The sequence below is a fragment of the Lotus japonicus genome, chromosome 1, assembly GCF_012489685.1.
Source record: "Lotus japonicus ecotype B-129 chromosome 1, LjGifu_v1.2".
In the NCBI taxonomy this organism is placed as follows: domain Eukaryota; kingdom Viridiplantae; phylum Streptophyta; class Magnoliopsida; order Fabales; family Fabaceae; genus Lotus; species Lotus japonicus.
This window is the reverse complement of record NC_080041.1, coordinates 85,579,581-85,644,760: the sequence shown is the minus strand read 5'-3', so window position 1 is coordinate 85,644,760 and position 65,180 is coordinate 85,579,581. Positions and strand designations below refer to the sequence as shown.

Here is a 65,180-nt window from a genome sequence, read left to right as displayed (position 1 = left end):
CCTCCCCTCCCCTCCATTCTCCTCTAACCAAACAATTCCTTAGCTTTAAGTTACTGAAATAAACTCATTCACCAAACACTTTTATAGAGCTTTTAAGCTAGTTAAATAAGCTTTAAGCTAGTCAAATAAGCTTTAGGCTATGTTTGACATGTTTAGCTGATAAGCTAGCTGAAAGCTGAAAAGCTAGTTGAAAGCTGATAAGCTAGCTGATAGCTGAAAGCTGATGAGCTAGCTGAAATCTAATAGCAGAAAGTTGAAAATATACGTGATTGAAACAAAAATGTTTGGTAAAACTAGCTGTTAAACAAGCTGAAATTGTAAAATGACATAAAAGGACATACTTGTATAATTATTTTCATATTTAACATTACTTTATTTTCACATTAATACCTATATGATATTAATATTAAAATTATTATCACTTTAAATATTTTTACTAACTCAAGTTATTTATCATCTTAAAAATATAATATTAATTTTTACTTATTTTTATTAATATATTATTTTTAATACATGTGGTGCGCAGTGGTGTGGCGGAAATGGTGGCGGGAACTGTATACGTAAGTGTGAGGAGAAATAAATTTAGTGTTTTTATAAATATATAAGTCTAATGGTGAAATTTTAATAAAATAATAATGATAAAAATGAGAATAAATTTAATAAGCTATAAGCTACCTGAGATAGCTTATAGCTTAAAGCTACTGAAATAAGCTCATTCACCAAACGCTTTTAAAGAGCTTTTAAGCTAGTCAAATAAGCTTTAAGCTAGTCAAATAAGCTATAAGCTAGCTGAAATGACATGTCAAACATATCCTTAAGCTAGTCAAATAAGCTATAAGCTAGCTGAAATGACATGCCAAACATAGCCTATAATCTTTCCATCGCTAATTACTTTATGACAGAAAACTCCCTTGTCAAAACTCCGTCGCTTATACTTTTTATATTTTTTACTTGAATTTCGTGACAGATTCATGTCTTGTCGAAATGAAATTAAAATAAAAAGTGGTATCCCTAGTATAGGTGGCATTTCATAGAGAGAAAAAAAATAGGTTTGGTATCGAGACTTTTTGCTAGCGACATACCTTAAATTGGTAAATAAAGTAAAATTAAAATTACTCCATGTTGGTAATTATGTTTTAAAACTACACCAATTGATAAAAAGAACCCTAAATTGCAGGTGAAGAGTCAGGGTTCGAATCATGGTGAAGGAACTAATTTACTAACAATTAACAACCAACATTGGCCTATAAAAAAAAACCAATTGATAAAAAGAACCCTAAATTGCTCAATAATCCACCCTTCACGACTATTATTATTATTATTATTATTATTATTATTATTATTATTATTACTATTATTTTTTAAACTGGATAATTCATTAAAGAAATCAAACCGCCATAGAGGCTAGTACATCAGCCTGAATTAAAGACTCCAACTCCGGCGGCACCTCCTCAATCAAAACAATGTTATGGAATTTTGAGGAGTTCTTAGCCAAGTGATCGGCTATAGAATTGCCGGTTCTACGAACAAAAGACAAAACAAAATGCGAAAACGATGAGACTAAGTCTCTACAGTCACTATGAATTGAAAACAAATAGGAATCACCACGCTTAGCCTTCTGGCTTCTGCCATGTCTCAAAGAGATATAAACAGTCGGTTTCAAGGCACACCCTTCGGAACCCAAGTCTTTGGCCAAGGAAAGCGACCACCGGAAAGCTAAAGCTTCTGCAATAACTGGTGAGGGAGCATTCACCGGAAACGCAATTGCCGCTGCCATAACCTTAGCTGCATTATTTCTTGCTATAAAACCAAGGCCCGTCGCTGCTTGCTGCACCCAGGACACATCAAAGTTAATCTTGATAATATCCTCATGTGGTCTGGTCGATGAAGCACAAGCAAAGATCCTCTGATCCATTGCAGAGTTGACAATAAAATTAAGGAACAAATTTAGGTCCAATTTCATGTGTGCAATTTTTACTATTTCCGATTGGAATGAAACACAGAAAAAGGATAGTTTAAGAACTTATCATAACTATAGGTTAAACTAATTAAATTTTTTATTGGTTAATCACACAAGTAATACCCAAAAAACTGCGCCTGAGATTTTATCCTAAAAATAATGGGGCTGCGTAGCGTTAAGCACATATTCAATCAGGTGGTGGATGTAAACATTATTACATGGGTTATCTAAATAATTCATGAGAAAGTTTGGGTTAAATAACTGTTTACGGTGATTTTTGGTAAACAAATATCCTCTTAGTTCGACTAAAGGAAGTTTAGATTCGGGGTCCTTTTGAGAAAACGTCTTGCCAAAGTGTTGTGTGTGAGTTAGTATTTTTCGACAGTGATGATCGGTTCGAAAGAAAACTGGATTTCATTAAGTAAAGATCAATTACATGAAGTCACATAAATCAAAGTAACATGAAAACTGCAAGAAACGTAGAATTCGACAAGAAATTGCACAAAGAAACTGGAAATTAACAAGCTTAATGCAAGAAAACTAAAAGACTGGTTCTGCAACGTACTCCTCCATCATCACACCTTGCTCCTTGAGTCTCATTGATGCGGACATTAGAGCTTTCTGGTGAATTTTCAGAGTTTGAGTTGGGAACCCCTTTCCTGACGCGGCTTCTTCTATTTATAACGTTGTTTCCTTCCCCACGTTCTTGGCGGTTTTTCTTCAATGTGTATGGGCTTAGTGGGTTTGAATTTTGGCGCCTTACCCCACGTTCAACCGGAGATTCTGAGCACGTGATTTTAATTGCCACGTGGGTGGTCTTGGGTCGTGGGTAACCGTTGCCATTCGTGGCATCGTGGGTACACGCACGTGCTTGTAATTGCCCATCACTAGGTAACTGCTTCCTTAGCCGAGTTTATTGACTTGTCGAATTTTCTTTTACTTCCTTGACTTTGTGGGAGTGTTACCTAACGAACCTCAAGTCTCACCATGGTCCTTTTTGTCGAGAACTCGTCTTCCTGGCATCGGTGTCGAGGATTGTGGTGTTAAGGATTTTAGCTCAACAGTAACCCATCATTTAAACATATAAGTGAGTTGGGAATAAATTAATAAATAAAATATAGAAATTTCAACTCATTTGTTTCATTTGTTTAAGTGCCTAATTTTTTCTCTCTCATTGTATTTGAGTTCAAGTGATTTAAAAATGGCTTATAAAAAAGAAACCATAGACAAATTTAAGCCTTATTTATTTTGTAAGATATCATATATCTTATCCTTATTACATGCGAGCATCACGTATACATACATACAAAGTAGACTTAGCTAATCAAGTCCGTAGCACCTTGTTGAAAGCTGCAACACCTTTACTACCCGCTGGCAACTTCGATTGGAAAGACCATGAAAGAACATCATGTGATTCAACAAAGGCTCCACTTGAAGCTGAGAAACCAACTCTGACAAACTCTGGAAGAACACTCTTCAAGTCGACCATAGCAGAGATAATTCTGGCCAGACCAGAAGGGTAGACCAAAGAGGCAGTCAATTGTTTGGTTGAAGCTTGATAGCTTATGACAACATTCGCTACTTGGCCATTTTGAAAATCCCACGATCCAACTATCAATGATTTGATGGAGTTGACATCAATTCCAATGTGTGGAGTTGTCGAATCCCAAGAGTTCAAGAAAGTGTCAAACTCGACCGCGACAACTTGGTATGATTTACTTTCATCTTGGTTGGGGTAGAGTCCGAGGAACCCACCGGAGTTTTGGAGTTGGGTGTCCACGGGTGCGAGAAAGAAGGCAAGGCCATCAGCGGTTGTATTGGGTGCGTTGATGATGAATGAGAAGGAAGTGACGAAGCTTGCAACGTTGCCTGTTTTGTTGTCCCATATGCGGACCGGGGCCGCATATAGGGCTCGGCCCGTGGAGCTAATTGGGCGGCCGTCCTTGACCACGGTGAGTTGCAACCTCCCTGTTGAGCTAACCGAGGAGTCACCTTGGAAGACCAAGTCCTGTTGACTTGGGATGAACTCGCTGAAAGAGAAAGAGAGGGACTCTGTTGAGTCCACCACTTTGTTCATAAAAAATAACAAGGTAGTTAAGAACAACATGGGCATTGGAAGGAAACAAGATCGCAAGCTAGCCATGGCTTTGATTTAGTTTAAGTGGGATATTGTGTTGCACGAGGATGAATGGAGCCCCAGTTATGTATTTATAGAATAAGTTTACTTATATCACGTGCAAAAGGAAGAAAAAAAAAATAGAGATCTGACTTGTAATGTGATAAAATAAAAAGAGAGATTGGAAGAATTAAAAAAAAGTAAATGAAAATAATACGGAAGAGAAATAAAAGTATGAATAAATCAAAACTCGTATTTATAATAGCCAGACTAAACATATGTCTTGACTATTTCATGGACATGATTAGTTCACACTCACACACATTAGAGATATATAAATAAAAGAAAAAGAAGCAATAAAGATTTGTACGTATACAACATTTTTTAGGTTTTGACACCTAAACATATGAAAGTTAGAGAACTTAAATAATAAACATGATATGTGATGTTATGTAACGGGAAGAAAGAAAAAAATGTGTGTATATAGTTGTTGTTATTATTTTATTTCTACACGAAGAATCGGAACTGGATATAAAAAAAAGTGAGATATGATGAAACTATGTGATTAGAAAAGAAGAAAGATATTTTCTGATGTATAAAAAAAAGAAAAAAAGAAAGATAGAAAAAAATGTGGAAAAGAAATGGAAGAGCAAGTGTGTGAGAATATATTATAGTTGTGTGCCGATCCAAAATTTAACATGAAACATAACAACAAATGGAAAACAATAGATAGATGTCTAAAGGGTGTAGATACTCAAAAGAGAAATGAAGAGGATATAAAAAATTAAAGTAATAAATATGATAATGATGTAATGCAAAAGAAGTTAAAAATAAAAAGAAAAATTGACTATTTGATGGATGTTTAATTTATAGTGTTAATTGTCTATAAATCATAACGCAATGAATTGTTTGTTTGTTTTGTACATTGGAGGTTGAAGCACCTAACCTAATGTGCTTCCTAGCAATACATTTGATGACTTACCAAAACAATAATCAAGAGAGAAACATTTCCAATTACCTCACCAAGAACTCACAACAACTTTGGTGAAGAGGTAATAAGAAAGAATCTAGTGAGAAACGTGGGCGTGAAGGACCACATGATATGATGATAGTGTGTCATTTTATCTAAGATGAAGAAATTAAGAGCATTCTAGCGATTAGCCACTTGAAATCTTAAAATTAGAATAGATGACGTACGTGTAGTGTTCTCAATGTTTCAGAATATTGAACAAGCAACCGATGCCATGAAGGCATGTACCACATCAACACATTTAGATAAAGCTTAGAAATTGTCAGCAGTGCTTACCAATGTGAAAGATAAGAATTATTTGGTACTTGGTAAAATATGTACTAGTAGTAGTTTTTGCGAGTTTTATATTCTTGGTCTTACATAGCTTGATGTAAAGGAAAATTGAAAGTCATAAATTGTTGAGTTAGTTGGTTGAATGATATCTTATTTTTAAGATTTTTTATTTCTTTAATTATCTAAAAATCAATTTTGTATTATGGAATCATATATAAAAGGGACAAGGCAAACAAAAAAAAAATATCGACCAAGTGTCCTCATATCAATCAGGAGCTTGATACTAATTTTTTGTCTCATGGTAAATACTAAGCGGTAGAGGCACATCAATGTCGACCTTTTTCAATTTTAAAAAAAAATTAAATCTCCAACCATTTCCTCAAGGAACGAATTGCTCTAAACCATTACATCAATCCTAGTTAAGGCAATTAAACTTAAATGCATCAATACATCATTACTTAAAAAACATATGGGTAAGATATGATACTCTCACCAGAAATTGTGTGTGAGGTAGACAATGTTATTTATAATAAGAAAAGTACAGAATATGCTAAGGAGTATTCTGAGACATATTACAAAACATATCAAATAATAAAAAAAAATATCTCGGAGGATATTTTGCATATTTATCTCTAACACCCCCCGTCAAGCTTAGCATTGGATTAAGACCAACTCGAAGCTTGGACCTACAAAGGTCAAACAACGGACGAGACAACACCTTAGTGAAGATATCAACAAGCTGGAGAGAAGTAGGCGCATGACGAACAACTAATCGACTACAGGAAACCAGCTCACGAACGAAGTGACAATCAAAGTCAATGTGTTTGGCATGCTCATGAGCAACGAGATTTTGAGCCATAAACAAAGCACTCTGGTTGTCACTAAGAAGAAGAGGAGTAGCAGATATCTAAACACGAACCTCATGAAGAAGATTAAGCAACCAGACTACCTCAGAAGCAATATTAGTCATAGCTCGGTACTCAGATTCACAACTAGAGCGAGCAACAGTAGGTTGTTTCTTGACACTCCAAGACAAGAGATTATCACCAAGAAAAATAGCGTAGCCACAAGTCGAGCGGTGAGTGTATGTGCAGCGAGTCCAATCAACATCACTATAACCAAGAACAACGGTGGAAAAGGTCCGACGAAACGTAAGACCAAAGTGTTGCGTGCCACAGACATAACAAAGAATTTGTTTGACAACCTGAAAATGATCCACTGTCGGAGCATGAAGGAACTGACTAACCGTGTTAACAGCAAGGTGAAGGTATGAAAAACACTTGAAAAGGGGGGGGGGGGGTTGAATAGGGTTTTGACGTAAAAATGGTTTCTTTTCAGGTTCACTAAAGTCTCTCAGAATCAAGGTAGAAGGGATAAGAGTAAAGAGAGAAACACACAAGGATTTTATTCTGGTTCACTTGAACAAATCCTCAAGCTAATACAGTCAACCCGTTAAGGTGATTTCTTCCTTCGTCGAATGAAGGTAATCCACTAATCAAAGATTGTTACAACTGCACTAGCACACCTTGCTCAGTGACTAACAATCCTATGAACTAGCAAACACTAAGACACACAAGTCTTAGTCTTCTCAAAGCTACTGACATAACCGGTCCCTTAAGGAAATACAAACAAGTGTATGAAAGTTGTGTTTACAAGAGATTTGCTTCTAAACAAGTAGAGTGTAAACAAGTTATGAACAATGAAGAAAACGATTGCTAAGAGTTTATCGCTTGAATGAAGGTTGTATTGCAATTCAGTGTCTTAGCTTTTTCTTCCTTTCTTCAGCCTTTAAATACTCCAGCACAAAGTGATTTAGCCGTTGAGAGATTTTGTCCGTTGGAGGGTACTACTAGAAATTCCATAACGTACAAGGCTGATCCTCGTAGGTAGACTGGTCAGGATAGTACACTGCGATTGTACTATTTGATAGTGACCTTTTGTCTTGTACAGTTGACTTCTGATATTCAGAGACACGCTTCAATTGTTAACTTGTGATGCTTCTAGTCAGAGTCACGAGGATGCTTGGATCTTCAGAGCTTCAAGTCTTCAGCTTCTGGACCGTTCCCTTTAGAACATCTGGTCTTCAGAATGGAAGCACTTGGACTTCAGAGCCAGCTTTCTTGGGTCTTCAGAATCCTCAAGTCTTCAGAGTCTTTGACCTGTTCACTTCAGAACTTCTGGTCTTCAGAGTCTTTAGCACTTGATTCTTCAGAGCCCACATCAGAGCTTTAATCTTCAGAACATCTGAAGCATTAACTATTGTTCAGTAGAACATAGTGAGTGCAGAAGCGGTTTGGTGGTCAACACTTTGGTCTTTGACTTCTGATGAAAAACCCCATTCAATCAGAATCAGAACCTGTTTGTCAAATATACAAGAGACAAATGTTAGAGTACCAAAGTTAATCATACTCAAAATATATACAAGTTATTATCAAAACCTAGAGATGTACACATAACCCAATCTTGGTCTTACACAAGGCCCTAACCAAAGAGCGATAATGCGTAGGATCTGAGTAAGTCTCACTAGAACTGACAAGATGAGATCCGGCAGCCAAGGGTATTGAAGAATGACTGGCCTCAAGCATCATATCACGAGAAAGAAAATCATGAGCATATTTGGCATGTCCCAAGAACAAGCCATCAAATATATAAGTTATCTCAAGACCAAGGAAGTAGTCAATCTTACCCAGAAACTTAATGGCGAACTCAGCATTAAGGCGAGCAATAAACTGAGTCTGAAGAGAGGGATCACTACCGGTAAGAATGATGTCATCCACGTAGACAAGAAGATAAAGAGTAATACGTCCTTTGTAGAAGAAGAACAAGGATGGATCAACCCGACTAAATGAAAAACCATAGCATAGGAGAAAAGAGCTCAAGTGCTGAAACCAAGCACGAGGCGCCTGTTTGAGGTCGTAGAGGCCTTGTTCAACTGACACATATGAGTCGGAAAATGAGGATCAACAAATCCAAGAGGTTGCTCCATATAAACAGTCTCAGTGAGATGACCATGAATGACATCATGTTTCACGTCCAACTGATGAAGCTGCCAATTATTGAGCACAACAAGAGATAAAATAAGGCGTAGAGTAGTAGCTTTGACAACATGATTGAAAGTAAGAGAGTAATCAAAACCTGGAATTTGTGTGAAACCCTGAGCTACCAAACACGCTTTTAAGCGCTTAACAATGTTGTCACTAAGGAATTTAGTGCGAAAACCCCATTTACTTCCAACAACATTGGTCGTGGAAGGACAAGGAACCAAAGTCCAAGTACAATTCTTATGAAGAGCAGAAAGTTCATCCTCCATGGCTGCCAACCAGTGAGGATGCTTCATAGCAGACTTGAAACCCTAAGGCTCAATAACAATATGCAAAGCAATGAGAAGACCAGTAGGCTGAGCATGAACCAAGGCATAACGCAGATTCGGCTTAAAAATATCATTCTGAGATCGAGTCCGCAGGCGAGCAACAATATGTGCAAGGGGAACCTGAGCCACAGTAGGAGGAGTAGCTAGCGGTGAAGCAGACGAAGCATAAGCTACAACAAGAGGGGTGGCCTGCTGTGCTGGGGAAGCAGGAGGTGGAGCATCATCGTGAGGAACTAAGAAGGTGGTGCATCATTGTGAGGAACCGGCAGAGCATCTGGGCCATCACAAGAAGGACAAGAGTGAGGACCAGTCGGTGGAAAACTCTAAAACGACGGGAAGAGCAGGTTGCGAAAATGGAGGAGATCCTGCAGCCGGTTCATAAAATATAGAGACCACCAAGTCATTGGTAGAAGAGTTATAACATGCGAAAGGGAAGCAAAATTCATCTAATTGAGCATGACAGGACACATAAGTGCGAGAAGTAGTCTGATCGAAGCATTTGAATCCCTTGTGATGACTCTAATACCATGTAAGATATGATACTCTCACCATAAATTGTGTGTGAGGTAGACAAGGAATATTCTCAGCCATATTACAAAACATATCAAATAATAATAAAAGAATATCCTGAAGGATATTATGCATATTTATCTCTAACAATATGCTTTAATTGTCGGAAACTACTGCCAATAACAATTGCTCAAGTTAGAAACTCTCTTAATAAAACTAAAATAAATAATTTGCATTTGAGGCTAAAGAGCGTCATAAGTGAATTGGTCACCACATCTTTCACTTAAAATTTTAAGATATTAGGTGTATGAGAGTTCTCTCACTTATAAACTATTCAATACGTTCTAATTCTTCCAATTCCAATCCGAGATTTATTCACCCTTGATATTTTAACAGTAAAAACAATATTGACTTTTTACATATTAGTCTCTTTTTTTATCATTGTGAGAAAAAGTTATGTTGAAACTTACACTTTCATTAGATATAAATGAATGATATGCTAGATGAGAGAAAAAAAGAAAAAAAAATAGTGAAAATAAGTGAAAAAGAGTGAAGTGTGAATATATCAAAACTCATCTTTTAACTATCAGTAGATTTTTTTCCTAACAAATTTTTGTAGTCACCAATTATTTTTCTTTCTAGATTTTGAAGTTAATTACTCCCTTCATTCTTAATTATAACCTTATTGAGACAATTACGCCTATTAAAAAACATGTAATAATCTTGCCTTTATACTCTTAATGTTTACTGGGTTGCATTGAAGAGAATTACTCCCTCCGGTCCTATTTATAAGCAACAAAAAAAAATTCACATAGTTTAAGAAATGTAGTTAAACTAGATAAAATGCATTAAATTTGTCTTAAATTAAAATGAACTTCCAAAATTACCCTTTGTTATTAGTGTTGGAAAGTGGAAAAGAAAGAGAATAATTAATGAGACACATTTTACAAGTTAGAATTAATAAGGGCATCATTGGAAAAAATTAATTAATATAGCTCAAACTTTCATTTGGTTCTTATAAAAAGGACCAAGATTTTTCTTCTCTTTCATGCTTATAAATAGGACCGGAGGGAGTAATTTTAAGTGGTAATCAACATTTTAAAATTACAAAACTCTATCCAAAATCTGAGCCATTGATTTTGAATTTTAAAGGTGATGATTAATTTACTTAAATTGATCTAAGCCTTTAAATACAATTCATTTTTTTTCTCTCTTCTTAAATTAATCCAAGCCTTTAAATTTCAAAATCAATGGCTCAGATTTGAATGGAGAGAGGATGGAGAGAACCTGGATGGAGAGGATCCAAATCCAATGTTTTATATAGGGAGATATTAACCATGTTGTCTGGGACACACACCTAGAGATCACTTTTTTTTTGTCAAAAGTCAAGACACCTAGAGATCAATTGAGTAAAACAAGTGTACCAGCCACCATCTTTTGTTTTTTGGTCAACTACCAGCCACCATCTTATAAAAAACAAATCATCCAACTTCTCTTTATTTTTTCCATCACGCTATTACAAATTGGTAAAGGCCCGAATAGCCCAAATTGACCAAGAACAAGTTTAAAGTACAATACCGTGTTGACAAAAAAAAGTACAATACCGTGAGGAATACAAGAAGTACCGTACTTGTCAACGGTCTCCTGCCCACTTGCCACTTGGAAGTGATCAGGTGATGGAAAGCATTAATTAAACTAGGCTAGGCAACAAATTAATAATTTAGGGCCCGTTTGGGGTGATTGGGAGTTTTCAGTTTTTGGTTTCCAAAGGCAATTTTAAAAACAAAATGTGTTCGGCAAAAATGGAACTGAAGTGAGTTTTTATTGATTTTCAAAACCATTATAACTTGTTTTTCAAAACCACAAAATATGGTTTTGTGTTTATGGTTTTTAGTTTTAATAACATGTAACTTCACCACCATCACCACCCACCGATATCACCACCACCACCATCACCACCACAACCACCTTCACCACCACCGCCGCCGCCACCACCACTGTCATCGCTGCCACCACCATCATCACCACTGCCACCATCTCTGCCACCACATGCATCCTCCACCCATATCGCCGCCACCGCCGCCACCATCTCCGCCACCGCCGCCGCCTCCACCACCACCAATCTCCGCATGCATCCTCCACCCGTGTCACCGCCGCCACCATCATCACCAGTGCCACCACCACCACATGCATCCTCCACCCATGTCACCACCGCCGCCACCATCTCCGCCACTACCACCACCATCTCCACATGCATCCTCCACCCGTGCCACTGCCATTGCCGCCGTCACCTCCACCACCCTTCACATTGTCACGTGTGCCACCACCACCCCCACCGTGTCCACCACTACTATCGCTGCCACTACCACCACCACCCTCCAACACCACCACTTCCACCTCCACCACCACCGCTGACTCCACTGCAACCACCACCACCTCCACCACCATAATCGCCACGACCACCATGTCGCTACCACTACCACCCATTGTCGTGACTATCGTCAAAGTTAACACCAAGTATTTTAAAACTCAAAACCACAAAAAATAAAAACAGTATTTATAAAATTGAAAACTACTTTTAGTTTTTAAAAATTTCAAAACTTAAAATCAAAAACCACCCCGAACAGGCCCTTACTATTCCTTCCGTTTCAGAAAGTTTGTAGTTTAAGGTTGTGATACAAAGAGTAAGAAAATAATTATTGATAGTATAATTTGACTATATTACCCTTATTTCATTTTACTAGTATGATGTGCCACTATTAAATTATACTTAGATAGAGAAGAATGTAATTAAAAGATAAGAGTTGTGGTTGATTAATATGAAATATTATAAGTGAGAGAAAATGTATTAAATGAGGGTATATGTGGAAAAAAATTAGCAAAAAATGCATTGATTTTCTAAAACATCAAACATTTTGAGATATTGAAAGATGGTGCAAAACAACAAACTTTCTAGAACGGAGGGAGTAATATTTTGGCCTTTAATTACTACTAGTGCATAAACTGATAAACACAAGTGATGCATGTGGCGTCAAAATATAGTAAGGAATTGGCTAATCAATTACATATGAGGAGGGATCTATTAACACCAGGAGTCAATTAAAAAACTAACTCCAATTCTTGGTCTTTTATATTATTAGAAAATAAAGGTTGAGTTTAAAACTTCATACCTCTCACGTGACCTCCACTATCAGGATTCATCCTCCTTCTATTCGTGAAAACTGAAAACGTAAAAACCTTCTTCTAGTTTTCATCATATGCTTAATTTTCCTCAAACTAGAGCCTCACTCATTTCATAGTAGTTTTTTCCATTGCCACATGTCTCTCTTGTATTCATGAATCAAGATTACCATTACCATCCTACTATTGGTTACAATTTAAGCTTTTATGAAACCAATCCTATAATTGGTCAAAACTTTAAGCTTTTTTAGATCCATTCCTATTACATTTGTGGCCACAACGGCCGAAACATTGTCAATTCAACTTTGGATCCAATTCACCTTTGTCGTGCGTTTCTCAATTGTGGAATTTTGATGTCGTTGCTGTGGAGGTTTCTTCCACTGACGTAGCCCTGAAAGTTGCTCCCACTATCGTAGCCACCATTGATCCAGATTAAGGAGATTTTGTAATCTGACGAAAAGAATGTGTTGAATTTTAGTAATCTTATGGAAACAAGGTATTGAATTTCACGTTTTCAAATTGAGGATTAAGAACACGGGTGATGTTTTGTCTTAGGGTTTCACGAATAGAAGGAGGAGGAATCCTGGTAGTAGAGGCCACGTGAGAGGTTTGAAGTTTTAATCTCAACCTTTATTTTCTAATAAAATGAAGGATCAAGATTTGGAGTTAGTTTTTTATTTGACTCCTGGAGTTCATGGATCCCTCCTCATTGCATATATGGTAGGTGGTTTGGTATATAGAGAACAGAAAGAATAAGATGAATGAATGAAAAAAATTATTTTTTTCGGTTAAAAAATATTTTTAAATGGAAACTTATGATTTTGATGTAGGTGCTAGTGGTTAAAACCCCCACTAGTAGGACAGAATAGGCACGCAAAAAAATAAAACACCCAGCCAGTTGTAATTTCTTCGCAAATTGCGAAGAAGTGATAAAGTGGTTTTATATAGGACCTTCTATTTTTTTATAGGATCTTCTATTTCTCCTTGCTCTACAGTATTCCATAAACAAACAAGGGTGTCATGCACCCCTCTCATTCTCTCGCACATATCTCTCTCCTCCCAAGATTGATAGTTACAAATTGAGCGATAAGATAGCATCAACGCGTATAACTTATTTTTATAGGCAAATGTTAGTTGTTAATTGTCAGTAAATTAGTTTTTTCTCCAGGATTTGAACCATGATCTTTCACCCTGCAATCTCTTCATTTCCCTTAGCTCACCAAGTGAGCTACCCTCCCCCCATCAGCCCATATGACTAACGTTAAAGCAAAATGTTAGTGTTGACTATCTTGTCATCTAGTATTTTATAACGTCAGCTGACTGGACATTTTCTGCAAGGTCGTATCTTCAGAGTTCAGAGGAAGCAATTGAGGAGATTGGGGCGTGGTTTTGGAAAATTTTGTGGGGTTAATTTCCTTTTTTTGATCTAATATATGGTGGTGGATTTGTTATTGAACCTCTTGTTTCTAGATCGTTGGTTGTTTATTGGTGTTGGGGATCTTGTATCTATCCTTTCCTCATTTGAGAGAGATGTTCTCAGAATTTATCTATTAATTAAAACATTTTCTGTTGTTCGAAAAAATAACGTTAGCTTAATTATGTGATCTAATATAGTGTGGGCCAAACAGACACTAAAACACTAGTCCTAGTGTCGCAGGGATGGCAACATAACTCAAACCCGGCCCGATTTGACGGGTAAAACCCGATATGATTGAGTCTGAGTCTGGGTTTGGATTGGTGAAACCCGCACCCGAATCCGAAGAATATATATAATTACAAAACTACTCTTATATATACCATGTTGACAACTTGATTTATTAACAATTTGGTCATATTTGAACAACAAAATACCATATTTTTGTGCAAAATGATATTAAATAGTTTTGGCTTAATTGCACTTTTCGTCCCTGATGTATACCTGTTGTGCAACTTTGATCCCCTTTGTTTAAAAGGAGCAATTTTAGTACATCAAAGATCAATTTGTGACAATTAATTCCTTCCGTCAGCTTCTGTCCAATTTTAAACGAAATATTCTTATTTGGATTTCTTTTTTTACTAATTACTCCACCATCTATGACACATCATCAAATAAATAAATAAATTAAAAGAAAATAAATAAATTAAATAAAGAATAAACCTACAGAACCCTAATCCTAATTTTCCCCAGCCACTGTTCCCTCCTAACTTCCTGAATCCTCCATCATCCACAACCTCCACCTTTCAATATCTTCAGCTTCCTCCCCGAGCACCCACTCCATCTTCGCGAGCACCTTTTGATTCGGAACCGCCCTACCATTCTCATACTCCTGCACCATCTACGGTCGCTCATTGATCTGCTTCTCCAGCTCGGCCTGGCTCATCTTCTCCAAACGCGCCTTTTGAATCGCGTGCCTCACCTCCCCCGCCACGCGCTCCAGCGCCGCCAGCTCTGCGGCCTTGTCAAGCTTCCTCGCATTCGCGACCGGGCCAGCGGTTTTCCTATCGGATCCGGCGTCAGATTTCTTCATTGTCTGTACCTCTGTGCCGGTCCGCATCGCCTGGTTCACGGCCTTGGGGTTCCGCAGGTTCTGCGCCTTGGGCTTCGATTTGTGCAGCACCACTGGTTCCCAGTCCTGGCTTATGGCTCCGGTCGATCGAGTCGACATTGTTGTAACAGAAGTCAAAATTGAGATTAGAGGAAATGTTGAAAGTTATTAGAGAAATGAGAGGATTGAAGATACGTAATTCATGCCATTATCTCCTTTTGTTCTTTTTCTTGTTCATTATCTTCATCACCCTTCCTCATCTTCTCCTTTATAACAGACAAAATAATTCCCAAGATTTGGGTAAATTTGTGATAACCATAACGAATTTGGAAAGGGGCTTTTGGGGTGGTTTCTGGGTAATTTTTGTGGTTTTTTTTATTTGGGTGAATGTTCCTGGAATTTCTATAGCTTTGTCTATGAAGTTGTTGTTGCTTCAAAATTTGTTTCCATAATTTTTTTTTTTGTGGTTGATTCATTGCAGATTAGATAAACATGAAGGGTGATTACTGATTAGTGGCAAAATGTTTAATTTTTGAAATTTTAATTAAATTTATTTTTTATTTTGTGGAGTCCTAATGGCATCTAAGTGGCAAAATGTGTTAGGACCACGTCATGAATGAGCGCCACGTATGAAAAATCTGTTTGGAATTAAACGGAATCTGACGGAAGGACCCAATTGTCACAAATTGATCTTTGATGTACCAAAATTGCTCCTTTTAAACAAAGGGAACCAAAATTGCACAAGGGGTATATATCAGGGACGAAAAGTGTAATTAAGCCAATGGTTTTTTCACAGGGGTTATCTAAATTACTCATGTGGGTTACTAACCCACAACTCAATTGACCAATAAGATTTTTTATAAATAAATTAATAAATAAAATATAGAAATTCCAACTCACTTATCTTCAATATGATTGGACGATGGTTATTTAACCCAAACTTTCTCATGAGTCATTTAAACACCCCCTTTTTACAATAAAATAATATAAGTTGCATTTTGTTTTGCAAAAAAGTATATGCATTAAGTTAGGTTAGAACGTATGTTTGAGGTTACAACGAGTTTGAGTAAACTCGAAACCCGACGGGTTTAGGGTGGGTATGAGAGTTCGGGTTTGGGTTTGAGAAATGCAAAATCCGACCTCAACCAGACCTGCTGCCATCCTTACAATGTTGACACAAAATTTCATGTACAGTAGAGAACTTTTGCCTCATTAGCGCCGGTCTCTCAAGTATTTGTATCACTTCTTCTATTGGAGTTCTGATATTCTCACACCTCTAGACCTTGTTTTTCTTTCTATCTCTCTCTTGCATTCCATCACATCACGTATCATATCACTCATTTCACTTTTTTTCCTTCTTAAATTTCGAGAGGTGGAGAGGTGTGTACCAAACATTTTCCCTTCTATTGTACAACATACAAGCGCATTACATTAAACTGTGACATTACTTTATATACTGTTGTGAAACATATGAACGGTGCACAGATAACCATTGTTGCAGGTCTTATTAAGGTAGTTTTATTTTCGGTCACATGGACTCACATAACATTTTCAAAACTATATATACTAGATGGAATCGAGTCCAGAGCTGGAAACAACATGCACGTTATTGGAAGCAACACCTTTGCTACCAGGTGGTAACTTGGATTCAAAAGACCATGAAAGAACATCATGTGATTCAACAAAGTTTTGACTGAGTCCACTGGAAGCTGAGAAACCAACTCTAACAAACTCAGGAAGGACACTCTTCAAGTCTACAACAGAAGAGACGATTTTGGCCTGACCGGAAGGATAGATCAAAGTGGCGGTCAAGAGTTTGTTGGAAGCTTGATAGCTTATGGCAACATTAGCTACTTGGCCACTCTCCAATTCCCACGATACACCTCTCACTGATTGAATGGAGTTGACATCAATTCCAATGTGTTCAAAGCTGGGATCCCAAGGGTTCAAGTAGGTGTCGAACTCAACCGCGACGACTTGGTATGACTTGCTTTCATTTTGGTTGGGGAAGAGTCCGAGTAGTCCACCACCAGGATTTTGGAGCTGGGTGTCAACCGGTGCAAGAAAGAAGGCAAGGCCATCAGCGGTTTTGGACCTGTCGGGTGCGTTAATGATAAAGGAGAAGGAAGTGACGAAGCTGGCCATGTTGCCTGTTTTGCTGTCCCAAATGTGAACCGGGGCCGCATAGAGAGTTCGGCCGATCGAGTTAAAGATTGGGCGGCCGTCCTGTATCTGGGTGAGTTGCAACCTCCCTGTTGAGCTAACAAGGGAATCACCTTGGAAGATTAAGTCTCGTTGGTTTGGCACGAACTCAGTGAAAGAGAAAGAGAGAGTGTCTGTTGAGGTCACCTTGTTTAGAAAAAAGAGGAACATCAAGAAGTTTATAAAGAACATGGGTGTTAATGGCCGCAGGAGAGAAGATCGGAAGCTAGCCATGGACTTTAATTAGTTGAAGTGGAATATTAATTGTGATGCACGAGGATGGGTGAAGTGGATAACCCAACGTTATCTATTTATACAAGCCAGGCTAACATTTTCCAAAAATGTGTTAAGAAGAAAAGTTAAAAAAGTGTTGTTATTAATAATGCTTTAATTATATTTTCATAATCCATGTTGTTATTAATTTAAAATCATGCTTTAATTATATTTTCAATTTTCAGAAATTGCCTAGCTAGCGGTTTTTATTCAGGTTTGCAGGGAGGCGATCCTTTGCTAACAGAGCCATGAGGATGAGTCTTTAGTTACTCTCGCGGAAGGGCATCAAGAAATATAATTAAGACATTTCACTCAGTTCCATTTTCATGTATTTACTAGTATATTCATGGATATTCACCTCCTTCTTGCACGAAATTAAGACATTCACCTTCGCCATATTTTTAAAGAAGCTATTAATGCTACAAATTTTCTTGCTGGTTTGAGTGCTCGCTTGCAATTGAATTTAATAGATCCCCCCCCCCACCGCGTACGTTCTTGTGCGTTTTTGTGTGATGATACTTTTTTTTGTTACAGAGGAAAATTAAACGAAACAAAGAAACTACGCCGAGGCGTCTAAGTATAACAAATCATAAAAAACAGATGGTGGTTGTCGCCATATCTGATGTTGTGTCCCTTCTCGCGCCGCCTTTCTTGCGAAGAAATCCGCCGCGTTGTTCCTTTCCCTTCGCAGATGATTGAGCTTCACTCGCCAATCCCGCTGAAACCACGCCCTAACGTCCAGAATTGCCTCTCGATCCCAGAAGGAATCAGCCACGTCGGTGCTTGGAGGATGCTTACGGCCTGAAGACAATCCGACGCGCAGCTCAAGCTGCGAATTCCCATCTCCCACGCAAGGGCCAACCCAAGTTCCACAGCCCATAATTCTGCCCGGAACGCAGAGCCATTCCGGCGACTCTCCGAGACAGCGGCGCACCATGAACCGTCAGGAGCAAGCAGGACCTCCGCTCCCCCATCATCTCTATGGACAGATTCCAGCTACCGTCGACTTTGAGGTAGTATAAGCATTCTGCACTGGTGCTACTGTCCCCAGCCGAGAGTTTTCTTCCCATGGCTCCATGCCATGTCGACACATCCAGCAGCACCTTGCGCGTAACATGGTTCAAGTGCCAGTCCTCATCACCAAACACAGCGTGATATTACTTTAACTCTTATTCTCTAGCCAGTTGTTATTTTTTCTATTAAAAAAAAATCATTTTGCCCAAGTCAAAAAAACTAGTCATCTTTTATCTTTCACTAGTTTCTATATTCATAAGAAATTTGTGCAATTAACTATTTTTCTTTTAATTTATATTGGATGTTGAATTGTTTTGAAGTTGGGGAAATGGTTGATTGATATTAAATAATAAGAGTAGACACTTAAATTAAAGTGAGAAATGAAGAGAAAGAGAAATCGGAAAAATAACAAATATATACAACATATGATGTAATGTGATAAAAAAATATATGAATAAAATAAATAAAATGTATGTAAGGTGTTTATACTGTTTAATCTATACAGTATATCTTTCCGATGTACCAAAAAAATACTATTTAATCAATGTTGCATAAATGTTTGTAGTTGATGAAGCAAGAGATTATTTTTTGGGTAAGCTGATGCACCAAGAGATGAGTTGAATAGAAACAACAAACAAGTGTATAAGCCACTATCTTAAAAGAAACAAACAATTTAGCTCATCACGCTATTACAAAATGGTTAAGGGCCCAACTTGCCTATTCGTAGATATTTTTAAATACCATGCAGAGTTTACCAATAAAATTTTGACCAAAAAAAGACTTGACCAATAATATAGAAGTGATTTAATTTGGTGGTGGGAAACATTAAACTACCATACAAATGAACAATTTATAACATTTCTGCCTTTAATTAATGGGAGAAACTTAGATCAAGTTCCTTAAATCCATTTCATCAAGTTTACCAATCATGTGATGACACATGTGCAATTATTTCTAAAAATAAATGTCATTTATTAAGAATTTATTGTCAAAATTTGAAAAATTACACATAAACTTGATGGAATGAAGGTAAGGAACTTGATCTAAGTTTTATCCTTAATTATATTACAATTCTTAGGGAACAACAATTTTTATTTTATTTTTGTCCCCGTAGGATTGCTCAAGTGGTAGAAACTTGGGGACATATGAGTTGGGTAAGGGGAGGTCCAGGGATCGATTTATGACGGGTGCAATTTATCAATCTTTCCGATGTACCAATTATTTTTTTCTGTTAACAAATGTATTTCCACAGTTAACATTTGTGAGATTAACCACCCGTATGACTATCAATGCATTAAACGGAAGAAGGGTTCTAGTTAGTTGAAACTCATCAGATACCCTCATTCATACTAACATCATTTAAATATGAGAAAATTACAACTGAAAAATTACAACAATTCTACCTATTAATCTGAAAGAGGTGGGCTCAACTTACACTCTTCTAAATCTTAAATTCTTACACTCTATCTAAATCATTTATTTCATTTTAATCCAATAGCTTTAATATGTTTCAATTATTAAAACATCCTATGCTCCTTCCTCCTTCTCAATCCTTCTGTATCCTTCACAGTTTCCTTGTCGTGGGCTACTCGCATCATCAATCTGTCTTCCAAGAACCCTTACAGAGGACTTCTCACTTCTGGAAGCCCCTTTTTCTCTGCTGCGAATTTCTATATGTGTCTTTGATTCAATGCTATTAGAAGGAAATAAAACAGTATATGGATAATGGTCAAAGGATTGTTTGATCTTATTAATTAATCTTTGAGAAGCCATGACCTATTTTCTCCTAAGGTTTTTTTCATTTAAACAACGATTGTTGATTAGATTAAATCATGGGCAAGGATCTGGAAAAAAAAAATGGTAGGCAACCATAATTTTTTAGAATGCGACATCCTATAATGTTTGGGAAAAGCCAAGAGGCTTTGATGGATCATATTTTCTGGGAGAAAACAAAGGCGGAATATTGAGAATGCTCTATATTCCTCTAAATCTCATAGAAACTTATTAAGTTTCAAAGATATACGTCAAAATGGATACCACATTGAGACCATGAATGAAGAAAATGTGGAATATCTTTGTATCACAAGAGTGATATCTGGAAGAAAATGCACACTTGAAAAATTACCTGCATTCTCTTCAGGTTTATACTATACAAGCATTAGTATAATTGAAACAAATGCGACTGTAAACCAGAAGTTTGCAGATTTTTCTATTTGGCATGACCGGTTAGACCATCCTGGTTCAATTATGATGCAAAAAATAATTGAAAATTCATGTGGACATCCATTGAAGAGCCAGAAGATTCTTCAAACAAATGAATTCACATGTCTTGCTTGTTCCCAAGAGAAATTGATTATTCGACCATCACCAACAAAAGTTGGGAGTGAATCACTTCTTTTTTTGGAACGTATACAAGGCGATATTTGTGGACCAATACACCCACTAAGTGGACCATTTTGATATTTTATTATTTTAGTTGATGGGTCAACAAGATGGTGACATGTATCTTTATTATCTTATCGCAACTTGGCATTTGCTAGATTACTTGCCCAGTTGATTAGATTGCGAGCACATTTTCCTGATTATCCAATCAAGAGAAAATACGTCTTGATAATGCTGGTCAATTCGCATCTCAAACTTTTAATGACTATTGCATGTCTATTGGAATTGATGTTGGACATCCTGTAGCACATGTTCAGACACAAAATGGACTTGTGGAATCATTTATTAAACATTTACATTTAATCGCAAGGCCATTAATTATGAGGTCAAAACATCCATCATCTTCTTAGGGACATGCAATATTACATGTTGCGGCATTAATTCACATCAGACCAACAAGCTATCATAAACACTCTCCTATGAAAATGGTTCATGGTCAAGAACCTAATATTTCCCGTCTAAGAACTTTTGGGTGTGCGGTATATGTTCCAATTTCTCCACCACAACGCACAAAGATGGGTCCTCAAAGAAGATTAGGGGTATATGTTGGGTATGAATCTTCTTCTATTGTAAAATACCATTAACGAGAGATCTATTTACTGCTCGATTTGCTGATTGTCATTTGGACAAATCAGAGTTCTCGATATTAGGGGGAGAGAATAAGCAGTTGGGAAAATAAATTAGCTGGAATGAATTATCATTATCTCATTTTGATCCTCGAACAAAACAATGTGAACTAGAAGCTCAAAAGATAATTTATTTGCAAAATTTAGCTAACCAATTGTCAGGCGCATTTGCTAATCCAAAAAGAGTTACTAAGTCACATGTACCAACAGCTAATACTCCATTAAAGATTGATGTCACTGTTGGACAACATAGTGTTGCAAATGAATCTTTCACACGCCTAAAGTGTGGCAGACCTGCAGGTTCCAAAGATAAAAATCCTCGGAAAAGAAAATGAGATAAGAACAAAGATGGCATAAAAGAGGATATGATAGCTCCAGAAGAGCAACATGACATAATTAAAAATGCAGTTTCAAGGGAAACTCATATACCTGAAATTATTGAAAATGATGAGATTTCAATTAATTATGTCTTGAATAAAGTAAGATGGGACCGAAGCAAAGTCAACGTAGACGATATTTTTGCACATAGCACTGCACTAGATGTGATAAACGACAATGAGGATCATGAACCAAAATCTGTTAATGAATGCAAGCAAAGAAATGATTGGAAAAAATGGAAAGAGGCCATCGAGGCTTGTAACACCCCACTTTTCGTTATTAGGTTATTTATTATTTTATCTTAATTATTATTATGCTATATGGTAATTTGATGAATTATGTGATTATAATTTAAATCTCATGTGATATAGAATAAGATTTAGATAAATAAGTTTGTTAGGTTTTTGTGTGAGTAATTGAGAGTGGGGCCCATTAGTATGACTATTTAAGGGATATGAGTGAATTAGAAAGAGAGAAATCAGAATTTGAGAATTGGAGAAGTTAGCAGAGGAGAAGAAAAGAAGCGTGAAAGAGAGAAGGGGAGAAAAGAGAAGAAAAAACCTAGAATTTGATCTTCAAGAGGTAAGGGTTTGAATTTATCTTGTATAATTGTAGAATAACAGAGGTTGAGTTTAACATGAAGGAACCCTCATCTTTTTTGAAAATTCAGAACTGAGAGACTGTGTTGAGTGTTAACATGTGGTGAGAAAAATTGATTTTGAGCGAAATTGAGGTTCCGGGGAAAATTGGGTTCTGTTATGTTTTGCCCGCAGATACCCTAACAGTCTGTGTTGTAGAGAGCATAACTCTCTCTACAGAATTCCAAATTGAGTGAAACCAATTTTGTATGAAAGCTAACTCATAGGGCTATGTTGGGTAATATTTTCATAATTTTTCGATTGCTGGTTCAATACCAGAATCATTTGCAAGTTTATTCTGTTTCTGCCCGCAGACACCCTAGCAGCCTGTGTTATAGAGAGCATAACTCTCTCTACAGAATTCCGAATTGAGTGAAACCAATTTTGTATGAAAGCTAACTCATAGGGATATATTGGGTAATATTATCATAATTTTTAGATTGCTGGTTCAATACCAGAATTATCTGCAAGTTCACTCTGTTTCTGCTCGCAGAAACCCTAACAGCCTGTGCTGTAGAGACCATAACTCTCTCTACAGAATTCCAAATTGGGTGAAACCAATTTTATATGAAAGCTAACGTATAAGGCTATGTTTGGTAAAATTTTCATAATTTTTGGACTGCTCATTTAGTACCAGGATTATATGCAAGTTTGCTATGTTTCTGCTTATTTCTGAGATTGATTCTGAAACTGATTCTAGTAATTGATATGAGACATTTGATGATTTTGTGTTGCTATTTTGTCAGTGGAATAGTGAATGATTTGATAATTGTATTGAAGTGTTATTTTGTGCAATTTTGGTGTGATTTCCGTTATGGAATTTGGTGAGAAAATATGTTATATATTTGGGGCTGGAGTGGTCTCAAAATTGCATGTTTTAATTTATGAGTTTTTGCACGAAATACACTTCATTTAGTCAAGAGGCAACGTGTCGGTTTTCATCGGAAAACTGAGGTTTGTCCCAGAACTGGCGTGGTTCTGGAAGTCTGGAGTGGACTTCATTGGTGGTTAACTGTCTGGAGTGGACGCGGTGATACCGCTAAGGTTAACAATTGGTACCACATGCATACATTAGAGTCTCACACACTAAGTTTCACGTTTTCAGTGGTTTTATGTGTTTGGTGATTTGTTGGTGAATTGTTTTGCTGTTGTGGTAAAGTCGAATTATTATTCTTCTTTAAGCTTATAATTTTTCGAAACATTAATAAGAATTGTGAAACTGTCCTGAGAGAAAATATTATAATCACTCAGATTTTAAAGTAAAGGTGAAGAGTTTATAAAGTAGGATCTGAATTGTTTACTTGCTCTTTGTTATGTTATATTTTATACAATGTAAGTTCTTACCCTTCTGTTGGAATGATGTTCTATGCGACATCGCTCAGGTACAGGAGGTAGAGATGTGGCTCATGAGGAGTAGCTTCGGAGAGTCTTAGCTTATGTTATTATTATTATTATTATAAAATAAGTGTCTTGCTCTGTAATGTAACACTGGTTAGATATTTTACGTTACTTTTACATTTATGTTGAGAGGATTTTATAATCTCTTCTTATGGAAGTTGTTGAATAATTTTCTAAATGATGGCGATGTCGTACTGTTGACGGCCGAAGTGCTTATGAAATTCAGTTCTGAGTATGATGAATTTTATTGGAATATCATGGAAGATAAACCTATTTAAATAAGTGATTTTATGCATCTTAGGATATCTGACCGGTTTAGAAATTTCATTGGCAGGAATAATTCATTCTTTAAAAAGCATATGAACTTATAAATTTTCAAACACAATCAGTGTTAATTTTAATGAGTTTTCGTGAAGAAGTGTAATACTCCCTTGATATGTTTTTAAACTCTGATAAACGTTTTTAAATAAAACAATGGGAAAAAGGGGGTGTTACATTAGTGGTATCAGAGCATGGTCGGTTAGTAGACTAGGTTTATCAACATGTTTATTAACATGTTTAATTCCTTTTGTATTCGATATGTGTCTATGACACAATCGATATTGTTTTGGTCAGTAGGATAGAAGAAGTCCTACCCCGAGTTGTTCATTTAAGGTAATTTTCGAGGGCGAAAATTCTTAAGTGGGGGAGAGTTGTAACACCCCACTTTTCGTTATTAGGTTATTTATTATTTTATCTTAATTATTATTATGCTATATGGTAATTTGATGAATTATGTGATTATAATTTAAATCTCATGTGATATAGAATAAGATTTAGATAAATAAGTTTGTTAGGTTTTTGTGTGAGTAATTGAGAGTGGGGCCCATTAGTATGACTATTTAAGGGATATGAGTGAATTAGAAAGAGAGAAATCAGAATTTGAGAATTGGAGAAGTTAGCAGAGGAGAAGAAAAGAAGCGTGAAAGAGAGAAGGGGAGAAAAGAGAAGAAAAAACCTAGAATTTGATCTTCAAGAGGTAAGGGTTTGAATTTATCTTGTATAATTGTAGAATAACAGAGGTTGAGTTTAACATGAAGGAACCCTCATCTTTTTTGAAAATTCAGAACTGAGAGACTGTGTTGAGTGTTAACATGTGGTGAGAAAAATTGATTTTGAGCGAAATTGAGGTTCCCGGGAAAATTGGGTTCTGTTATGTTTTGCCCGCAGATACCCTAACAGTCTGTGTTGTAGAGAGCATAACTCTCTCTAAAGAATTCCAAATTGAATGAAACCAATTTTGTATGAAAGCTAACTCATAGGGCTATGTTGGGTAATATTTTCATAATTTTTCGATTGCTGGTTCAATACCAGAATCATTTGCAAGTTTATTCTGTTTCTGCCCGCAGACACCCTAGCAGCCTGTGTTATAGAGAGCATAACTCTCTCTACAGAATTCCGAATTGAGTGAAACCAATTTTGTATGAAAGCTACCTCATAGGGCTATATTGGGTAATATTATCATAATTTTTAGATTGCTGGTTCAATACCAGAATTATCTGCAAGTTCACTCTGTTTCTGCTCGCAGAAACCCTAACAGCCTGTGCTGTAGAGACCATAACTCTCTCTACAGAATTCCAAATTTGGTGAAACCAATTTTATATGAAAGCTAACGTATAAGGCTATGTTTGGTAAAATTTTCATAATTTTTGGACTGCTCATTTAGTACCAGGATTATATGCAAGTTTGCTATGTTTCTGCTTATTTCTGAGATTGATTCTGAAACTGATTCTAGTAATTGATATGAGACATTTGATGATTTTGTGTTGCTATTTTGTCAGTGGAATAGTGAATGATTTGATAATTGTATTGAAGTGTTATTTTGTGCAATTTTGGTGTGATTTTCGTTATGGAATTTGGTGAGAAAATATGTTATATATTTGGGGCTGGAGTGGTCTCAAAATTGCATGTTTTAATTTATGAGTTTTTGCACGAAATACACTTCATTTAGTCAAGAGGCAACGTGTCGGTTTTCATCGGAAAACTGAGGTTTGTCCCAGAACTGGCGTGGTTCTGGAAGTCTGGAGTGGACTTCATTGGTGGTTAACTGTCTGGAGTGGACGCGGTGATACCGCTAAGGTTAACAATTGGTACCACATGCATACATTAGAGTCTCACACACTAAGTTTCACGTTTTCAGTGGTTTTATGTGTTTGGTGATTTGTTGGTGAATTGTTTTGCTGTTGTGGTAAAGTCGAATTATTATTCTTCTTTAAGCTTATAATTTTTCGAAACATTAATAAGAATTGTGAAACTGTCCTGAGAGAAAATATTATAATCACTCAGATTTTAAAGTAAAGGTGAAGAGTTTATAAAGCAGGATCTGAATTGTTTACTTGCTCTTTGTTATGTTATATTTTATACAATGTAAGTTCTTACCCTTCTGTTGGAATGATGTTCTATGCGACATCGCTCAGGTACAGGAGGTAGAGATGTGGCTCATGAGGAGTAGCTTCGGAGAGTCTTAGCTTATGTTATTATTATTATTATTATAATATAAGTGTCTTGCTCTGTAATGTAACACTGGTTAGATATTTTACGTTACTTTTACATTTATGTTGAGAGGATTTTATAATCTCTTCTTATGGAAGTTGTTGAATAATTTTCTAAATGATGGCGATGTCGTACTGTTGACGGCCGAAGTGCTTATGAAATTCAGTTCTGAGTATGATGAATTTTATTGGAATATCATGGAAGATAAACCTATTTAAATAAGTGATTTTATGCATCTTAGGATATCTGACTGGTTTAGAAATTTCATTGGCAGGAATAATTCATTCTTTGAAAAGCCTATGAACTTATAAATTTTCAAACACAATCAGTGTTAATTTTAATGAGTTTTCGTGAAGAAGTGTAATACTCCCTTGATATGTTTTTAAACTCTGATAAACGTTTTTAAATAAAACAATGGGAAAAAGGGGGTGTTACAAGGCTGAGTTAAAATCGCTTGAGAAGCGTAAAGTTTTGGGCATGTAGCCCGTACACCTGAGGGTGTAAACCCAGTTGGATATAAATGAGTTTTTTGTACGTAAAAGAAATGAAAATGGTGATATTGATCGATATAAGGCAAGACTTGTTGCCCAAGGTTGCTCACAAAGGCTTGGGATTGGTTTTGAAGAAACATACTCGCATGTGATGGATGCAACTACTTTTTGATACTTAATTAGTCTGGCAGTACGTGAAAAACTTGATTTGCGCTTAATGGATATCGTTACAGCTTATTTGTATGGATCACTTGTATGGATCACTTGATACTGACATCTATATGAAACTCCTTGAAGGATTTAAGTTGCTTGAAGCATAAATTTCTAACCCTCGGGGTGATTATTCAATTAAATCGAATAAATCAATCTATGGTCTAAAGCAATCTGGGCGTATGTGGTATAATCGCCTTAGTGAATATTTTCTTAAAGAAGGATATAAAAATGATCCAATTTGCCCTTGCATATTCACGAAAAGGTATGTGCATGAGTTTGCCATAATAGCTGTTTATGTCGATGACTTAAACATTATTGGAACTCCAGAAGAGCTTCCAAAAGCTGTAGATTGCCTAAAGAAAGAATTTGAGATGAAAGATTTGGGAAGAACTAAATTTTGTCTAGGCTTACAAATTGAGTATTTAAATGACCAAGAGACTTATGTCGCAAAAGTACTAAAAAGATTATACACGGACAAATCACACCCATTGTGCACTCCAATGGTTGTAAGGTCGTTAGATGTAAATAAAGATCCTTTTAGACCTCGAGAAAAGGATGAAGAATTACTTGGTCCTGAAGTACCATACCTTAGTGCGGTCGGAGCATTAATATATCTTGCTACTCATACTCGACATGATATATCCTTTTTCGTTAACTTATTATCAAGATATAGTTCTTCACCTACACGAAGACATTGGAATGGAATAAAACAAGTCTTTCGTTACTTTGAAGGCACAATAGATATGGGTTTAATTTTTCCTTATATGTCCAAACTTGACCTAATTGGTTATGCATAGGCTGGATATTTGTCAGATCCACATAATGAGAGATCTCAAACATGTTATTTGTTTACGGGTGGTGGTACAACTATTTCATGGAGGTCTATGAAACAAACTATAACCTCCACCTCAGCTAACCATGTAGAAATATTAGCATTACATGAGACAAGTCGAGAATGCGTTTGGCTGAGATCTGTGATTCAATGCGTACTTAATACTTGTTGTTTGTCCTCTGGAAAGTTGCCGCCAACAAGGATATATGAAGATAATATTGCTTGCATTGCTCAAGCAAAAGAAGGATACATCAAGGGAGATAGAACAAATCACATATCACCAAAACTCTTCTTCACTCATGATCTACAAAAGAATGGTGACATAGACATCCAACAAATTCGTTCAAGTGAAAATTTGACAGACTTATTTGCGAAGGCTCTTCCAACAATAACATTTGAAAAGCTAGTGCAGAATATCGGAGTTCATTGGCTGAAAGATCTCAATTAAAATGCATTGCACTCTTTTTCCCTTAACCGTGTTTTTTTCCCATTGGGTTTTTCTTGGTAGGGATTTTAATGAGGCAATGTACAAAGACGAACTATAGAATGATGTACTTTTTTTCCTTCACTGGGTTTTTATCCCACTGGATTTTTCCTAATAAGGTTTTAATGAGACACATTCTTAAGAATTTGTCATCCAGGGAGAGTGTTATAAAGTGGATGACCATCTTGGGCCAGGCCCATGTATGCTTGTACTACAATGTACTACTCTCTCAAACCTAATGCTATATATACATGGAGGCTGCATTTAGCAAGTCACTCCTGATTCACACTATTATTCTCTTGCTCCTTTATTCTCCTCTCTCCCTTTCACTAATTTCTCAACAAGTTTTACATTTTACACCAATAAATTCTATTTTTTTTATTAGCCCATTAAACTCTAATAATAATGTTGATCCATAATCTCAACGTCCTCCTTAAGTTAGCCGCGGTTGACTCCAAGTTTTTTTCTCTCAAGTTCTCAAACCTTCATTAAGAGTACTTTGGTAAAGATGTATATGCCAATTGTATTCGGTCTTGCAATATTTGTAAGGCTTAAATGCACTTTTGGACCCTCATGTTTTAACTTTTTGCGATTGTCAACCTTTATCTTTTTTTCTACCAATGGGAACCCTATTCTTTCAAAACGCTGCACCGTTTACCCTTCCGTCCAAATCCGTCAAAAACTTGACGGAACACGCTGATATGGCCTTCCACGTGGATAAAAGGGGGATTTAAAAAAATGGCTTAAATGCACTTTTGGACCCTCAAGTTTACATTTTTTGCGATTGTTGACCCTGATCTTATTTTTAGTTTGAATGGAGACCCTAATCTTTCAAAACGTTGCATCGTTTACCCTTCCGTTGAAAGGCCAGGTAAGTGGGTTCCGTCAAGTTTTTGACGGAAGGGTAAACGGTGCAACATTTTGAAAGATTAGGGTTTCCATTCGTAGAAAAATAAGATCAGGGTCAACAATCACAAAAAATATAAACTTGGGGGTCCAAAAGTGCATTTAAGCCTATTTGTAATGACTCATTCCTTTTGGTTTTGGACTTCACTGGAAATAAAAAATATTTATAGACAAATGTTAGTTGTTAGTAAATTAGTAAAAATTATCTCTTTTCAGGGTTCGAACCCTGACACTTAATTTGCAATTACCCTTAACTCAAGCATGTGAGCTATCCACCTCGACTTCACTGGAAAAATAAAGCTTGACGTTAAAGTGCTTAAAATTTCCCTGAAAAACTAAATTATTAGAAATTGCAATTGTTGTTTGATTTCTACAAACACTACAAGAAAGTTGAGTATTGGCAGTGGGGTCAGTACTCACTCTGCAGTATGGGTCGGGTACTAATGTTAAGAGTTACGGTGAGTCCTTGTGTTTGTAGCGATTTTTGATTTTGGTCTATTGCCGGAAAAGTTTTAGTGATAGCTCCCTGTGATTGCATGCATTTTGGTATTAGTCCTCACCAGAGGGTGGAGTTCCGACAAGAGTGCTGAGTGGCAGGCGAGCGCTGACATGGCTTTATCCACATTATTTTTATTTAAATTTTAATTTCAAAATGTTTTATTTTTGTAAGCAAAAGTGAATTAATGAGGAGTACTAGGGGTACTCCAACCCAAAGAATACAACATGGAAAAGAAACCAACCAAAACCAGCTAAAAACCACTTACTGCAAAAGAACAAAGGAGCAACAGAGGAAAAGCACTCTGTGCTAAGCAGAAAATCGAAACCAGAAAAACTGAGACAAGTGTTGTAACGCCCCGAATTTCGGGTGTCACTTTAGTAACCTATTAAAGTAAATATGCAATGTTTTCCAAAATGATACATAAACACGAGTATATTTTTTTTTTCTTTTCAAATGTACTTCCAAAACATGTCATGCATACTCCCAACTACAAAGAGATTTACATCAAGCCTTGAACAAGGCGAGTACCCGAAACCCCAAATAGAAATTCCTAAAATCATTATGCAAGCTTAAACCAATAATTAGAGCTGGGTATGCGGTTAGACCGCCCCGCGTTGGCCCGCCCCGCGTAGGACCGCCCCGCGTAGGCCCGCATTTAAACGGGCCTCTATTACGCTGGTTCGCCCCCGCCCCGCGGATAAGCGGGCTGGCCCGCGGGCCACAGGCCAAATTAAAAAATAATAAAAATACAATTTAAAACTAAATTAAAAATATTTTTTTCATTAAAAACCTTATAAATTACTAAATTAAAAAATAAATGGATTTTTTAGCATATATTTTAGACAACATTAGAAGATGAAACTTAATTGTTTTTGTTCAAAATTGCAGCAAGCTCTACAATGTGAAAATGGCAATTAGAGGAAGGATGGCGGTTTGTTGTCATATTTGTGCATGGAAAGGGAAATTTCAAATTCCATTGTCTTTGTCTGTGTTAGTTATGAAGCTATTTTGTTCCCATTGTGCAGAAAGTAAGGCTAATTTTATTAAAGTACCAAACAAATGAAACAATACATAACGTTGAAAATGGGTTTAGGACTTTAGGTAGACAAGGGGAAAGAGATAAGAGAGGAGGAGCAAACCTGGTCGGGAGGTGCGGTGGCGCGGTGGCGTGGTGGGCGAGTGGCTGCTGGGCTGGCGCTGGGACTTCAAGAGAGGGGAGTGTCGTGTTTTTGAGAGAGAGAGGATTGAGGAACCAAAGTAATTTAGGATTTGTTAGTTTTAGGAATGAAATCAGATTTTAGAGAGAGGAATGGGTTGGACTTTTGTCTTGTCTTAAACTTTTTTTTTTTCTCTTCTGTTGGGCCAGTTCTGAGTTCTTCAATTCAAGACTTTTTTTTTTCTTTTGTAATGCGGTCCAGCCCGCAAAACCGCGGTTCAACCCGCCTGAACTCGCGGGTTGAGCGGGCCAGACCGCGTAGGCCCACTTTTAAACGGGCAACCAAACACCGGGCCACAGCCCGCGCGGGCTGCGGGTTAAGCGGGCCGGCCCGCGGGCGCGGGCCAATTCGCCCAGCTCTACCAATAATGGTTAGCTCTCTAACCCAAGGCTCTAACCCTACACCTGACTCTATTCTTCAACTCTTCCACAGTTCTTCAAGTTCTCCTCTCCGACTCGTACGAAGGTCAAGCTCCATCGAAGATTTTCCATCGCCTAATAGCGTTAAGCGCCCAAACAACAAATAGCAAACAGAAAGGGTTAACTCCATACAACTACCACATATAAAAGAGAAAATAATGCTATTCAAATTTGATTAATTAGCATGGTAAATAAACTAGCAATTTAACTCAAATTAGATGACAATTCATCCTATCGATCATGAAATCAAATCATGTATTTAACAGAATTAAAGATATGGTTTTAAAAAAGATATTAACAAAACTTAACAACATAAACTAACTCGTGAATCAATAACTTAACAACATAGATAAATTCAGATAACGACAACTTCAACAGTATAGATGTAGATCAAAATTTCAACAAAACCAACAATACAAATCAACTCATATATCAACAAAACCCACAATGTAAATCAAATCAGATATCGTCAAGCCATCAATATAATCAATTCGGATATCAACAACCTCAACAATATAACAACCAATCAGATATCAATAATCCTCAACAATATCAATCAAACAATAACGTCTCGCAAGACGGGACAGTCATGTGAAAACATTCACTCCACTGCCACTAAGTAACGCCTCAAAAGACGGGATAGTCATGTGAAAATATCTACTCCACTACCACTTGATAACGTCTCGAAAGACGGGACGATCACGTGGGACAATATCCACCACATCGTCACTTCAAAAGCTCCAAAACATTCCGATAATTAAGCTAACAACATAGAATTAAAGCCGATATAAACATAGTCAACAATATATGATTAAAGCAGATATAAACATAATCAACAATATATAATTAAAGCAGATATAAACATAAACAACAATATATAACTAAGGCAGATAATAACATAATTAAATGTTAGTGTCCTATAATGGGACTATATGCTTCTACCAATATGGATCGATCAACAACGTCTCGCAAGACGGGACAATCACGTGGAACCATCGCCACTACATTGCCACTTAACGCCACTATGGACGGGACAATTCACGTGGGACCATCGCCACTACATTGCCACTTTAGGACATCTCAAAAGATGAGACGATCACGTGGGACAATATCCACCACATCGCCACTTTATAACGCCTTGAAAGATGGGACAATCACATGGAACCATCGCCACCACATTGCCACTTCAAGTTCAAGCCCTATATGTCAAGTTAGTCAACAAAAATCCTCAACCTCAGTAATCACTCAATCAACAATTTTAAGTCAAGTCAAGTATCAACAATAACCATGTCTTATCTACAAGAAAGCAGTAATGACAGAAACCAGTAAACGGTCGAAGCCTCTCAGAAAAACGGAGACACACGTCTCAATAAGTTTACTCGGCCGAAGCCTCCAGAAAACATTTTCCTAGTTCAGCATAATAATCAAAATCAAATGACAATCAATATAAACATCTTCATCTCAAACGCATGCAGTGCGATAAAAGCAGGCAGGACTCAAAGACGCACTAAAACTGAGTTACCCTTACCTTCGTGAGTAGAAGTTGTGCATGGAAGTTGCGAACCAAGAACAAGGAAGCACAATCATCAACACAAGCCCTACGAGAAGTAATCAATCTAATAACACTAATCGAAACCGGAAAGAAAGCTTTAAAGCTTCGGAGTTCCTATTTAGGCACGAATTGACAACAAAACTTCGTTCGCTAAAACGCGCATAACTCGAGCTACAGAACTCGAAATGACACGAAACCACAGCCAAAATTTCGACAACGGAAAGGGCTACGCTATGGCTCAGGTTATACTAACCCAAAAATTATTTTTGGACACGGTACAGCTCCAAAAATTTTCGGCCACTTTAGAAAATAGTGTTTCCGAACTTTTTCTTCGATCTAATTTAATTCCTAGGTATTCGTAGGTGATATCTAGGCCAGGGAAACTCTCAGAAATATTTAACGACTGAAAATACGACATATGAGTATTTTGGTCAAGAATTAATGACCAAAAACTCAAAATTGAAATTCTGAAAAACAAAATTGATGGGGTTGTTCACAACGACGTTTATAGCACTTAATCTAAAGGGTACTAAGCTTGGTTGCGACTTTTTGATAATAAAGTAAACACATGTGAAGAAAATGGGTTTTTAGTCAGTTTTTCAGATCTACGGCGACTCGGTGAAAATCCGAACGATCCGACAGTGATTATAGCATGTTGGGTTGCAGTAGAAGATAGTTGGAAAGAAAAATCGAGGTAATCATACATTTTTACAAAAAGCTCAAAACTTTGAGCACAGAAAGAGATAGAATAAGCCGGCAGAAAGCAGAAATAGAAGTAAGATTATGCATCCTTACCTCTGTGCCTACGCGTAGCTTCTGAAATCAGGACAATCGGGCAAGAATTGAAAAAGCTCAGCTCCTCTCTCTAGCTCTCGGCCACTCTTGGGAGAAAATGAGAAATTTCTCATTTTTTTCCTTTTTATAGGTGAGGCGAAAATCCGAAAAATCGATATTTCGTGGTTCCGGTCATTTTGGTACTTTCATCTGCTGATAAAAATTGAGTATTCGGCGACAGAATGTCGATACCCAAATCAAGGTTATTTTAATTGAGGAAAACGTCTTAAAGACGGTGTGAGTCGATTTACGCCTAAAAAGTACTTTTTGCAGTCGACGTCAGATGGAGAAACTTCCTTCTGAAGAAATGTCGCAATTGCTGGAAGAATTGTGACAACGCGGATGGAAACTTCGTTAGAAGCTCCGAATAGAAAAACCCTTCATTCAGGGTCTTAATTTAAGTCCCCGAGAAGTTAAAGTCTAGCTTCGACGGACTTCCGGGAAGCAAAACCTAACAAGCGTACAGTCCAGGGTTTCGTATCGAAACACTGGTCATGGGAAAAATACCTAGAGGTTCTTATTCTCCCTTCAATTCTAAAATTCTCTTAAACAGTGCTCTAGGAGCGGATATAGCCTTTTTCGGACACTCTCGACCGTAGTCGGGTGCGAATATGGCTCGTGCTATTACTTAAGCTGACTACAGTGTCAACCTTAAACATAATTTGAACTTAATTATTATATAAATAGTTTTCGTGACTCGTAATAGGATTCGAGTCATGAAAATAACATAAAACAATAAAATATAATTACTTAATTAGTCAACACGACGAAAGTAAATAAATAATCTAATTATTTAATTCGGGGTCTTACAAGTGCCTAAAAAAACACTATCTAATCCTATCAGTAAGCATGATGCAATCCCCAATTTACAACTCAGTTTCAACCTCCAGATTCCAAGACAAATGGTGCCCCGTTACAGCAAGCAATACGTGAAGAATGAGAGTGTTGGAATCAAGTGTTAGAGTCAAGTCCCACATCGGAGAAGTCAGGATAAGAGGGAGAGTTTATAAGGAAATGGACCCATAAACCTAATGCCTTAAGGTTTTGGGTTAAGATGTGGTGTCCAAGATCTCCTTGGTGTCTCCTCTCGGCCTTGCCCCATGGATCCTCGTCGTGTCTCCTCTAACAAGTGGTATCAGAGTTGATGGTTCGTGGGACCATGACGGCTCCTTGTGTCGAAAGTCTTCCTAGCAGTGTGGCTAGGCAGCGGGTTCCGTTGAGCAGCGAACGACGGTACAGGGTGGATAGCTTCCGCAGACGGGAGGACCATGGGTGATGTGGTTGAGGGACTCACACTTGAGGGGGAGATTGTTGGAATCAAGTGTTAGAGTCAAGTCCCATATCAGAGAAGTCAGGATAAGAGGGAGAGTTTATAAGGAGATGGACCCATAAACCTAATGCCTTAAGGTTTTGGGTTAAGATGTGGTGTCCAAGATCTCCTTTGTGTCTCCTCTCAGCCTTGCCCCATGGATCCTCGCCGTGTCTCCCCCAACAGAGAGGTGCAGCAGAAAACATTTCAAGGAAAATTCAAAGGCATCCCAGACAGAAACTTGGATTTGAAATCCACTCATAAGTTGAAAACTTGAACTTTCTATTCCTTGCTCTTAACCAATTCCAAGAGCGCAATTGAGCCAGCTCAAAAATCTTCTCTACATCCTTCCTCGAATTACTTGTTCTCAGCTCACCACCAAACTGTAAAAAATGAGAGTTGCAAGTTTCTGGAGCCACTGTGAGAATCCCCATCCACCTATGACATAAGTGCCAAACCTGAGAGGAGAAAGAGCATTGAATAAACAAGTGTTGCATTGTTTCATCCAGTACTGTGCAGTACACGCATGCCATGGAGTCTGAGATAGACATAATTCCCCTTTGGAAGAGATTATCTCGCGTCTGTACTCTCCCCAAAAAAACTTTCCAGGCAAAAGCAAGAACGTTTGAGGGGGCCACCACTTGCCATAACAAGGCAAACTCTGCTTTTGGCTCTTCCATGTCCAAACCCTGCAAGATAACAAACGCTGTTTTTACAGTGAAAATTCCTTCTGCATCAGCAGCCATAACCAATTTCCCTTCTTTCCTTCCACAAGTGGGACAAAGTTTAAGTAGGTGAGGAAAGCTGTCACTAACTCTTCTTCACAGGCTAGGACAAGTTAGCAACCATTGCCATGTTCCATTTTCCCATCTGCCTACATCAGGAATAAGAGCATCCTTTTGCGAGGACAAATTAAACAAACGGCAAAATTTTTCCTGCAACAAGTCATGACCAATCCATCAATCTTTCCACAGTTTTATCCCTCTACCATCTCCCATAACCCTCCTCACAATCCTGTCAAACCATCTGTCCCCAGAGTTTTGAAAACAAAGGCTAATAATATCCTTCCACCACCTAGACAACTCAACCCCTGTCTCAATATGGCCAAACTGAGTGGGGATTGAGTTTTTTGCTCGTAACACCCTCACCCATAATCTCTTTGTGTCCACTAGTAGCCTCCACCTCCACTTTGTCAATAAAGCTTTGTTGAAAATACCCCAATCCCTCAAACCCAACCCCCCTAACTCCTTTGGTTTGCACACCGCTTCACACTTTATCCAAGCCACCCTCCTACTCCTCTCCTCACCACCCCACAGAAATGATCTCATGATTTTATTGCAAGTATTTAACACCCCCTGTGGCATTTTAAAGAAGGATAAATAAAACAATGATAAGGATGAGAGGACACTTGCAATCAAAATTAACCGTCCACCAAAGGAGATAGTTCTCTATTTCCAACGCGAAAGTCTACCTTTGATCTTATTAACAACTGGATCCCAAAAAGCAATGCTTCTCGGATTTCCTCCAACCGGTAAGCCTAGGTAGGTGAAGGAGATTTTCATTACCTTGCCATTGAGGAAACTATCCAAGCCATGCAACAATCTCTCATCCGTTTCTATTCATGCTAGCTTGCTTTTGTGGAAATTCACCTTTAATCCGGAAGCCAACTCAAAACACTTTAGGACACTCTTAATTGTTAGCGCATTTTGCATGGACGCCTTACCAATAAACAGAGTATCATCTGCAAACTGAAGAAGGGAAACATTCACCTCACTAGTTCTTCCAACATCATAGCCGACAAACTTTCCAAGGCGCAACGCCTGTTTGAAAAGTCCATTCAGCCCCTCTGCAACCACAAGGAAAAGAAAAGGTGCCAAGGGATCTTCTTGCCTCAAGCCTCTCTGCATTCTGAATTCCTCTCCCGGACTTCCGTTCACAAGGACCGAGACTTTTGCAGATCGCAGGCAACTCTCAATCCACCCTACCCATGTCTCTTTAAATTCATCCTCCTTAGCATGTAGCTTAGAAAGCTCCACCCCACTATATCATATGCTTTTTTCAAAATCGACCTTGAAGATCATTGCTTGTTGCTTCCTACTTTTGGCATCGTGGATCACCTCATTTGCCACCACTATACTATCCAACATGTTCCTTCCTGCCAAGAAAGCTGATTGCTCATCACCAATCACTTTTGGAAGGAACATTTTTAACCTGTTTGCCAAAATCTTTGCCACTATTTTGTAGATATACCCAACCAAAGAAATGGGTCTATAATCATTTAGGCCCTGATGAGAGTCACATTTAGGTATCAAAGCAATGGAAGAGGAATTTCTCCCAAGAGGCCAAGCTCCATTTGAGTGGAAGTCATCAAGGACCCTATGAACATCACCTGCCAATATGTGCCAAAAAGCTTTAAGGAATTTGAAGTTAAAACCATCCGGTCCCGGACTCTTGTCTCCATCACAATCTCACACCGCCTTTTTTATCTCATGGAGGTCAAAACTAGCACAAAGCACTAGGTTATCGGCACTAGAGATAATGTTGAAAGGGACACCTTCAAGTGTTAAGCAAGGGCCGTCCACCTCCTCAAAACGATTTTCAAAAATTGTTTTACCTCCTTTTTTATTTCACAAGGGTTCTCCTCCCATCTACCTTGGAAAGTGATCCCGCCAAATTATTCTTTCGCCGGCGCCAATTCACACAAGCATGGAAGAACTTGGAATTACGGTCCCCTTCCTTTAGCCATTGAACACGCGCCTTTTGACTCAAAATTGATTCATTATATCTTGAGGACTTCCAATACTCTCCCATCAACACCTTGCATTTAGCACATTCTTCTTCCATTAACCCCATTTCCGCATTCATCTTATCAAGCGTTGCCAAATCCTCTAAAATGACCTTCTTTTGATTCACCACATCCCCAAAAACCTCCTTATTCCAAGTACGAATGGCAGCCTTCAAAGCCTTCAATTTCTCCTTTAACAAAAAAGCCCCCATCCTTGGACACTAAGACTCTCCCATGTTTTCTCCACAAACACCTTGAAGCGAGGGTCTTGCAGTATAACAAATAATTAATTCGATTAATTAAAAAAAATTAGTTTCAGGGTTTCTTTGGGGTTGAGTGAGGGAGGGGATTGAGGAAGAAGTTGAAGAATAAGGTAGGAGTTGAGTTTATGGGTTGCGGTTTTTTTTGCAGGGTTTCTAGGTTGGATGAGGTTGAGGGAGGTCGATGGTTGGTTCTTGGTTGTGGTTTGTTGCTGGGTTTCTGGGTTGAATGAGGGGAGAGGGGATTTTGGTTGCCTTTGGTAGTTGTTTGGATTTGTAATTGAATTCCCCTATTTAATGTACCTTATTTAAGATACATCTTGCACTCAATTTTATATCTTAATAAATTCAAATGGTTGGCTTTTAAAAAACGTTAAGTGTTTCTTGTGGCATATCATCTTTGTCGCTATTGATTATGCAACATCAAGATGAAGAAGAGCTGCGAATCTGGTTTGGAGAGAATTTGATTTTTGCATCTGCAATTGGATTTTTGGATTTAGGATAACTTAAGGGTAATTTGTGTGTTTTTTTTTTTACATTTTTTTATATTTTAATTAATTATTGAGGTGTAAAATAAAATAATCCATGTAGGACTCATTAAACACGTAAGCGTGCCATGTGGAACCTCACCAGAGTTCCACCTTTCGGTGAAGACTAATACCAAAATACATGCAATCACAGGGATATATCGCTAAAAAATTCCCGGTGAGGGACCAAAATCAAAACTTGCTACAAACACAATGACTAATTTGACCTTAAACCTTAAAAGTTAAAACCGCTACCATGTGTCATTTTCGAATAATCATTCCTTCGCACCTCGTTTTTTAGATGTGAAAAGGTGCAGGAAGAGATAGGAAGAAATGAGGAAGAAAGTAAAGATGTGTTATATGATTTGATTGATAAAGAAGAGATAATTAGATAGAAAGTGAAAGCGAAAAATGAGTACTGGAGGCGTGTATGTATCATAACTCATTTCCCGGCCGATATGACAACGATTGTGGTGAAAGCTACTTGCGGCAGTATAAGGCAACTCACGGCGGTTGTTGAGACACATAAATAACTAAATATTTTTATTTTTTACACAGAAAAGCTCTTAAACTGATGAAAAGGGAAGGGTATTATATGAGAGAGAGAGAGAGAATATTTTTAAGCCGCCTTTTTTATGATAACAATGTTGTGGCACACATGCAATACGTAAGAGACCACCTGAATCTTTTTTCTTGGTCTATAGATAACGTGAGACAAAACAAGTGTGTCAGACACCTAATAATATTGGGTCTTTCTTGGGTACAAACAGCTTATATTAGTATATACATTCAGGAAAAGATCTCAGTCCAATCATCGCCTGCATGTCACCTCCTGATTGGTTAATATATGAAAAAATCCTACATGGCATGCATTCCTTCATTCATATTATCCTACACCTTTCTTCTTAACATACACTCATCTCTCTTTAATGTCAATTATTATCAAAATGTGGTTTTCCCATCTCTCATCTTTTCTCCTTCTCTGCGTTTCAACTCTCAATCCATATCTTCCGATCCATTTTTTCCTCACTGACCCGTCCCTCCCTTCCCCAATCGTTCTTCTCTCATGCCGCTGCCACTGTCTGCCATCGCTGCTTCTCCGTTTGGTGAATGACCTCCTCTCAGTCTGTGCCCCCCACCTCTGAAATTTTCTCCTCGAAGAAGGACATTTTCGCCCTCCACTCTGGAAGATCAGAGGTTACGGGTTTCTCAAATCGCATCGACTCGGGTGCTGCTGAACTCCACCACCGCTCCTTTGCGAAAGCAATAGATTCTGGAACCTGGCAAACGACGGGTATGGATTCTATTTTATCCGTTTTTGTTCTGATTATTATTAGCTTTGATGAGGTTGTGGAATTGGGTTATTGATTCGGTGCTTGATTTGAAATAGTGGTGCATTTCATTTGTTGTCAGTCTCTTCCTCCGATCGACGCCGCGACATTACAATTTCATCATCAATTCAATCTTTGTTCGCTCTCTCTCAACAGTGTTTCAATTCCATGGCTCACACTCGCGGCCTCCCTACTCTCCATGCGTGATGGCGACGACTCAGGTGATTTGTTCCACTCCACCCCATTCCTCTTTATCTCTATTCTACTCCCACTCAGTGTTCTTCATTCACTGTCACACTCCACCGCCGGCTCTTCACGTGGAAAATTTGACACCAAGCAGATAGCATAAGTTTTGTTGGCGGTGGAAGAAGCGAAAATCATCGTTGATTTTGTGTTTTGTTGCTATGTTCGAAGATGTCCACCGGCGTTACCAACAACGAGGAAGACAAGCTCTTACCACCGATTGGAAGCTGAAAGATGGAATCCTGTAAATTTCTCAAGATTGAATGTTGATTGATGTTATTAAATGTTATTAATATTTTTCCCATGATTTTCACTTTTGATCATGCATCTGTTAATCGAATAATTGATTCTCCACATTATGCACAATGAAGCTAAACAACCTCACATTTGCTTTTGTAATAAACTAATAATCTATTCCAGTTTTTTTGTTTTGAGTGAGTTACGTTTGTTGTATCAGATTGATGAGATTGTTCAAAGGGAGATAGTTGACAGTCGATCATTATGGCATCCAAATATTATTGGGTTGAAAGAGGTAATGAAATTTTATTTGAGCTGCTCATTAGATGTTACTGACTGACTCAAAGAAATGCAAGTATAACCTTAATATGCTAAAAGATACACGGTTTGTTGCACGCACTCTTGCTTATGGAATTATTACTACAATAAGCGTGTTCATAAGAAATCATATTAAGTTTCTGCATTTTATTGCTTGATGTGTCTGTCTCATATCATCTCATGTATCCTACTGTAGAGGCCTACCTTCAAATATATGCAAATTGTTCTGGATGGTTTCGCCATAAACTGCTGAAGCAGATGAAACACCCTCCATTTTCAGGTACAATTAACATGACTTTCAACATGTTTTGAATGATTAACTACCCTCTATGTTTAGCTCATGAAGGTGTTATGACATATTTTGGTGGGTACAATGCTACTGATTTCCTCCTTCACCGCAATTCTAACTCCCTTCGAAGCAATAGCCTTAGACTTTCTGAATGTTCACATTTAAGCCACAGTGATCACAAAAGTCTTGCAACGTTGTGACTATCATATGCAATTAAATGGTAGAAGCATGACAGAACAATAACACACCATTAGCAAAAAACAAATGTGAGATCGAAGGACCACTCAGAGAGACCCGAATCAGCTTCCATGTACCACTATCCACCAAACTCCAAATACGGATGGAGAGGCGCTCCATACAGAACACAAACAGATACGAAGACATTAGATCACCTTGTCTAAGACCCCTTCCTGGCTTGAATGGGAAGACGCACTTCGTTCCACTAAATAAAATAAAAAATATTTATTAAATTTCTAAATAAATTTTTTATTTTTGAAAAATAGTTTTTTATTTTGGAAAAAAGGAGCACTTTTATGTTTTGGGAGAAAGCTAGCTGCAGATTTTTTAGAAAAAGATCTCTGTTTAGAACTTTTTGTTTGTATGTTTATTCTCTTCTCTTCACTCATTGAATTTTAAGATATTTTTAAAAATACTTAAAAATAGATATAAACTGAAAAAATAAGCCAAACAGTATATCTAAGTAACTCATAAATCACTTCCAATCTTTAAAAAAATATATTTTATTTTATTTTATTATATTTACACTCATTTTCTCTTCTGCGCCAATTCAATTTCATCTCTTCTTTTTTAATGCATCATCATTTATATCTCTATTTTATCTATTTTTTAATTCTGTATATCTTTTTTTTATAAAGTGGAGGGCCTAAGCCCAATTCTGTATATCTTTATATAGAGATGGAAATGAGTGTCAAATAAAAAGTTAGTGAAAAGAAAAACAATACAAAAATATTATCCCAAGTCCCCAACAATACAATATCTCCTAGTTGCCCATCCATTTTCATAGATTCTCCTCTCAAACGTGAGAGTCATGAGAAAAAAGTGTAAAAATAATAAACTATTAAAAATTTGAAATTTTTATAATATATATATATGTTTGTAAAAAGTTATATAAATTTCATCCGTTAATCTTTAAACTAATTATTATAATTATAATATTTGTCCTGAAAATATACTCATCACTTTGACTCACCCAATCTCATGTTTATATATTTTTTTATAGGTAAAGATTAGTTGTTAGTAAATTAGTCCTCCGATCCTCAAGGTTTGAATCATGAACCCTTCACCTTCCCAAACTCTTAAGTCATTAGTTCTTACCACTTAAGCTAACTTTCGGTGACATAATTATATCATCTTATTATTCAAATTGACCGACAAGAGAATAATCCAGACACGCATTTGGAGCCTCTCTTTTCAAATTTGTCTTACCATGATATGAACAAAGTCTGACACCTCAAGTAATACGCTCTTGCTAACATAATTTTGAATGTGATAATATTTTGATTTTGTTTGGATTTTCACTTAACTTAATTTAAATTTTTATCAAACTCAATATATATGAATTTATGTTGAATTCACTAATGTAAAATTTACGATGCTGTTATTTTTTTTTCTTTTTGGTTATAATACAGTGAAAGTTTAACTTCTCAAATAATATCTTAAAATATATTCATGAAATCGCATTTAAATTTACAACAAGACCAATATGAACATCATAAGAAATCACTTGCACTTGTTTGGGTTAATTTGATGCCCTCACGAGAATACTAGTACAAGGTTGATTCTTGCCTGCCTATAAAAGGAAATGCCAAAAAGGGGTCAGCATGGTATCTTAAAAATGCTATCCAGTTTTCTGTTCATTATTATTTTTATATAAAAGAGAATGAGAGAGATCACATTGCAGTTGCCCTTTCCGTAATAGAGTGATTAGTGATTACATTGGAGCAGGACCAGCTAATATAGTTTGCTCTTTTGATTTGCGCATGCTTTGCTGGATCCTTCTCATAGATTCCGAACTTTTACTGCTTGCTGAGTCACTGATTAAGCATTACACTTTTGCTGTAATTTGTTTTTTGGATTTTTGTAATATCCTGGTTTATTCTCCATCTTTAGAGAAGATATTTATAAGATACGTTATTTTCAGTCTTTTTTAAAGGCTTGAATTACTTGGGGTACAAGGAATACCTCAATCCATATACAAAAGCGAGCTGATGCACACTCATAAAACTAAAATAACTTTATGAATTATTCTTCATCTTAGAACATCTCCAATGGAGTCCTTATTTTGAGATCTTAAAATAAGATCCGGATCTTATTAGATCCCACCATTGGAGCTATCCTAGGTGGCATGAGATCTTAGTTTTTGCTAAGATCCGTGTCTTAGAGCATCTCCAATGGAGTCCTTATTTTGGGACCTTAAAATAAGATCCGGATCTTATTAGATCTCACCATTGAAGCTATCCTACATGGCATGAGATCTTATCAAAAGCTAAGATCCGTGCCTTAGCTCATGTACTCTCAAATGTGAGATCTTAAATAAAATAATATTTATATTTTTTCTCTCTCTCCTTCAATACAAAAACCAAAGTCAAAAATAGGGAGAGAAATAAATAATATAAATATATTTAGTATTGTGGGTCCAGTCAAAAGTAAAATAAAATTTCAACCACTAGAGTGAAATGTGCATAGGGATCTTAAATCCTATATAGCAATCTGGGCCCACAAAAAAGTGAGTTAAGTCCCAAAATAAGATCTCACCATTGGAATTGCTCTTATGAACTTGAACAAGAACACGACAAAGTTTTAATTTTAAACTTCATCTACTATTGCATTTTTTTTTTGCATAATTTGAAGTCATACTTCAATGTTTAATTACCAAATAATTGTCATGATGTCATGCTAACTGTCGTCACATGCAAAACCTTTCACCAGACTTCTCACTTTGGAACCCGCAAGCTTCATGAAAAACACTATCCAAAGCCCTCGCTATTTAAATCCCTGAATCTCCTCATTTCAAATTCAACTCAAACTCTCACGACGACCAATCAATTCATCTTCACTTTCCCTTTGTTCAAAATGTCATCCATTCCAGAAGAACCCCTTCTAGCTCCGAACCCAGAGCGTTTTTGCATGTTCCCAATCCAATACCCTCAGATATGGGAAATGTACAAGAAAGCCGAAGCTTCATTCTGGACCGCTGAGGAGGTCGACCTCTCCGACGACCTCCGCCACTGGAACTCCCTGACCGACGACGAGCGCCACTTTATCACCCACGTCCTGGCTTTCTTTGCCGCTTCTGACGGCATTGTCATTGAAAACCTCGCCGGAAGGTTCATGAAGGAAGTCCAATCCGCTGAGGCGCGCGCCTTCTACGGATTCCAGATCGCCATTGAGAACATCCACTCGGAAATGTACAGTTTGCTCTTAGAAACCTACATTAAGGACTCCGCGGAGAAGAGCAGACTCTTCCGTGCAATCGAAACTGTTCCTTGCGTAAGGAAGAAAGCCGAGTGGGCCCTGAAATGGATCCACTCGACAGATACTTTCTTCGCGGAACGGCTTGTCGCGTTCGCGTGTGTGGAAGGAATCTTCTTCTCCGGGAGCTTCTGCGCCATCTTCTGGCTGAAGAAGCGCGGCCTCATGCCGGGGCTAACATTCTCCAACGAGCTGATCTCCCGTGACGAGGGGCTCCACTGCGACTTCGCGTGTCTGATGTACTCCCTCCTGAGGACCAAGCTCACCGAGGAGCGCATGGTGGGGATTGTGCATGACGCGGTGGAGATCGAGAGGGAGTTTGTGTGCGACGCGCTTCCATGCGCGTTGGTTGGGATGAACGGCGAGCTAATGAGTCAGTACATTGAGTTTGTTGCGGATCGGTTGCTGGGAGTGCTTGGGTGCGGGAAGGTGTATGGGGTGCAGAACCCTTTTGATTGGATGGAGCTGATTTCGTTGCAGGGGAAAACTAACTTTTTTGATAAGCGAGTTGGAGAGTACCATAAGGCTTCTGTGATGTCTAGTTTGAACCGCGGCAACGGTGGTGGCGCGTACGTGTTCACCAAGGATGAGGACTTCTAATAGTTTGATAATCATCATAACATACATTACCTTGTTAATGTTACTGGGTTCGGTTCTATTGTATTTACATTCTATTCTATACGGTTCTATTGTATTTACATTCTATTCTATGTGGTGTTTGATAAAAAAGCAATAATGATTGACAAAATAAAAGACATACTTAATTATCTTTAATTTTCAGAACAAACATTGGCCAAGTTTTAGAAAAAGTGGAAGACTGATAAAACCTAATTTGATGACATCTAACATCTTTCTCCCATGTAGCGCAGCGTCTTTCTCATCTCCCCATCTTGTAATTTTCTAGGAACAGACTATGACTTCATTCGTCTTTATATTTTCATTTGGACAACAACTTCGTGTGAGTCCTATCTGCCATATTGTGACAGTATTTTTTTTCGAACAGCAAATTAATTTTAATTAAATAGTTAAATCTTGAGAACAACTCTCTTTAGTGAGTACTTAATGAACGCCAAAACACCTATTAGATGAAGCTCGTGAAGCTCGGACTAATGAATTAAAGCTTTCACCCCCACAACAAAACCCATACATTAAAATTAGAGCTCTTTCCCTATTACACCCATGATTTGCTAGGACATCCGCACAAGAATTTACCACATTTCAAAATATAAAAAGATTTAACTCATTAACAATATTAGTATGTGATTGATAACCACAAATTCTTGAGGGGAGCCGCAAAAAAGTTGTGAGAGCTGTGTGGAGAATGCCAATAAAAGAAAGTTATTGTATGGATATATTATGATGCCAAGAAGAGAAGATGTTGTTTTAGAAGAGAAAGGTTTAATGGCTCGGTGGTTAGTTTAACTCGAGAGACAAGAAGATGAAGAAGAAAAAGGTTAAGAACATGGGCAGGCGAAAAGAGAGTGAGGAAACAACTGTGCAATTCATTATGAAGGGCAGCACAAGAAAACTTGAGGATCTATTACATGAATAAACCTATTTATAACCAATTAGTATGATTAGATAATAAGTTTTTATTCATTCACAATTCTATTTCTTTTTGTATATATAATTTTTTTCTATCACATTATTTTTCATATTACTCATTTATCTTTCATCAATTCTTCATTTATCTTTTAGGTGTAAGTAGAATTTGAGTGGGAAAATATATATATTGTTAGACAATTGTCAGATGATGACGAGAAATTATTAATTGTAAGAATATCTCCATCTATATCATCTTATTTTAGGCTCTTAACACTATTTATGCGCTCCAACCACAATTTCTAATTTAATTTTTGGTTTGATCATACAATACCATACATACATATATAAATGTAATACGTTTAAATATAAATACTTAGTAACATGTTTTTTTAAATGGGAAATGATTGTACTTGATTTTGTTGTTATTCTTTTAGATAGTAATTTATTTATAGAAAAAGTAATTAAATTTGTATAGTGTAAACTTTATTTTTCTAAAAAGAGGGATTATAGTGTCTACTGTTTTTATAACTCAATATAAAACACACTATTTAAGATTCATTAAATACGTTTATTTAGTAACAAAAAAAAATACGTTTATATAAGAGTTTTTATATTTATTAAATGATAATTAAAATACTCGTTAAAAGACCTTTAAGTAGTTTTTTTTTTAATACGGTATTTACTTTTAAAGATTTTTTTTAAATTGATTAAAATTTAAATTTTAAAAAAAAATTTTAAAAAGTGTTCCATCATTTTTTTTACAAAAAAAAATTAAAACGTTTTTTTTAAGAATTGAATATAGTAGCTGCTGTTTTAACTGTTGACTATGAATTAATCTTTTTTAAAAATGTTCAAAACGTGTATCAAAATCTTTTTTTCCTATTATAACGTTATGAATTTAAAGCAATTAAATTCAATGAAAAAGTATAAGAGTGTATGGTCTAATTAATTGATATTTTATCTCATTATTCATGTGTTGTTAATTTCCCATAATAGGTGATTATTAAATTAGTTTAATAAGTATTTAAGTTTGTAGTTAGTGTTTAAAAAACTCTAACCCCATGAATTTTGTATTTAAAATGCATTTTTGTTTAGTGTACTAACATTAAATGTTTATTTACTAATTTAATAATTTATTCATTAATACTAAGTTAATAATATAATAAGTAATTGTTTTATTTAATTAAAAAATTGAATGAAAATCAATGTCTGTTTTTTTTAATAAAAAAAATGTCTAATAAATTAAATTAAAAGTGATGAGAACATACCGATCTGCAAGTAACCAAATTTTTAATACTTGTGCTTGGGAAAAGTGTCAGGAACTCATCTTTTTCAGTAACGTTTAATATTTCAATCACAACGTTCATTACTTGAGTATGAACTGCGTCACACTCAAATAATCTGCGAAGAAACAAAAATTATGTTGTTATTTGTCATCTAAATTTGTTCAAAGTAATATGAAATCCACAGTACATGCATACCTTTCTCTGTAGGACACTGCTTGTGGAATGTCAGGATTGAACATTACTTTAGTGCAGTTTAACCCAGCAGTTAGTTTATATTCTCCTGAAAAAAAAATTAGCGATCGATTGTAAGTTTAAGTTTGAACATGTTGATTTATTAATTAAGTTTATGTTTGTTTGTTGCTCAAAATAATTAAATGTACCTTGATGAATTGTTATAACTCACAACAATATGATAATAACAACATGTTTGTGGTCTTTTGAATTTAGAAGTGCATCCAATTCATCGACAAATTGGCCGTATAAAAAACATTTAATTTTTTTGCTGGAAAAAAAATTAAATAAAATTTGTTAACTTTCTTCCGTAGGAATTTATAGAAATTAATAATACTAATTTGTTATTGATAAAAGCAAATTTACACTTGAGATTCAATTTCAATGTCTCTGCTCTGCGTATGGACTCTGTTCCGCTCAAATTCGTTGTAATATCCGACGTGCGTTACTTCTCCCATAACATCTGTTTAATGATAATGTCAATACATGAAAGTGTTGATGTATTTGAAGTTATTTAAATGAAGGTATTTACATACCAACTAAGAACCGCTCATCAAAGTCAGGATTTAGAATTTCATGCACGTTGTCAAATATCAGATCACGCATAGGAAACACATATTTATTATATCGAACCATCCTTGTCCTACTTTGCAAGGGTATCTTGTAGATATGCCTAGATGCACTAAGATCTCGGAAATTATGCTATACCCAGAAATATTCAAAATGCTATACCAAACCTTCCGTGATTCCGTTGGCAAAACGTTCATGAAGGTTACGCCTACACTCTGCATGAATTGTTTGACCCTAGAAATGAAGGAGTTACATATGAATTTATGTTCGTGAATTAAATTAAAATACAATTACATATTTAATAATAGCGAAATTGTTTCTGGTTTACTTACCTTTCGATCCATCAACAACAGATTATAGAACGAACCGTCGTGTCCTTCCTCATTTTCTTCCTCCTCTTCTTCAGCAAACCACACCCTTATTACTCAAACGACAATAGTCCAATCATGTGCTAAAGGAGTTAGTTGGTCCAGTAGGCTATAGTTCAGATTCATGATGCATGAAAGTTTTGGAGATGAAAACTAACGTCTGTTGATTTTGGCTTGAACTTGTGTATCAAAGGAGATGTATACTAAAGTATATAAGATAGGCTTATTGCTCTTCTGTGATTCCAAATTGATTTTGTTTTAATTTGAATTTTTTTTTTGGTTGAAGCTCGAATTTTTATTAGTATAAGTTAAAAAATTTTAAAAATTTAATGTGTTATTCAATTTTTTACTTGATTCTGAATTTTTCATTTATGTATATAGGTTTTATTTACTTAATTAACGCACATAATTTTGTATAATTAATGTATATAATCAAGTAATTGTATTGCTTGATTTTTTTTAAAATAAATCGATGTAATTAATTTACTTAATTGTGATGGATGAATTTTAAAATGAAATAATGTTATTTTTTTTTAATTCCAATTTAAAAATATTTTTATTCGATTTTCCTAAATAGCAGTCAACGGTTTTAAGAAAAGATATTTTTAAGGAATATTTGTTAAAAATAATTGAATGTAATTAATGCAGTTAGACTATTTTGTTATTTTGAATTTAATGTAGTTTATCGCGTTATGAATGCAGTAAAATTGGTATATTTTTAATAAATATGGTTTTTTTTACGCATTAAAGGTTGAAAAAGACCTTTATTTAAATTTTAATTTTTTAAATGCTAAATATTATAAATGCGTATGATTATATATTGACAAAAAGTTAATCAAGAAAAAAATCATTAAATGCGTGACTAATAATTTTTTTGTAAACGTAACTTAAATTATATAATTAAATCATTGTAATTAAGGAAATAAAATATATTTTGTCATGAATTTTTAAAGATAAGTCAACCGAATTAATGAAAAACTTTTACGGATTCATTCTAAAAATAATTGAACGTAATTAATGATGTTAAACTATTTTGTTCTTTTGTATTTATTTTAGAATATCTAGTTCTTAATGCAATAAATTTGGAATATCTATAATAAGTGATGGTTATAATAAGTGATGGTTATTCATTTCATTATAGTTATGTAATTTTTTTTTTTTGAACAGGAGTACGCCCTTGAATGAAATTATAAGTAATTAAAATTTTAGAAATTTTATTTTCTAAAGTTTAGTAATCAAATTGTTTAGCCCCACGTGGCCGAGGACGTGGAAGGGGAGGAAGAGGCCGTGGTCGTGGTCGTAATGCAAGCTGGGGAGTTGCTGCTTGATCGCATGGGTGTTGGTTATGATGTATATTTTCAGTTAGAAGATGGTTGCCTCTTTGCTTAGTTCTTTGTGGAATCTGCTTATACTATTTTGGTATTATTTGAAGCGTTCGGGTGTTGCAGCCATGTTCCTGCAGTTTTGTTTTTCTAGTTCTTTCCTTTGTAACAACCTCTATAATTTCAAGTTCGGTAGGTTGAGTTAGATATTCATATATTTCCTTTGTTTAGGGAGTTTCAAGAAAATTAAATTTGTATAATTTTTTTAAATAGAAGTTACTGGAGTTGAATTAAAAAAAAAAAAAAAAAAGTAAATCAAGGACTAATGTTTGAGAGAGAAAGTAGAGAGAGAGGCTATGGGTGGCCGCTTCAGTCACGGTGGTTGCAGCCTCGCCGGACCTCGACGTATGAGTGGAGTAGGTCGCGGCAAGGGAATTCTCAGTGGTCAAGGCAACAATGGCAACGACATGCTCCTTCAGGAGGCTATTACAGGAATCCTGGGAATCAATGGCAGCGACGTGCTTCTAGGAGGTTTCAGCGTCCACATCATTCACCACGGCAGTGGAAGGATTTTGAGCACTCATCAGGCAGGTTTCATGTACAACGGAAGCAGCGGCCAGGGTATGGTTCGGGTAGCCATGAACACCAGAAGCAGCAGGGGCTTTCATCTGTTTCAGGGAGTGGCAAAGACAATATGCAAAAGCAATCTCGTGATCAACAGAAATCCAATTTGCGTGGGATGTCATTTTCTGTTTTCGTTGATGGGTTGAGTGATAGGGTTACCTTGCTGAAGTTGAAAATGATATTTCAGTTTAAGAAAAAATTCCAGCGGCGATTCCGGTATGGCTTTGTTCGTTTTCAGAGCGATGAAGAGGCTTGGCAGGCAATTCGTACTCTTAATGGCAAGCGGGTTGAGGGAAACCATCTGTCTGTGCAAAAAGCAAGGTTCAAACAGAGCACATGGGGAGGAGAAGTACCATTACAGACACAGAAACAGAATAGCAAAATTCAGGTGCAAGAAAAAGTGTGGCGCCCAAAGAAGAACCAGCAAGCTACTGGCAAAAATGGAGAAGCTAAGAAACAAGAGGCTTCTGCTCAACCTTATGAGGCAGCACGCAGTTCAGCGGAATGTCGTTTGAATATTGTGGCATCTGAACTTGATAATGCTTGGTATCATCGTTGTGCACGAGCACGCACTCTTGAGGCGAAGCCAGTAGATGTTATTCAGGATGAACTCGCTCAGATCGGCATGTACAACTTTCGATTCATCCCACTTGGTGCTAATGAGGTACTGCTGGAGTTTGAGAATAATGAGGAGATGGTGGATACTTTAGCTGAATGCAGTTTCTTCCTGGAGCAGAAACTTGCAGAGTTGAGACCTTGCACTCGTTTTACTTTCGGGGTTGCACACTTAGTGTGGATTCGTCTGTGGCAAGTTCCGATGGGACTATGGTCGGACTCTTTCTTCACGGCAGTAGGAAATAGGTTAGGGAAATTCGTGAGCCTGGACGTGGCAACCAAGCAACGTCATCGGGCTGATTTTGCACGCGTTCTTGTCCAAATGCATCATCCGTTATTGCAGTGTTTTACAATGGCAGTAGACGTTGAGGGTACTGCTTGTGTGATTTTGGTTGAGAAAGATGATTTGGCATATGATTATGGTAAGGTGGAAACCATGCCGTCTACGCCGGTGAAGGAATATAATTCTGAGGATGCCACAGACTTTGGTGATGATTCTGAAAATAATGAGGACATGTTGTTTGATGAAACACGTGGTCCAGTTTATGATATTGAAAAAGACTATGAGTCTGCTATTGATGTGGAGTCAGATGATGAAGATGAAGTTTTTAGGGATGAGAAACTTGAAGGGCTTCAATTCGTGGTGGAGGTGGAGGATCAACAACCTGAGGCTCCGGTTTTGCCAGAAGAAGGGACCTCTGCAGGTGGCGGTGAGTCACTGGCAAACCAGAGCATGGCCACCAAACCAGTGGTGGCGCCGGACCTAGGGGTTGAGCGGCTGGAGGAGCCTTTACCAGGGGAGCCGTTTTCAAATTTGAACTTGGTAACAATCAAGGCCGTTAATGATGGAGTCAATTTTGGGAAGCAGTTACGTGTTTTGCAGGAAACGGGATACACGGCTGATGAGATTGAGGAATGGAGGAGAAATATAACTGCTGAAGGAATTCAAAATCAAATCAGCAATTATGTTTTTCAAAATTCTGATTTAATTTATAATAAAAAAACTTCTGTTACAGGTTACTCATTTAACACACAAGATTTGGCTCAGAAATACAGTTGGCCACTCTATTCTACTTATTGGGACCCACATCATGTTCTCCAACAACAATTGCTAAGGCCATGTTTGCCTAAGTGTTTTTATGATAAAAACGACTTATTGAGGTTCGCGACATCTTTGCTACCTTCCCTGGCTTCTGCAGTTCACGTAAACAACACAGCATCACGTGAATCATATTATCGGACCTCGCCTTACCAAATCGTTCGACAAAGTACACCAGCGGCCTCTGTTCTCCCTCAGGTGAATCACGTCATCTCCCCCCAGGAGCCAGAGACGCCTTTGCAAGAGCTTCAACTGGTGCCCGCTGATTTCGCCACACCAACTCCTTATAATTCACCAAACACAAATTCTTCCAAGAAAAACTCTCAGCGGGGTCGTCCTAAGGGGAGCAAAAATAAGCCTATACCTCTGCCTCATGATTTTCTTGAACCAGTGACAGGTGAAGATGGGGTGTCAACACGCGCGCAACGTGCTTGGTTGATTGGAAAGCAACTTGGACTTAAACCACGCGGATCAAAAGCTTTGATGTTGAGAGGATTGGAAGCTCAAATCCGTGAGAACCATCCTCATCTTAATTGACAAGCCGGGTCGTTGGCTCACATGGAATGTGCGTGGGCTAGGAGGTTCTACGAAAAGGGAGGCAGTGAAAAAAGCAACTCAGCACCTTAAACCTGAATTAATTTTACTTCAAGAAACAAAGTTTAATGTTCAACGGTTAATAACAGTTGTGTAGTGGACGCAAAGCTTGCAAATGCGTTTGGTTGAGGTTCAGTTGGTAGGTACTGCGGGTGGTCTTCTGTGCTTGTGGGGGGAAACCAGTTTTCAAGCTTTGACAGTGGTGGTTGAGATTCAGAATGTTTGTCAGGTGGAGTACTAGATGCAGGTTGTTGTGTCCTTTTATGCTTGAGGCATAGCTGAGGGGTGATTGTTGATGCGTATAGCTGCTGCTGGTACTGTTGTGGAGTTTTTATCCTGCTGAGACAGATGCTTGCTGTTGCTGTCAAAAGAAATATGCTGTTTGCTGTCATAAACCAGATGTTGTTGCTGTCAATTTAAAACTGCTGTTGCTGTTGCTGCTGGAATATGCTGTTGCTGCAGTTATAAAACAAATGTTGTTGCTGTCAAATTAAAACTGCTGTTGCTGCTGAAATATGTTGTGTTTGCTGTTATAAAACAAATGATGGTGCTGTCAAATTAGAACTGCTGTTGCTTGTTGCTGTTGGTGAGATATTGGACGGTCTTTTACACATGTTGTTGCTGGTTTCGTTGATTAATAAGGTTGTGGTCGTAATGGATACTTGGGGATGAACCTGTTGGTGCTTCGATTTCTAAAAAAAAAAAAAAAAGTCAAGCATTAAATAATTTTTTTCTACAAATTAAAGTTGAAAAATACGTTTATTTAAATTTTAATTTTTAAATACAAAAACCGTGATTATTTAAGGAATAAAAGTAAATGTAGGAAAAATTCATCAAAATGCGTTTATTAATTTGTAATGTGAGAAGTTATGATTTTTAATCACTCCTTTAATTTATTTATTTATTATTAAATTCGCAGTGTAATATGTTTCAATACGATTGTTTAACAATATTTTTGGACAATTAGTAAAGAAGCAAAGTTCTTCAAAATTTCACTACAACTCAAATGCTAAATTTGCTGGAATTTATGAAGACAATTGGGTCTTCATTCTGTTAAGGTGAAGACAACGATTTGGGAGCGTTACTTCACCATTAAATCTTCTTCAAATAGCTGCTCGATAAAAAATTCTGGTTGGACCAAATATTGCAGCTATATATCTGTTAGTAGTGCCTACATCGGTGAACAACATATATTTTAAAAATTAAGAAATAATTAAATAGTAAATTTGAAAACACTAATTTGGCAATGAAAAATTGTACACGCAACATAGCTGGTGCGTCTTTACTTTACCAAGCGGAATCAAAACCACTGCTCCGTGTCCACGACCAGTGGAGACGAAATCAATGTATTCGTCTACAAAGTTCATTATCAAAGCACAATTTATTTTGGCTCTTCAAAATCAAATAATGAAATACATTAGACTTTTCGGTCTAAAAAAAAAGATTGAAATTATTTTCACATCAAGGCCAATACGGTTACCCTGCTGCGGAAAGCTCAAATTGAACGATCTTCTCGACATTTCCGTGAACATTGTATTCTTGAACTCTTCCAACTTTAGTTAAAACTCCAATTACATCTATAATTTTTAAAAATCAGAAAAATATAGAATAAATGTAAACATAAAAGAAAAAAAAGAATTAACAAAGTCTCACCAATTGAACATGGACGTGGAACATGACATTGGTGGCGGCCCACCGGCCGGAAAACCGCCGGAACCCACACGGCGACCAACGTTTAAGGAGAAAGTGCTCGGGAAGGTGACCATTGAGAAGAGGAAACAAGTTCAAAATCTAGTGGACGTTGGCATCATGAAAAAAGACCTCATCGACGGGAATAGTTATTTCCCTATGTTTGACTTCAAGGAAAACAGGGTCTATGATGAAATCTGCAAACCATGGGTGAACTGTTTGGTGGTGAAATTACTTGGTAAACATATTGGGTACAAGGCTCTGTGTGAACGTCTCAGGATGTTATGGAAACCGGCAGGAGGAGTGGAGGTACGTGACTTACATCATGGATATTTCCTAGTCCAGTTTGACGTTCTGGAAGATAGAGAGCGAGCCATGACGGGTGCTCCTTGGATGATTTATGACCATTATCTGGCTGTGAAGCCATGGACGCCGGATTTCGTCGCTGCGAACTCGGAAATCAGCACAACAGCGGTTTGGATACGTATACCGGGCCTTGGTTTCCAATTTTATGATGAGAGTATTCTCGTTACGTTAGCATCTGCTGTTGGTACCCCCATCCGGGTAGACATGAACACCGTGGATATGCAAAGGGGGAAGTATGCGCGAGTTTGCGTTGAAATTGATGTAAACAAACCAGTTCTTGGTAGGGTTGGGTTACGTGGTGTTTGGTATAACATTGAATATGAGGGATTGCACCTCTTATGCTCGAATTGTGGCTGCTATGGCCATCTTGCTAGGCAGTGCACAGGAACGCCAGTTCCACAGCCGCAGACCCGCACACAAACTGCCACTACGGTTCCGCCGACGGCCAAGGCGACGGTTGCGGCAACAACTCAGGATACCAGGCAGGGGACAACCCTAGAATCCGACCAACAGATGACTGAGGGCGTTGACCCTGGCGTGAAAGTCGCGAAGATTAATTGCCCGGAATCAGCGCATGGTGATTGGATGTCAGTTACCAAAAAGGTATGGAAAAATCAGAATTCAAAGCCTAGGAATCCGTTGGAGAATATTCCTGTAACGCCCCAATTACAGTAACTGGGACGTCGCATTAGGTAACCTAACGATTGACTAAGGTTCACGGAACCACGGAAATTTTTTTCTGAAAACGAACAGTTATAAGTTCAAAAACCTCGCGAGAAACTTAACACGATACAATAATAATATTACATACCCAGTATCCCAAATAAGTTATAATTATTACACAACAACAAGAAAATAAAATATAAAGTCCTTTATTCAAATCCGCCATAACAGAAAACCAAGTCATTACTTCTGTTCATCCGCATCCGCACCTAATGGCAGACGAACGCCAAAAACAACAAGACAAGCAACAATGAAAGGGTTAACTCATGCATTAAACATAAATCAGATTGCAAGTTAAATAAAGAAGCAGCATATAGCAAATAAGGGTTAGTCTTCCTAAATGTCTATATGCTCTCTACAAAATGGATCGATCAATAATAATAATAATAATACCCCGATGGGTAACAACGGAACGATAACCGTTGGGGCCACTTAAAAAAATTTGCACATGTGGGACAGTCTCCGGCTGCCGCTTGATAATAATAATAACATTAACAATTGCACCTCGAAAGGTGGGACAGTAACTGAACGAAAACAGAAACCGCCGCTTGAAGTGTAACGCCCCGTAGGACGGGACGGCGCGTGGTCGAGACCACTAACCCGCCACTCCTAATGAAATGATATGGTTAGCCACACAATAATGAGAGTGACCTCAATTCAACATAACCAATAAAAGTTCCAATTCATCAACGATAAAAGTGAACCTCAGTTCATCATAATCAATAAGATAACCAAGATAATAATACTCCATCAATCCATCAATAATAGGTGGAATAGATAATGAATAAAGTCATGCTATCTGAAAATAAATGACGGAGTTACCCTAACCTTTAACCGCGTGAATAATCGGAAACGGATCAATCGTCAAACGGCACTGCATAATATTAAATTATGATCCTTTTAAAACTTAAATTAATTAATAAAGGTAATATTTATTTTAGTCCTTAATTATAGGTTTTAATCTGGAGTCCTTAAGTTTGCCCAAAATTCCAGAAATACCCTTAAGACATGTGAAATTACCGTTTTGTCCTTTTTAACAAATTAAATAGCAAATAAATACTTAAAAACATATAAAAATGCTAAAAATGTTAAAAATGACAAATTGAATTTTTCTAAGTCAGATTACATCATTAAAAAAAAATTCTACTTTCTGGAAAAATTTTAAGCCAACTAACCATTTTTAACTAATTACTAAATTAACCAATTTATACAAAATTACTTAAAATAGCTATTAAAACAATAAAAACGTTATGAAGTTCAAATTTATTAATCTTTATGCTCCTAAGTTCAGTTATAATATAAAAACTATTTTCAAACCTCTGGAAATATTTTTAAAACGTATTACCAATTTTAAATGTAAAAACTTAATTAACCATTTTAAAGAAAAACACCTAAAAATAGCTAATTTAGAAGAAAAATATCAATAAATTATTTTCAGTGCTCTAAATTGTTTATAAACGCTTTTGTGACTCTGGAAAATTTTCATTGATTTTCTGGAACTATTAAACTATTTCTAAACCATTAAATAATCCTAAAAAGTCTATTATTATACTAAAAATACTTAAAATTACTAAATAAGTGAGTTAAGTCACTGGAAAATTTAAGAACACCTAAATAAAATATATTAACATACTTGATCACTGGAAAATTTATTTTACAAAATTATTCTATTTTTAAACATTTTAAAACATATATTACTTATTTAATTAACTAAAAATCACATAAATTACTAAAATAGGTGAAATAATTTATAAAACTTCCAGGGATGATATTAGACCTATACTGAAGCTCTATGTAATTATCATGACCTAAATCAGGCTCTAACAAATTTTATAACACATTCCATATTTTCTAACCAATTAAAAGTCCAGTTATCATGCAAAAATTGTAGTAATTAATCTAGTGCTCCAAAAATTCTCAAACTTTGCCAGAAATTATCTCACAGCATCATGATCATACAGTAAAAGTTTCAAGTCCAAGTGATTAGAGAGAAAAACATGATTAAAGTTTGGATTTCTCACCGGAATTTGAAAAAACTGAAGAACACCAAGAACAGTTTGATGTTTTGAGCAGATTTTGTGTTAGGGACCTCCAATTGATCTGAAATTTTTATGGGAGACTCCTAGGATGATTATGAACACAACCTCGAAGCCCAATTTTGAATTTGAAGGCTAGAAAAATAAATTTGTGTTTTTGGTGAACTTTCTATAACATGATCAAGTAGGCAACTTAGTGAGATTGGTTAGAGAGATTGGGAGATGATCTGAATGTGAAACTTGTTGGGTCAAATAGAGGAAGTGGGAAGGATTAATTAAAGCCTTGAATCAGCCAAATCCACTGAATGAGTAAAGAGAAACTTGATGATGAATGTAGGGTCAAGATGTTTGCCATGAAAATGAAATAAATTGATTTAAAACTCAATAATGATCAAATGGTGCCAAACTCGAATCAATCAAGACCTAATCTGGCCCAGGGCACTCAGGAATAATAATTAGGGTTTAAGAATTATTTTTCCATAATTTACTTTTACCATCTACCATTTGTTTTGAATTTTTAACTATTTACCAAAGGTAAAATCATTAAAAATTAACCAAAAATCATAAATCAACCAAAATACCCTAGAAAAATTCTAAAAATAATATAGGTATTTATGGTTAGGTTTTCCAAAGTATTTCCAAAAATATTTAACATAGTAATAATTTTCCTTTCGTTTACCGATAAACTGAAAAATCGGTAAACGACGAACAGTCTGACGGTAAACGATCTGACTGAGAAATCAATCGTCGTAGGTTTCATATATGTAAATTACAAAATACATTACAATACACACACAAATACATCAAATAAATATAGGGGTCTTATAATTCCTAAGTCTGTGCGTGCGCCTAGCGGAAATCAAGGTGGGAAAAAAGGATTTAGCCAGCAGGGAGGGGCAGGGGTATTCCATGATGTGCACAGTGGGGCCATGCAAGTTAGAGCAGCAACTGAAACAGCCATCTCTCTCAATACGAAGGTGGCGCCTTCTGGTAGGAAGAGAACAAGAAAGGAGACAAACTCACAGGGCCAGCGACTGGAGCCTTTTGGGGAATCCACCTCAACTAATTCTCCAAAGTCGATACAACAACAAGGACACCAAGGGAGACTCCCACCAGAAACACGAATGATAGGGAATAAAAAAATATTTGTGTTTGGGGACGGGACTGCTACAACTTTGAACTTGGAACACCAACAAGGCAATCGTTATGCCTTGCTGGATGAGGAAGAAGACTCAAGAGCTCATGGAGAGGAAGATCATATGGTGCTACATGCCTCTGTTGATACTCCCTTTGACCCAGGAGCACAGCACGCGGTTCATGACCCCTCAAGCAGGCAGTAGCGTCTGTCTGTTTGGCACCTCTCCCTCAAAGTGTTTATGGATAGTACACCTCTCAGTGTCCTGGCATGGAACATTAGAGGCGGAGCAGGAGCTCGTGGTCAGCGGAGAGTCAGGGATTTGATTAAGTCATTCCGCCCCTCCTTGTTTATTGTTGTGGAAACACACTGTCGTTTTGACATAGCTGCATCCTTTTGGCGGCGTGTAGGTTACGAGTTATGTGGCATTTCGGAGGCGTCTGGCCATCGGGGAGGAATCTGGATTCTTGCACCAGTGGATAGAAGCTTTGAGGTTCAAGTGGTAGATGTGCATGTACAAGTGGTCTCCGTTTCGGTGAGCATTAATAACCGAGCTTGGATTTGTTCAGCTATATATGCAAGCCCTAATCCTACTCTGAGGGAAGATCTATGGAGGCACTTGATTTCCCTCCGCCAAAGGTTTCTTGAACCTTGGCTTGCTATCGGTGACTTTAACGAGATAATCTCCCCCTCTGAGGTGTCTGGTGGTGATTTTTGCCAAATGCGAGCTCACCGCATGTTGTCCATGATAGAAGCTTGTGATTTTATTGATCTAGGCTCCACAGGGAAACAATTTACTTGGGAACGGAGACCACATGGCGGGCGCACAATAGCTAAACGTTTAGATCGTGCCATTGGGGATATCTCATGGAGGCACATCTTCCCGGAGGCATACGTAGAACACCTAGCACGAGTCTACTCTGATCATTGCCCCATCCTTGTTAGATGCAATGCAACAGTTGGTGATCGTGAGTCCCGACCTTACCGTTTCCATGCAGCTTGGGCCACTCATCCCTCTTTCGAGCCCTTAGTCTGAGATACTTGGAAGGAACCTCCCCCCTCCTTTGTAAGATCAAGTTTTGATCTAGTAGTACAACTCTATGTTTTGATGATTACAAGTTAACCTTTTGATATGAACAATTGTGGTACTCTAACGTGTTTTTCTGAGTGTGCTATTTACAGGCTCTGACCTCAACTCAATCTCACACAAATCAGAAGCACTGTGTATAAAGAGCAACCCAAGCAACGCTTTCGCATTCACCATGTTCAGTATGAACAGTGGAAAAGCTTCAGAAGTTCTGAAGTTATACAAACTCTGATGTGGACTCAGTCACTAGAAGCTCTGAAGATCCAGAAAGTCTGATAACCAAGAAACACTGAAGGCTCAGATATTCTGATGGTGTAGAAGACTCTGAAGATCCAGAAGCTGATTAGTGAAATTCTGTTGTCCAGAAGCAAGATACTCTGAAGACCATGTTCTTCCCTCTGAGTTCAGAATCAGAAGAAACAATGGTCAGAGGATCTGGGCTTTCCCTCTGACTCTGATCAACCGGCTTCACAAGTTCCAATATGAAGCATTCCCCTGATCAGAAGTCTCCTAGGTTTAAAGGTCAAGTCGCTATCCAAGTACAAAAGCAACTGTACCTTCCTGACGACCTACCTAACAGTCTCAGACATAGCAGAAGCTGAATTTTCCAGAACTGCCCTCCAACGGTAGCATTCCCCATGCAACGCTCAACCCTAATCCTTGGAGTATATAAAGAGGCTGAAGACTGAAAGAAACGGCTAGAAGCATTCACATACGCGCAAGACATATTCAAATTCTTCTAAGCTTTCTTTCATCTGAAATTCATTGAGTTTACTATTAGCTTTTTAGAAGCAAATCTCTTGTAAACAATTCTTTGATAAACAGTTTGTTTAGTTCCTTTAGAAGATCAAGGCTGATCGGATCCTAGAGAAGACTAAGAGAGTGAATCTTAGTGTGAGCTAAGTCAGTGTAATTGTTAGTCACTTGTAGGTTTCAAGTGCAGTTGTAACTCTTACCTGATTAGTGGATTGCCTTCATTCTAAGAAGGAAGAAATCACCTTAACGGGTGGACTGGAGTAGCTTGAGTGATTTATCAAGTGAACCAGGATAAAATCCTTGTGTGCTTTTCTATCTCTTATCTTTAGCACTTAAGTTCTCGAAAGATTTGTCAAAATCTTTAAGGTGGAAGTTTTATACTTAAAACGTTATTCAAACCCCCCCTTTCTACCGTTTTTCATACCTTCATCCTTGACAGGGAAGCTTAACAATATAAGGGTGGCATCACTAGCTTTCAACGCGAATGTATTTGGCAACATCACTAAGAGAAAGAAACGTGTGGAGCGTCGCCTTCAGGGACTCCAACATGAACTTGAAGTGCAAGAGACAGAATCATTGCTGCGATTGGAACGAGCCCTACAAGAGGAGTATGATCAGATCCTCACCCAAGAGGAGCTCACATGGTATCAAAAGTCCCGGGAGAAATGGGTGAAGCTTGGGGATCGGAACACCAAATTCTTTCATACTCAGACCGTGGTTCGCAGGAAGCGAAACAAAATACATGGGCTATTTGTTGGCGAGGAATGGTGTATGGATCCGGAAGGTTTGAAGGTGGGAGCTCAAACCTTTTTTACTAACCTGTTTTCTATTGACTCGCAGGTTTACCGTAACCATGTTATGGAGATCATGCCGCCATCTATCTCTGAGGAGGATAGGGTTGACCTTGTGCAACCTGTTTCTCTAGAGGAGGTTCGTAGTGCAGTCATGACCATGCAATCCTTTAAGGCGCCCGGTGTTGATGGCTTCCAAGCATTCTTCTACAAGCAGTATTGGAACATATTGGGTCAAGATCTTCATGCTATGGTGGCCGACGCTTTTGTCCAAGGGAAGGGTGAATCATCTCTTCTGGAAACCCTCATTGTTCTCATTCCGAAGGTCGACAATCCGCTTCACTTTAAAGATCTCCGCCCCATCAGCTTGTGCAATGTTGCCTATAAAGTCATCACAAAGGTCCTAGTGAACCGCTTCCGGCCTCTTCTACATGATTTGATCAACCCCCTTCAAGGAAGCTTCATCCCGGGGAGAGGATCCAAAGAGAATATAGTTCTGGCACAAGAAGTAATGCATACCATTCATACTTACAAGAGGAAAGGGGGTTTGGTGGCGTTGAAGATTGATTTGGAGAAAGCCTATGATAGGGTTAGCTGGGATTTCCTCAGAGCCACTCTACACGACTTTGGTTTTCCTCCGCTGGTTGTCGAGTTGATTATGTGGGGTGTTCAATCGGCTTCTATATCTATTCTTTGGAATGGATCAAAGCTTGATTCTTTCAATCCTCAACGAGGGCTCCGACAAGGGGATCCACTATCACCCTACCTCTTTGTCTTGTGTATGGAGCGTCTGGCGCTTCTGATACATAAGAGAGTTGATGAGGGTGCGTGGCATCCTGTCCGCATTGCAAAGGAAGGTATGGGGATCTCGCATCTCTTTTTTGCAGATGATGTGCTACTGTTCTGTCAAGCAAACAGGGAACAAATGCGTGTAGTAGCAGAAACGCTGAAAGACTTCTGTGAAGCGTCAGGAATGCGTGTGAACCTAGAAAAGTCTCGTATGTGCTGCTCTAAAACTGTTGCTCATGCGGTCCAAGAAGACTTCTCTTCCATTCTGGGAGTTCGGAGAGCGTCCAACCTTGGTAAATATCTTGGTATTCCCTTGTTAAAAGGAAGAGTGACTCGGGATCTTTTCCTCCCCATCATGGAGAAGGTTAATGCAAGGTTAGCTTCTTGGAAAACTCGTATGCTGAATAAGGCCGGTAAGCTTTGCCTTGCAAAATCTGTCTTAACGTCCATTCCTATTTACACCATGCAATCCCTTTGGCTACCTCAATCTGTCTGTGATTTTCTGGACATGAAAATTCGCTGCTGCTTATGGGCTAAAGGAACAAGCAATCGCGGTTGGAGTTTGGTACCTTGGAGTGAAATTATCAAGCCTAAGGAGCACGGCGGCCTAGGTCTTCGTAGTGCCCGATTGAATAACATTGCCATGCTTGGCTCCCTCGTAGAGAATTTGTTGCATCATAAGGACAAGCCCTGGGTTACTGCCATGACGCAAAAATATCTGAGAACGGATGGGATTCTTCAAGGTAAATATAAGAAAGGGGACTCTTATATTTGGAAAAGCATCATACGAGCTACTGAACATGTTGGTACTGGTTTCAAGCCGCAACTAGGGGATGGCTCTTCGTCCTTGTGGTACGTGAATTGGCTTGGGACTGGGAGATTATGTGATCGTCTACCATTTGTAAACATCGCGGATACAAGAGTAAGGGTTGCAGATTTGTGGCAAGAGGGACAGTGGAACCTTAATGTCTTGTATACTGTGTTGCCTCCTGAGATTATTGCAGAAATAATGTGTATTCAAATTCCTCCGAACAGAAATCATTCAGATGCGTTAAGATGGATCCACAGTCCTAACGGTTACTACACACCGAGCACAGCATACCATAGCTTGACGGCACCGGTGATGGGAGATTTTGGCATCTGGAGGAAGATTTGGAAGACGAGAGTGCCGGAGAAGATCCGTTTCTTCCTCTGGCTCGTAGCTCATGGGGCACTACCATCCAATGTCAAGCGTTTCAAGGCCCATCTTGCGTGCGACTCGGATCAAGAGGATCTGGACCATATTTTTCGTGGATGCCCGGACTCAAGAAGGCTCTGGAGTCATTTTCAAGCTGTACTTCCACCACTAGCGATTCACATGGATTTTGATAATTGGCTCGGGACTATATTTGCACACAGGAACAGCACCTTAGGCTTCGCGGTTTTGTGGTGGGCTTGGCGTTGGCGTAACCATAGTGTCTTCGAAACCCAGAACTTACCGTTGAACCAAGTGTTGCGATGTGTGCTTAGAGATGAGGCCCTATGGCGCGAGACGATGAACAAACCGCTGCGTCTTCCGGAGGATGGGGGGAACACGCTGCAAAATTTGCCTCCCTTTAGTGTGTATGTTGCTGTGGATGGGAGTTGGAATCCTCAAGTGGGTCGTATGGGTTGTGCAGCTGTGTTTCGTGATAGCCACGGAAAATGGATGTCTGCAAGTTCTCTGAGTTACGATAATGGCAGCAGCTTCCTTTCTGAACTTAAGGCTGTGGAGTTGGGTTTACAACACGCGCTCGAGCAGGGGCACAACACTGTGGATTGCAAATCAGATTGTTTACAAGTGGTGCAAGCATTACAGGCTGGGGGTGATACTAGCAGCTTTTGGGATAGAGAGGTAATCAGGCAGGTGCGTGGTCTTTTATTGCAGTTTCAAAGTTTTCGGTTATCCCATGTTGATCGGAATAAGAATAACACGGCGGACAAATTAGCGCGGGAAGCATGCAGCCTGGGTTCACCTTTGCAAGTTTGGACTAGACCTCCCTCTTTTGTTTATGCATCATTGTATTTGGATGCAGTTAGTTAATCTTTCTCTTTTGTTAATTTTCCTCTTGTAACCAAAAAAAAAGTCTCACCAATTAAACAGTTGTAGCCGACATCTAGGTTTAGGACATCGGGTAATCGGATAAAAGAGTAGGGTGTGCGACTTATGGGAAAATCATTAATTTGATGGAACCAAGTATCATCCCGGAAGTTGAGTTAAATTACATAAAGCATTTAATGTCTTTTATGATTTTATATAAGGAAATTAATATAATTAAGTAATTTATATAAGGAAATTGAAGGAAATAATAATTAATTTTGAAAATTAATTTCCTTACATAAGACATAGCTACCGAATTAAAAAAGTTTTTAAATATTTTTAACTTTTTTTTATAATTTAAAATTTGAAATTATTTTACAACCAAGGAAAAGGGGATTCATGTCATTAATTTTTTTATATAAGGAAATCGATTATTTAATACGTAATTAATTATTTAAATGTTTTTTTCCAGTTTGAAAATGGAAATTATTTTAAAAGAAAGAAAACGTGTTTCACGTAATTAAATGTTTTATATAAGGAAATAGAAGGAATTAATCAATTAATTTTGAATAATATTTCCTTAAATAAATAGTCAATACATTAAAATTTATTTAATTATTTTAAATTTCCTTATTTAAAAAAAACGAAAATAATATTTATTTCATAAATCATTTAATGTCTTTTATAATTTTAAATAAGGAAATTAATATAATTGAGTGGTTTATATAAGGAAATTGAAGGAAATAAATAATTATTTTTGAAAATATTTTTCTAAAATAAATAGTCAAGG

At 37.4% G+C, this 65,180-nt stretch overlaps 3 protein-coding genes, 2 long non-coding RNA genes and 1 pseudogene across 6 annotated transcripts; 2 read left to right on the top strand and 4 right to left on the bottom strand.

Moving 5' to 3' along the window:
- Positions 1 to 3,183: 3,183 nt before the first annotated feature.
- Positions 3,184 to 4,145, bottom strand: LOC130726202 (seed lectin-like). Its single transcript, XM_057577435.1, has one exon. It carries the CDS (start codon positions 4,101 to 4,103, stop codon positions 3,285 to 3,287), a length of 819 nt encoding a protein of 272 aa, XP_057433418.1. The 5' UTR covers positions 4,104 to 4,145; the 3' UTR covers positions 3,184 to 3,284.
- A 10,474-nt stretch (positions 4,146 to 14,619) lies between these two features.
- LOC130749876 (multiprotein-bridging factor 1c-like) lies at positions 14,620 to 15,084 on the bottom strand (annotated as a pseudogene).
- Positions 15,085 to 16,390: 1,306 nt separating this feature from the next.
- LOC130726140 (seed lectin-like) lies at positions 16,391 to 17,503 on the bottom strand. Its single transcript, XM_057577372.1, has one exon. The coding sequence runs from the start codon at positions 17,398 to 17,400 to the stop codon at positions 16,531 to 16,533; it is 870 nt and encodes a 289-aa protein (XP_057433355.1). The 5' UTR covers positions 17,401 to 17,503; the 3' UTR covers positions 16,391 to 16,530.
- Positions 17,504 to 22,171: 4,668 nt separating this feature from the next.
- Positions 22,172 to 26,642, top strand: LOC130726149 (uncharacterized). The gene is made up of 2 exons (XR_009014722.1): positions 22,172 to 24,953; positions 26,392 to 26,642. It is a non-coding gene; the product is annotated as an uncharacterized LOC130726149 (long non-coding RNA).
- Positions 26,643 to 44,271: 17,629 nt separating this feature from the next.
- Positions 44,272 to 45,410, top strand: LOC130732158 (ribonucleoside-diphosphate reductase small chain-like). The gene has a single exon (XM_057584266.1). It carries the CDS (start codon positions 44,307 to 44,309, stop codon positions 45,303 to 45,305), a length of 999 nt encoding a protein of 332 aa, XP_057440249.1. The 5' UTR covers positions 44,272 to 44,306; the 3' UTR covers positions 45,306 to 45,410.
- A 6,882-nt stretch (positions 45,411 to 52,292) lies between these two features.
- Positions 52,293 to 58,269, bottom strand: LOC130726113 (uncharacterized). 2 transcript variants are annotated; one of them, XR_009014715.1, is made up of 3 exons: positions 57,759 to 58,269; positions 54,613 to 55,946; positions 52,293 to 53,651 (listed from the first exon to the last, which is right to left on the bottom strand). It is a non-coding gene; the product is annotated as an uncharacterized LOC130726113 (long non-coding RNA). The 2 variants fall into 2 exon arrangements; XR_009014713.1 differs by lacking the exon at positions 52,293 to 53,651 and adding an exon at positions 53,826 to 54,536.
- Positions 58,270 to 65,180: the final 6,911 nt, after the last annotated feature.

Excerpts from the sequence above, each read along its gene's own strand:
- LOC130726202 (XM_057577435.1), bottom strand. The coding sequence starts at position 4,103 with ATGGCTAGCTTGCGATCTTGTTTCCTTCCAATGCCCATGTTGTTCTTA.
- LOC130726140 (XM_057577372.1), bottom strand. The coding sequence starts at position 17,400 with ATGGCTAGCTTCCGATCTTCTCTCCTGCGGCCATTAACACCCATGTTC.
- LOC130732158 (XM_057584266.1), top strand. The coding sequence starts at position 44,307 with ATGTCATCCATTCCAGAAGAACCCCTTCTAGCTCCGAACCCAGAGCGT.